General features: G+C 37.9%; 2 non-coding genes across 2 annotated transcripts; one reads left to right on the top strand and one right to left on the bottom strand.

Annotated features, from left to right (window-relative positions):
- Positions 1-11,583: 11,583 nt before the first annotated feature.
- LOC112724722 (small nucleolar RNA R71) lies at positions 11,584-11,691 on the top strand. Its single transcript, XR_003163871.1, has one exon. It is a non-coding gene; the product is annotated as a small nucleolar RNA R71 (small nucleolar RNA).
- A 5,230-nt stretch (positions 11,692-16,921) lies between these two features.
- Positions 16,922-17,029, bottom strand: LOC112724736 (small nucleolar RNA R71). The gene has a single exon (XR_003163885.1). It is a non-coding gene; the product is annotated as a small nucleolar RNA R71 (small nucleolar RNA).
- Positions 17,030-72,089: the final 55,060 nt, after the last annotated feature.

The following is a 72,089-nucleotide window of genomic DNA, read 5'->3' as shown; positions in this document are numbered from 1 at the left end:
TCCAAACCAGTGGTTCAACCACAAAGAAGGCTAAATCCCACAATGAAGGAAGTTGTCCAGAAGGAAGTAATGAAGTTGTGGAATGCAGGGATAATCTTCCCAATATCTGACAGCCCATGGGTAAGCCCGGTTCAAGTTGTACCAAAGAAAGGAGGAATGACGGTCATCACTAATGAGAAGAATGAGCTGATCCCTACTAGAACAGTGACTGGGTGGAGGATGTGCATAGACTATAGAAGATTGAATGATGCCACCAGGAAGGGCACTGAAAACCGGGTTGTTGACCATTTGTCGAGGTTACCACATGAAACAATTCAACAAGCCTCTCAGCCCGTGAACGAAAGCTTCCCAGATGAGCACCTTTTGCAGATCCAGCAAGCACCCTGGTTTGCTGACATAGAAAACTACAAAGTGGGAACAAAGATACCTCAAGAGTTCTCTAAGTAACAAGTGAAGAAGTTAATCCATGAGGGAAAGAAATTCTTATGGGATGAACCCTTCCTGTTCAAGAGATGTTCTGATGGAGTAATTAGAAGGTGTGTCCCTGAGAGTGAAATGAGGGATATCCTGTGGCACTGTCATGGTTCAGCTTATGGTGGACACTTTGGCCCAGAGAAAACAGCTGCAAAGATATTGCAGAGCGGCTTCTATTGGCCAACTATCTTCAAGGATGCCAGAGAATATGTTCACCAATGTAATGAATGCCAGAAAGCAGGAGGATTAACAAGAAGGAATGAGATGCCTCAAAACTTCATCTTGGAACTGGAATTATTTGATCTATGGGGAATTGATTTCATGGGGCCCTTTCCCCCTTCCTATTCTTTCAGATATATCTTAGTCGCAGTGGAGTATGTCTCAAAGTGGGTGGAAGCCATAGCCACGACCACCTGTGATGCACAGATTGTCCTCCAATTCCTTAAAAAGCACATTTTCACAAGATATGGAGTGCCCAAGGGTCTTGTCAGTGATGGTGGTAGTCACTTTTGCAACAAACAGATGGAGAAGCTCCTCCATAAATATGGAGTAATCCATAAAGTGGCCACACCTTACCACCCTCAGACTAATGGCCAGGCTGAACTAGCAAATAGGGAATTAAAGAAGATTCTAGAGAAAACAGTGGGAAGCACAAGAAAAGATTGGGCTAGGAAGCTAGAAGATGCATTATGGGCATATAGGACAGCTTTCAAAACTCCTATTGGCAAGTCACCCTTTCAGCTATTGTATGGCAAATCCTGCCACCTCCCTGTAGAGCTTGAACACAGAGCTTTTTGGGCCACTAAACTCCTCAACCTTGATTCCCAAGCTGCAGGAGAAAAAAGGTTGTTGCAACTAAATGAGCTAGATGAATTCAAGATAGAAGCTTATGAGAGTACTAAGATATACAAGGAAAGAGCTAAGAGGTGGCATGACAAGAAAATCACAAAGAAGGAATTCAAGCCAGGACAGCAAGTGCTCCTGTATAATTCAAGGCTTAAGATTTTTCCTGGCAAACTGAAGTCAAAGTGGACTGGTCCATACTTGGTAACAAAGGTTTTTCCTTATGGGAGTATTGAACTGCTAGATGAAGCAACAAAGAATCAATTCACAGCAAATGGTCATAGAGCAAAGCTATATTTGGGAGGACAATGGGATAAGGAAAAAGAGGTCCAGAACCTACAGCCCTCTTGAAAGGAATTGAAAGATGTCAAGCTAGTGACAATAAAAGAGCGCTTGTTGGGAGGCAACCCAACCTGAGGTAGTTTTCTTTTCATAGCTTTTTCAATAAAAATGTTGAATAATTAATATGTATTGCAAGGAGCTAAGTTTGGTGTTGCACACCAAAAACAACTCAAGGGAGAATGGAGGATTCCAAGTTTGGTGTTCCACCAAAACCTCATTCAAAAGCACATTTTAACTTCCTGCACATTACTAGTTCCAAGCAATCAAACAGATTATTCAACCACTTAATTTTTTTTTAGTCTTAAAACTTCATAACCTTTAGCAAGGACACAAAATTTTGCCTAGAGTTAACCTGCTGTATCCAGAAAAGTGGCAAGAAATTAAGTTTGGTGTTTCCACACCAATTTGAATCCACAAGCCACAATCAATTCATGCATACTAACTGGTCATCTAAGGGCTTGAGAAGCAAGCAACTTTTGAGAATTATGCAGGGAATTCACCACCATTTGAAGACACTATGCATCATAACTCAAAAGGGCACAACAGAAGGAAGGACAAAGGAACTGCAAACCAATAGGTTGTATTTACACTCAACTCTTACTGTTGAAAAATGTTTTGACTTGTGTTTTGTTAAAGTGTTCATCTCATACAAGTAGAATCACTCTTAGAATAAGTAAGCTAGTCTATGTGTGTGCTTGTGTGTTTACTTTCACTGAACAAAATGTTTGAATGTGAAGTGAGATAGTTCTCTGTTAGATAGAAGTACAATAAAAGTAAGTGGTGGTGTGTGTGTGTGATTGTATAATAGCTCACTTTAGTGAATAAGAGAACTAGGATGTCTCCCTCTAAGTAGAAAGTGGCATACTGTCTATGAATCTCAATCAAATAAAAATCCTTGGTTAGAAAGAAAAACAAAAAGAAAGAAAAAAAGGGGAGAAAAAGAAATAGCCAAAGAGTGGCAGAACAAAAGAAAAACAAAAAAAAAAACAAAGCTGGACACCAATAGCTTGAACCTTAGAATATATGCCTGTGGTGTCTTTGTATTAGGATCTGCTTGGATTATTAAGCTCTTTGGAGTGCATCAACAGTTGATGACTTGAGTTAACTAACCCGGGATCATCAGCTGAAAGTCCACTATCAAGAGTAACATAACTACAAGGCATTTAGTAGCCCAAAGAGGTACTGGGCATCAATGTTCTAAGAAGGAATGTGAGCCAAGTGTCCATAGTGAATAATGTGTCAAGTATAAAGAAAAGGAAATGAACTTGCTACACATGACACTCAAATAAAGCTTATGAACAAAATAATAGCCAAGGATAAAGAAATAATGAGAGGTCATAGCAGTATGTTACCTGAAGCTTGAAGGAGACTTTCTAGGCTTAAGAGTCAATAAGAGGTGAGTGTTTACATATCCACATAAAACCCCATGAACTACCAATAACACTCTACTAGCATGAACATCCTCTTCTATTTCATTCTTTCTTCTCAATAAATCATTTCTTGCTTGGGGACAAGCAAGCTTTAAGTTTGGTGTTGTGATGACAAGTCATCTTAGCCTAGTTTCACTAGCCTTTTTCTTTTGTTTTCAATTGAATTATGCACTTTCTTGAGCCATAAGCAAGCCAATTGGGTAGATTTTCATGCTTCCATTGATTTAATCAACCATGTATGAATTCATGCTATTTCATGAGGTTTTATGCTATAATTGTCACATATTATGAAAGAATGAATATCTCATGGTTTTGAGCATAGCTTTGATGTGTTTGGTTGATTAATGATAGGTGAAGAAAGCTTGGAGAAAGGTTGAAGCAAGGAGGAATGGCTAGGAGGAAGAGAGGACAAAAAGTTTGAGCAAAAGTTTGCCTCAAACTTTAGCTCAAACTTTTGGAATAAATGAAAATGAACCAGGGAGCAAAAAGCTGGACCAAAAGTTTGCCTCAAACTTTTGTGCAAACTTTTGGGCAAAAAGCTGGACCAAAAGTTTGCCCCAAACTTTTGTGCAAACTTTTGGGCAAAAAGCTGGAGCAAAAGTTTGCCTCAAACTTTTTGGAAAACTTTTGGCATCACAAATCAACACCCTGGAGAGCAAAAGTTTGCGCCAATGTTAGCCTCTAACTTTTTGGCTAACGTTGGCACATGAACAACACACCCTGGAGAGCAAAAGTTTGCGCCAACGTTAGCCTCTAACTTTTTGGCTAACGTTGGCGCATGAACAACACACCCTGGAGAGCAAAAGTTTGCGCCAACGTTAGCCTCTAACTTTTTGGCTAACGTTGGCGCCATGAGTGTGCAAGGGGAGGCCAACGTTGGAGCAAAAGTTTGACCCCAAACTTTTGCCCCAACGTTGGTATCAGCAAAAGAGGGTGGCTGATGTGAAAAGTTGGAGTAAAAGTTTGCCTCAAACTTTTACTCAAACTTTTACTCAAGCTTTCATGATTCCAAACCCGGTTCAATTCGGTTCTTCTCCAAACTCCAAGAGCAATCAACCAAGGCCTCTATCAACCCAATTCTATCAAGAGCAAAGGCCCAATTGAAGGCTTGAAGACCATTTGAAGAAAGTGTATAAATAGCTTAGGATTCGAAGTTTCAAGGGAGCTTCCTTTTTAGAATTTTCAATACTTGCAGTAGAGAGCTTTCTTTTCGGTTTGATTAGTGCACTTAGTAGAGAGCTCACTTTTACATTCTAGCATTGTTGTTTTAATTCAAGAGAATTAGGGAGGAGAATTGATCTCTCTTCTTCCTTGTTCTTGCCCAGCACTCTTTAATTTTCTTGCTTCGGATCTTGGGTGGAGAATTGAAGAACTTCTGCTTTAATCTCACCTTGGGATCTTGTTTAATTCTCTGCTTAATTGAATTTCAGTTTCGGTTAATTGCTTCTTCATCTACTTTCTCTGCAATTTACATTTCCTTTGCAATTGTTCTTGTTGGATCTAGGAAGGCATTGAGATCTAGACTTGGTTATCTAGTCTCTTGGGTCCTGAGATCTGAATTCCAATTTTACATCCTCTGTTTAATGTTTTTCAATCTCATTTACAATTCTGTTTTTAGATCTGGTTCAATCCAAGTTATCTTCTACTCCTCTGCTTGTTGAATTTTACTTTTCCTTGTTTAATTTCTGCAAATCCAATTCCCAATTCCCTTTACAATTCAAGCCATTTACATTACTTGCAATTTAAGATTCTGCAATTTACATTTCTTGCGTTCTAAGTTTCTGCCATTTAATTTCTTGTTTTTTAAGATTCAGCACTTTAAATTTCAGTTCTCTTTACTTTCATGCAATTTACCCACTCCCTTTACTTTCTCTGCAATTTAAATTCTGCAAATCACAAATCTCTCAACCAAATCTTGATTCGCTTGACTAAATCAACCACTAAACTAAAATTGCTCAATCCTTCAATCCCTGTGGGATCGACCTCACTCCCGTGAGTTATTATTACTTGATGCGACCCGGTGCACTTGCCGGTTAGTTTTGGGTGTTTTGGAGAAATTCGTTTTTTCCACAAAAATATCCATCAGTGCACTGGGTCGTCCAAGTAATAAACCTTACGTGAGTAAGGGTCGATCCCACGGAGATTGTCGGCTTGAAGCAAGCTATGGTCACCTTGTAAATCTCAGTCAGGCGGAATCAAATGGATATAGAGTTTTAATAATTAAAAGATAAATAAAACATAAACTAGGATAGAGATTCTTATGTAATTTATTGGTGAGAATTTCAGATAAGCGTATAGAGATGCTTTTGTTCCTCTGAACCTCTGCTTTCCTACTGTCTTCATCCAACCATTCCTACTCCTTTCCATGGCAAGCTTTATGTAGGGAATCACCGTTGTCAATTGCTACATCCCATCCTCTCTGTGAAAATGGTCCAATGCGCTGTCACTGCATGCCTAATCATCTGTTGGTTCTCGATCATACTGGAATAGGATTTACTATCCTTTTGCGTCTGTCACTACGCCCAGCACTCGCGAGTTTGAAGCTCGTCACAGCCATCCCTTCCCAGATCCTACTCGGAATACCACAGACAAGGTTTAGACTTTCCGGATCTCAAGAATGGCCATCCATGGGTTCTAACTTATACCACGAAGATTCTAATATCTCGGACTCGATACTCTGTATTAGATATCTAAGAGATATTCATTCTAGCATGTTTGCATGTAGAACGGAAGTGTTTGTCAGACACGCGTTCATAAGTGAGAATGATGATGAGCGTCACATAATCATCACATTCATCATGTTCTTGGGTGCGAATGGATATCTTAGAAAAGGAATAAGCTTGAATTGAATAGAAAAACAGTAGTACTTTGTATTAATTCATGAGGAACAGCAGAGCTCCACACCTTAATCTATGGTGTGTAGAAACTCTACCGTTTGAAAATACATAAGTGAAATGGTCCAGGCATGGCCGAATGGCCAGCCCCCATGAAAGTCTAAGATAGCATAAAATTGATCAAAGATCTCTTACAAAGATAGTAAACAGTCCTATTTATACTAAACTAGTTACTAGGGTTTACAAAAATGAGTAAATGATGCAGAAATCCACTTCTGGGGCCCACTTGGTGTGTGTTTGGGCTGAGCATTGAGCTTTACACGTGTAGATGTCTTTCTTAGAGTTGAACGCCAGTTTGTAACCTGTTTCTGGCGTTTAACTCCACTTTGCAACCTGTTTCTAGCGTTTGACTCCAGAATGCAGCATGGAACTGGCGTTCAACGCCAGTTTACGTCATTTATCCTTAATCAAAGTATAGACTATTATATATTTCTGGAAATCCCTGGATGTCTACTTTCCAACACAATTGAGAGCGCACCATTTGGAGTTCTGTAGCTCCAGAAAATCTACTTTGAGTGCAGGGAGGTCAGAATCCAACAACATCTGCAGTCCTTCTTCAACCTCTGAATATGATTTTTGCTCAAGTCCCTCAATTTCAACCAGAAATTACCTGAAATCACAGAAAAACACACAAACTCATAGTAAAGTCCAAAAATGTGAATTTTAATTAAAAACTAATAAAAATATACAAAAAACTAACTAAATTATACTGAAAACTATGTAAAAACAATGCCAAAAAGCGTATAAATTATCCGCTCATCACAACACCAAACTTAAATTGTTGCTTGTCCCTAAGAAACTGAAAATCAAATAGGATAAAAAGAAGAGAATATACTATAAATTCCAAAATATCAATGAAACTTAGCTCCAATCATATGAGCGGGACTTGTAGCTTTTTGCCTCTTGAATAGTTTTGGCATCTCACTTTATCCATTGAGGTTCAGAATGATTGGCATCTACAGGAACTTAGAATTCAGATAGTGTTATTGATTCTCCTAGTTCAGTATGTTGATTCTTGAATACAGCTACTTTATGAGTCTTGGCCGTGGCCCTAAGCACTTTGTTTTCCAGTATTACCACTGGATACATAAATGCCACAGACACATAACTGGGTGAACCTTTTCAGATTGTGACTCAGCTTTGCTAAAGTCCCCAATTAGAGGTGTCCAGAGTTCTTAAGCACACTCTTTTTTTGCTTTGGACCTTGACTTTAACTGCTCAGTCTCAAGTTTTCACTTGACACATTCATGCCACAAGCACATGGTTAGGGACAGCTTGGTTTAGCCGCTTAGGCCAGGATTTTATTCCTTTAGGCCCTCCTATCCACTGATGCGCAAAGCCTTGGATCCTTTTTATTACCCTTGCCTTTTGGTTTTAAGGGCTATTGGCTTTTTGCTCTTGCCTTTTGGTTTAAAGAGCTTTTGGCTTTTTCTGCTTGCTTTTTCTTTTTCTCTTTCTCTTTTTTTTTCTTTTTCTTTTTTTTCGCAAGCTTTTGTATTCACTGCTTTTTCTTGCTTCAAGAATCATTTTTATGATTTTTCAGATTATCAAATAACATGTCTCCTTTTTTCTTATTCTTCAAGAGCCAACATATTTAACATTCATAAACATCAACTTCAAAAGACATATGCACTGTTCAAGCATTCATTCAGAAAACAAAAAGTATTGCCACCACATCAAAATAATTAAACTAGTTTCAAGGATGAATTCGAAACCATGTACTTTTTGTTCTTTTGTTTTTAGAACAGTTTTCATTTAAGAGAGGTGATGGATTCATATTCATAACTTTAAGGCATAGACGCTTAGACACTAGTGATCATATAGTAAAGACACAAACATAAATAAAACTTAAAGCTCAAAAATCGAAAAACAGAAAATAAATAGACAAGGAGATTAAGGAATGAGTCCACCTTAGTAAAGGTGGCGTCTTCCTCTTCTGGAAGAACAATGGTGCTCTTGAGCTCCTCTATGTCTCTTCCTTGTCTTTCTTGCTCCTCCCTTATAGCTCTTTAATCTTCTCTAATTTCATCGAGGATGATGGAGTGCTCTTGATGCTCCACCCTTAGTTGTCCCATGTTGGAACTTAATTCTTCTAGGAAAGTGTTGATTTGCTCCCAATAATTCTGTGGAGGAAAGTGCATCCCCTGAGGTATCTCAGGGATTTCATGGTGAGGAATTTCCTCATGCTCATGTTGAGGTCCATGATCTCTTATTTGCTCCATCCTTTTCTTAGTGATGGGCTTGTCCTCTTCAATGAGGATGTCTCCCTCTATGTCAATTCTAGCCGAATTGCAGAGGTGGAAAATGAGGTGAGGAAAGGCTAACCTTGCCCAAGTGGAGGACTTGTCAGCCACCTTGTAGAGTTCTTGAGGTATAATCTCATGAACTTCCACCTCTTCTCCAATCATGATACTATGGATCATGATGGCTCGGTCTATAGTAACTTCAGACCAGTTACTAGTAGGAATGATTGAGCGTTAGATGAACTCTAGCCATCCCCTAGCCACTAGTTTGAGGTCATGCCTTCTTAGTTGAACCAGCTAGCCTCCTGAGTCAATTTTCCATTGAGCTCCTTCCTCACATATGTCTATGAGGACTTGGTCCAACCTTTGATCAAAGTTGACCCTTCTTGTGTAGGGGCGTGCGTTCTCTTCCATCATTGGCAAGTTGAACGCCAGCCTTACATTTTCCAGACTGAAATCTAAGTATTTCCCCCGAACCATGGTAAGCCAATGCTTTGGATTCGGGTTCACACTTTGATCGTGGTTCCTAGTGATCCATGCGTTTGCATAGAACTCTTGAACCATTAGGATCCTGACTTGTTGAATGGGGTTGGTGAGAACTTTCCAACCTCTTCTTTGGATTTCAAGTTGGATCTCCGGATACTCATTCTTCTTGAGCTTGAAAGGAACCTCAGGGATCACTTTCTTCTTGGCCACAACTTCATAGAAGTGGTCTTGATGGACCTTTGAGATGAATCTCTCCATCTCCCATGACTCAGAGGTGGAAGCAATTGCCTTCCCTTTTCTCTTTCTAGAGGTTTCTCTGGTCTTAGGTGCCATAAATGGTTATGGAAAAATAAAAAGCTATGCTTTTACCACACCAAACTTAAAATATTTGCTAGTCCCCGAGAAAAAGAAGAAAGAAAGTAGTAGAAAAAAAAGAAAATAGAGGAGATGGAGGGTGAGGTGTTTTCGGCCAAGGTGAGAAGTTAGGGTTGTATTGTGTGAAAATAAAGAAGGAATGAGGGGTTTATATAGGAAGGGGAGGGTTAAGTTTCGGCCATTAGGGTTGGGTTTGGGAGGGAAAATATTTTGAATTTGAAGGTAGGTGGGGTTTATGGGGAAGAGAAGATGGATGTGAGTGGTGAGGGGGTGATGGGAAATAGTGATTGAAGTGATTGGTGAAGGGTATTTGGGGAAGAGAGTTATGAAAAGGTGTGAAGAGGAGAGAATAGGGTTAGGTGGGGATCCTGCGGGGGTCCACAGATCCTGAGGTGTCAAGGATTTTTCATCCCTGCACCCTTTAGACGTGTAAAACGCCCTATACATGCAATCCTGGCGTTTAACGCCAGATTGCTGCCTATTTCTGGTGTTAAACACCACTACCATGCTCTGTTCTGGCATTTAACGCCAGGTAGATGCTTGTTTCTGGCGTTAAACGCCATCTTGGTGCCTGTTTCTGGCGTTAAACGCCAGACAGATGCTTGTTTCTGGCGTTTAAATGCCAGACTGTTCTCCTCCAGGGTGTGCTATTTTTCATTCTATTTTTCACTCTGTTTTTGATTTTTCAGTAGTTTTTGTGACTTCACATGATCATCAACCTAAAGAAAACATAAAATAACAATGAAAAATAAATAAATATAATTAGATAACATTGGGTTGCCTCCCAACAAGCGCTTCTTTAATGTCAATAGCTTGACAGTGAGCTCTCATGGAGCCTCATAGATTTTCAGAGCATTGTTGGAACCTCCCAACACCAAACTTAGAGTTTGAATGTGGGGGTTCAACACCAAACTTGAAGTTTGACTGTGGGGACTTTGGTTGACTCTGCAGTGAGAGAAGCTTTTCATGCTTCCTCTCCATGGTTACAGAAGGATATCCTTGAGTTTTAAACACAAGGTTGTCCTCATTTAGTTGAAGGATCAATTCTCCTCTGTCCACATCAATCACAGCTCTTGCTGTGGCTAGGAAGGGTCTTCCAAGGATGATGGATTCATCCTCATCCTTCCCAGTATCCAGGATTATGAAATCAGCAGGGATGTAAAGGCCTTCAACCTTTACTAGCACGTCCTCTACTTGTCCATAAGCTTGTTTTCTGGAGTTGTCTGCCATCTCTAATGAGATTCTGGCAGCTTGCACCTCAAAGATTCCCAGTTTCTCCATTACAGAGAGTGGCATGAGGTTTATCCCTAATCCAAGGTCACATAGAGCCTTCTCAAAGGTTATGGTGCCTATGGTACAAGGTATTAAGAACTTTCCAAGATCCTGTTTCTTCTGAGGTAATCTCAGTTGATCCAGATCACTTAGTTCATTGATGAGTAAGGGAGGTTCATCTTTCCAAGTCTCATTACCAAATAATTTGGCATTCAGTTTCATGATTATACCAAGGTACTTGGCAACTTGCTCTTCAGTAACATCTTCATTCTCTTCAGAAGAAGAATACTCATCAGAGCTCATGAATGGCACAAGGAGGTTCAATAGAATCTCTATGGTCTCTAGATGAGCCTCAGATTCCTTTAGTTCCTCAGAGGGAAACTCCTTATTGATCACTGGACGTCCCAGGAGGTCTTCCTCACTGGGATTCACGTCCTCTCCCTCCCTTGTAGGTTCGGCCATGATGGTTAATTCAATGACCTTGCACTCTCAATTTGGATTCTCTTCTGTATTGCTTGGGAAAGTACTGGGAGGGGTTTCAGTGACCCTTTTACTCAGCTGGCCCACTTGTGCCTCCAAATTTCTAATGGAGGACCTTGTTTTATTCATGAAACTTAAAGTGGCCTTAGATAGATCAGAGACTATATTTGCTAAGCTAGATGGATTCTGCTCAAAATTCTCTGTCTGTTGCTGAGTGGATGATGGAAAAGGTTCGCTATTGCTAAACCTGTTTCTTCCACCATTGTTAAAGCCTTGTTGAGGCTTTTGTTGATCCTTCCATGAGAAATTTGGATGATTTCTCCATGAGAGATTATAGGTGTTTCCATAGGGTTCCCCCATGTAATTCACCTCTGCTATTGCAGGGTTCTTAGGATCATAAGGTTCTTCTTCAGAAGATGCCTCTTTAGTACTGTTGGATGATTCCTTCAATCCATTCAGACTCTGAGAGATCATATTGACTTGCTGAGTCAATATTTTATTCTGAGCCAATATGGCATTCAGAGTATCAATTTCAAGAACTCCCTTCCTCATAGGCATCCCATTACTCATAGGATTCCTTTCAGAAGTGTACATGAACTGGTTATTTGCAACCATGTCAATGAGTTCTTGAGCTTCTACAGGCGTTTTCTTTAGATGAATAGATCCACCTGCAGAATGGTCCAATGACATCTTTGATAACTCAGACAGACCATCATAGAATATATCCAGGATGGTCCATTTTGAAAGCATGTCAGAAGGACACCTTTTGGTCAGTTCCTTGTATCTCTCCCAAGCTTCATAGAGGGATTCACATTCCTTTTGTCTGAAGGTTTGAACATCCACTCTAAGCTTACTAAGCTTTTGAGAAGGAAAGAACTTGGCTAAGAAAGTCGTGACCAGCTTATCCCAAGAGTTCAGGCTATCCTTAGGTTGAGAGTCCAACCATATTCTAGCTCTGTCTCTTACAGCAAATGGGAAAAGCATAAGCTTGTAGACCTCGGGATCAACCCCATTGGTCTTAACAGTATCACAGATCTGCAAGAATTCAGTTAAGAACTGAAAAGGATCTTCAGATGGAAGTCCATGAAACTTGCAGTTCTGTTGCATCAGAGAAACTAATTGAGGTTTAAGCTCAAAGTTGTTTGCTCCAATGGCAGGAATTGAGATGCTTCTTCCATGTAAATTGGAATTTGGTGCAGTAAAGTCACCAAACATCTTCCTTGCATTGTTATTATTTTCGGCCATGTTTTCTTCTTTTTCGAAAATTTCTGTCATATTTTCTCCAGAGAGTTGTGCTTTAGCTTCCCTTAGCTTCCTCTTCAGAGTCCTTTCAGGTTCAGGATCAGCCTCAACAAGAATGTTCTTATCCTTGTTCCTACTCATATGAAAAAGAAGAAAACAGAAAAGAAAATATGGAATCCTCTATGTCACAGTATAGAGATTCCTTTATGTGAGTATAAGAATAGAAGAATAGAAGAAGAGAAATTCGAACACCAAGAGGAAGAGAGGGTTCGAATTTTGAGATGAAGAGAAGTGTTAGTAAATAAATAAATAATTAGAAGGAGATGAGAGAGAGGGAATTTTGAAAATTAATTAAATTAAAAATAAAATTTAAAGTTAAATTTTGAAAATTAAAATTGAAATCAAATTAAATTAAAAATTAAAACAATTAGTTAATAAAAAAAGAAATTTGAAAAAGGGGGAAGGGATTTTCGAAAATTAGAGAGAGAGAATTAGTTAGTAGTTTTGAAAAAGATATGATTGAAACAAAAAGATAGGATTGATTAAAAAAAATTTGAAAATCAATTTTAAAAAGGTAAGAAGTTAAAAAGGAAGTTAGAAAAGATTTTGAAATTGATTTTGAAAAAGATGTGATTGAAACTTAATTTGAAAAAGATTTGAAAAAGAAATTTAAAAGGATTTGATTTTGAAAATTAAAGTTGATTACTTGACTAACAAGAAACTAAAAAGATATGATTCTAGAGTTTAAAGATTGAACCTTTCTTACTAGGCAAGTAACAAACTTAATTTTTTTTTTTTTTGAATCAATCACATTAATTGTTAGTAAAGATTTGAAATTATGAAACAAAATAAGAAAAAGATTTTTGAAAATCATTTTGGAATTTTCAAAAATTATGAAAGAAAAATGAAAAAGATTTGATTTTTGAAAAAGATAAGATTTTTAAATTGAAAATTTGATTTGACTCATAAGAAATAACTAAATTTTAAAAATTTTTGACTAAATCAAATCAAATTTTCGAAAATTATGAGTGAAATAAGAGAAAGATATTTTTTTATTTTTGAATTTTCAATGAAGAAAGAGAAAAACAACCCAAAGACTCAATGCATGAAAATTTTGGATCAAAACATGTGATGCATGTAAGAACACTATGAATGTCAAGATGAACACCAAGAACACTTTGAATGTCAAGATGAACACCAAGAACTTATTTTTAAAAATTTTGAAGAAAAGAAAACATGCAAGACACTAAACTTAAAATATTTTTAATTTGTAGACACTAAAAATTCAAGAATGCATATGAAAAACAAGAAAAGACACAAAACAAGAAAATATGAAGATCAAACAAGAAGACTGGCCAAGAACAACTTGAAGATCATAAAGAATGCAATGCATGAAATTTTCGAAAATAATTTTTTTAGAAAATTAAAAAGATGCAATTGACACCAAACTTAAAACTTGACTCTAGACTCAAACAAGAAACACAAAAATATTTTTTGATTTTATGATTTTTTATATTTTTTTTTTCGAAATTAATTGGGAAAAACGAAAAAGATGAAAATATTTTTTTTGTATTTTTCGAAAATAAGAAATAAAAAGCTTAAAATTAAAATAAAATTACCTAATCTGAGCAACAAGATGAACCGTCAGTTGTCCAAACTCGAACAATCCCCGGCAACGGCACCAAAAACTTGGTGCGCAGAAATCGTGACGGTTCCATTTCTTGGTAACGGCACTGAAAACTTTATACACACGTTCATAATCTTAATTCTTTGTCACAACTTCGCACAGCTGACCATCAAGTGCACTGGGTCGTCCAAGTAATAAACCTTACGTGAGTAAGGGTCGATCCCACGGAGATTGTCGGCTTGAAGCAAGCTATGGTCACCTTGTAAATCTCAGTCAGGTGGATTCAAATGGATATAGATTTTTAATAATTAAAAGATAAATAAAACATAAACTAGGATAGAGATGCTTATGTAATTCATTGGTGAGAATTTCAGATAAGCGTATAGAGATGCTTTTGTTCCTCTGAACCTCTGCTTTCCTGCTGTCTTCATCCAACCATTCCTACTCCTTTCCATGGCAAGCTTTATGTAGGGCATCACCGTTGTCAATGGCTACATCTCATCCTCTCTGTCAAAATGGTCCAACGCGCTGTCACTGCATGGCTAATCATCTGTCGGTTCTCGATCATACTGGAATAGGATTTACTATCCTTTTGCATCTGTCACTACGCCCAGCACTCGCGAGTTTGAAGCTCGTCATAGCCATCCCTTCCCAGATCCTACTCGGAATACCACAGAAAAGGTTTAGACTTTCCGGATCTCAAGAATGGTCATCCATGGGTTCTAACCTATACCACAAAGATTCTAATATCTCGGACTCGGTCCTCTGCATTAGATATCTAAGAGATATTCATTCTAGCTTATTTGCATGTAGAACGGAAGTGTTTGTCAGGCACGCGTTCATAAGTGAGAATGATGATGAGCGTCACATAATCATCACATTCATCATGTTCTTGGGTGCGAATGGATATCTTAGAATAGGAATAAGCTTGAATTGAATAGAAAAACAGTAGTACTTTGTATTAATTCATGAGGAACAGCAGAGCTCCACACCTTAATCTATGGTTTGTAGAAACTCTACCGTTTGAAAATACATAAGTGAAATGGTCCAGGCATGGCCGAATGGCCGGCCCCCATGAAAGTCTAAGATAGCATAAAACTTATCAAAGATCTCTTACAAAGATAGTAAAAAGTCCTATTTATACTAAACTAGTTACTAGGGTTTACAGAAATGAGTAAATGATGTAGAAATCCACTTCCGGGGCCCACTTGGTGTGTGATTGGGCTGAGCATTGAGCTTTACACGTGTAGATATCTTTCTTAGAGTTGAACGCCAGTTTGTAACCTGTTTCTGGCGTTTAACTCCACTTTGCAACCTGTTTTTTGCGTTTGACTCCAGAATGCAGCATGGAACTGGTGTTCAATGCCAGTTTATATTGTCTATCCTTAATCAAAGTATGGACTATTATATATTTCTGGAAAGCCCTGGATGTCTACTTTCCAAAGCAATTGAGAGCACGCCATTTGGAGTTCTGTAGCTCTATAAAATCTACTTTGAGTGCAGAGAGGTTAGAATCCAACAGCATCTGCAGTCCTTCTTCAACCTCTGAATATGATTTTTGGTCAAGTCCCTCAATTTCAACCAGAAATTACCTGAAATCACAGAAAAACACACAAACTCATAGTAAAGTCCAGAAATGTGAATTTTAATTAAAAACTAATAAAAATATACTAAAAACTAACTAAATTATATTGAAAACTATGTAAAAACAATGCCAAAAAGCGTATAAATTATCCGCTCATCAGAGTCTTTTCTTGTTTTTCATGTGCATTTTTGAATTACTAGTGTCTAAAGTTTAAAAATTTTTAAGTTTGGTGTCTTGCATGTTTTTATTTTCTTAAAAATTTTCAAAAATATGTTCTTTGTGTTCATCATGATCTTCAAAGTGTTCTTAGTGTTCATCTTGACATTCAAAGTGTTCTTGCTTGCATTTTTTGTTTTGATCTTAAACTTTTATGTTTTGTGTCATTTTGTGTTTTTCTCTCTCCTTATTAAAATTTCAAAAAACAAAAATAATATCTTTCCCTTATTTTACTCCTAAATTTCGAAATTTTGAATTGATTTAGTCAAAAAGTTTTAAAATTTAGTTGTTTCTTGTATGTCAAGTCAAAATTTCAAATTAAAAATTCTATCTTTTTCAAAATCAAATCTTTTTTCATTTTTCTTTCATGTTTTTCAAAAATTTTAAAAATTGATTTTCAAATCTTTTTCAATTAACTACTTGACTTTCTATTTGATTTTAAAAAAGTTTACTAATTCTTATCTTTTTCAAAACCACCTAATTACTTTTCTTTCTCTAATTTTTGAAAACCACTAACCCCTTTTTCAAAATTCTTTTTAATTAACTAATTGTTTTAAATTCTAATTTAATTTTATTTCTCTTCTTAAATTTCGAATTCTAACTTCTAATTAAAATAAAAACAAAAATATTTTTATTTTATTTTAAACTAATATTCGAATTTTCTCTCTCTCTCATCTCTTTCTATTTATTTTATTTATTTACTAACACTTCTCTTCTATTTATAATTCGAACCCTCTCCCCCTCTCTGTGTTCGACTTCTTCTTCTTCTCCTTTCTTCATTCTACTCTTCTATTCTTCTACTCACATAAAGGAATCTCTATACTGTGACATAGAGGATTCCTCTTCTTTTCTATTCTTTTCTTTTTCATATGAGCAGGAACAAGGATAAAGACATTCTTGTTGAAGCTGATCCTGAACCTGAAAGGACTCTGAAGAGAAATCTAAGAGAAGCTAAAGAACAACACTCTGGAGAGGACCTAATAGAAATTTTCGAAAAAGAAGAAGTTATGGCAGCCGAAAATAACAACAATAGTGGAGATGCTAGCAAGGTGCTTGGTGACTTTACTGCACCAACTTCCGACTTCTATGGAAGAAGCATCTCAATTCCTGCAATTGGAGCAAACAATTTTGAGCTTAAGCCTCAATTAGTTTCTCTAATGCAGCAGAATTGCAAGTTTCATGGACTTCCATTGGAAGATCCTCATCAGTTCTTAGCTGAATTCTTGCAAATCTGTGACAATATTAAGACCAATGGGGTTGATCCCGAGGTCTACAGGCTTATGCTTTTCCTCTTTGCTATAAGAGACAGAGCTAAGATATGGTTGGACTCACAACCTAAAGAAAGCCTGAACTCTTGGGAAAAGTTGGTCAATGCCTTCTTTGCCAAATTCTTTCCACCTCAAAAGTTGAGCAAGCTTAGAGTAGAAGTCCAAACCTTTAGACAGAAGGAAGGTGAATTCCTCTAAGAAGCTTGGGAAAGATACAAGCAATTGATCAAAAGGTGTCCTTCTGACATGCTTTCATAATGAAGCATCGTATGTATATTCTATGATGGTCTGTCTGAATTGTCCAAGATGTCATTAGATCACTCTGCTGGTGGATCTCTTCATCTGAAGAAGACGCCTGCAGAAGCCCAGGAACTCATTGAAATGGTTGCAAATAACCAGCTCATGTATACTTCTGAAAGAAATCCTGTGAATAATGGGATGACTAAGGAGAAAGGAGTTCTTGAGGTTGATACTCTGAATGCCATATTGGCTCAGAATAAAATATTGACTCAGCAAGTCAATATGAATTCTCGGAGTCTGATTGAAATGCAAGCTGCATCAGGCAGTACTAAAGAAGCCTCCCCTGAAGGAGAAGCTTATGACCCTGAGAGTCCTGGAATGGAAGAGGTGATTTACATGGGAGAATCCTATGGAAACACCTATAATCCTTCATGGAGGAATCATCCTAATTTCTCATGGAAGGATCAGCAGAAGCCTCAACAAGGCTTTAATAATAATAATGGTGGGATAAATAGGTTTGGCAATAGCAAGCCTTTTCCATCATCTTCTGAGAAACAGACAGAGAATTCTAAGCAGAGCCATTCTAACTTAGCAACCATAGTCTCTGATTTATCTAAGACCACTCTCAGTTTCATGACTGAAACAAGGTCCTCCATCAGAAATTTGGAGGCACAAGTGGGTCAACTGAGTAAAAGAGTGACTGAAACTCCTCCTAGTACTCTCCCAAGCAATACAGAAGAGAATCCAAAAAGAGAGTGCAAGGCCATCAATATACCCCACACGGCCGAACCTGGAGGGAGTCAAAAGGCAGTGATTTTCAATGAGGAAGACCTCAATGGACGTCCACTGGCCACCAAGGAGTTCCCTAATGAGGAACCAAAGGAATCTGAGGCTCACATAGAGACCATAGAGATTCCACTGAACTTACTGTTGCCATTCATGAGCTCTGATGAGTATTCTTCCTCTGAAGAGGATGAAGATATTATTGAAGAGCAAGTTGCTCAGTATCTAGGAGCAATCATGAAGCTGAATGCCAAGTTATTTGGTAATGAGACTTGGGAGGATGAACCTCTATTGCTCATCAATGAATTGAATGCCTTGGGACAACAGAAATTATCTCAGAAGAAACCGGATCCTGGAAAGTTCTTAATACCTTGTACCATAGGCACCATGACCTTTGAGAAGGCTCTGTGTGACCTGGGGTCAGGAATAAACCTCATGCCACTCTCTGTAATGGAGAAACTAGGGATCTTTGAGGTACAAGCTACTAGATTCTCACTAGAATTGGCAGACAAATCAAGGAAATAGGTTATGGAGTTGTAGAGGATGTCTTAGTGAAGGTTGAAGGCATGTACATCCCTGCTAACTTCATTATCCTAGACACTGGAAAGGATGAGGATGAATCCATTATCTTTGGAAGACCCTTCCTAGCCACAGCAAGAGCTGTAATTGATGTGGACAGAGGAGAGTTAGTCCTTCAATTGAATGAGGACTACCTTGTGTTTAAGGCTCAAGGATCTTCTTCTGTAACCATGGAGAGGAAGCATGAAAAGTTTCTCTCAATACAGAGTCAAACAGAGCCCCCACACTCAACTTCTAAGTTTGGTGTTGGGAGGCCACCATTAAGCTCTGAGCCTCTGTGAAGCTCTCTAAGAGCTCACTGTCAAGCTATTGACATTAAATAAGCGCTTATTGGGAGGCAACCCAATGTTATTTAGTTATATTTATTTGTTTTTCATTGTTATTTTATATTTTCTTTAGGTTGATGATCATGTGAAGTCACAAAAACAACTAAAAAATCAAAAACAGAATAAAAAATAGCATCAAAAATAGCACACCCTGGAGGACAGGCTTACTGGCGTTTAAACGCCAGTGAGGATAGCAGAATGGGCGTTTAACACCCAGCCTGGCAGCATTCTGGGCGTTAAATGCCAGAATGGGCAGCACTCTTGGCGTTTAACGCCAGAAAAGGGTGTCTGGCGTCTGGTTGGCATTAAACGCCAGAAAGGGGCAGCAGACTGGCGTTAAATGCCAGGATTGGCACACAGTGGGCGTTTGAATTCCAGAATGGTGCATGGAGCAAAATTCCTTGACATCTCAGGATCTATGGACCCCACAGGATCTTCACCTATCCCACCTCTTCTTCTCTCCTTTTCACACCTTTCCATAATACTCTTCCCCAAATACCCTTGACCAATCCCATTAATAACTCTTCCCCAAATACCCTTCACCTATCAAATTTTACCCTCTTCTCCATAATCTCTTCACCACTCACATCCATCCATCATAAAATCCCACCTACCTCACCATTCAAATTCAAACCACTCTCCTCCCAAACCCACCCCTTCACAACCGAATTCCCTCTCTCTCTCTTTTCCTATAAATACCCCTCCTTACCACCTTCAATTTCACACATCATACACACTTACCCCCTCCTGAACCTGCTCCTCACCTCCATCTCCTCCATTTCTTCTTCATCTACTCTTTTCTTTCTTCTTTTGCTCGAGGACGAGCAAATATTTTAAGTTTGGTGTGGAAAAAGCCCTGCTTTTTGTTTTTCCATAACCATTAATGGCACCTAAAGTCCAGAGAAACCTCTAGAAAGAGGAAAGGGAAGGCAGTTGCTTCCAACCCCGAGTCATGGGAGATGGAGAGATTCATCTCAAAAGCCCATCACTAGAAAGAGGATGGAGCAAACAAGAGAGCCTACTCATGGACCTCAATAAGAACATGAGGAAATTCCTCATCATAAAATCCCTGAGATACACCTTGGTGCACGAATTATGAATCACACTTTTCACAACTCGTACCACTAACCAGCAAGTGCACTGGGTCGTCCACGTGAGTAAGGGTCGAATCCCACGGAGATTGTTGGTTTGAAGACATCTATGGTTATCTTGTAAACCTTAGTCAGGAAGTCAATTATGTTTATCAGTTGAATTGCGAATAACCAAGAGAGCATAAATTAAAGGTTACTTGTTATGCAGTAATTGAGAATATGTTGGAGTTTTGGAGATGCTTTATCTTCTGAATCTTTGCTTTCCTCTGTCTTCTAATTCACGCACACACGTCCTCCTATGGCAAGCTGTATGTAGGGGATCACCGTCGTCAATGGCTACATCCCATCCTCTCAGTGAAGAATATGCTCACATGCTCTGTCACAGCACGGCAAATCATCTGTCGGTTCTCAATCATACTGGAATAGGATTCTTCATCCTTTTTGCGTCTGTCACTAACGCCCAGCACTCGCGAGTTTGAAGCTCGTCACAGTCATTCGATCATTGAATCCTACTCGGAATACCACAGACAAGGTTTAGACTTTCCGGATTCTCATGAATGCCGCCATCAGTTCTAGCTTATACCACGGAGATTCTGATTAAGGAATCTAAGAGACACTCATTCAATCGGATATAGAACGGAGGTGGTTGTCAGGCACACATTCATGGTTTGAGGAAGGTGATGAATGTCACGGATCATCACCTTCATCACAGTTAAGCGCGAATGAACATCTTAGATAGGAACAAGCGTGTTTGAATGGAAAACAGAATTACTTGCATTAATTCATCGTGACACAGCAGAGCTCCTCACCCCCAACAATGGAGTTTAGAGACTCATGCCATCAAAGAGTACAAAGTTTAGATCTAAAATGTCATGAGATACAAAATAAGTCTCTAAAAGTTGTTTAAATACTAAACTAGTAGCCTAGGTTTACAACAAATGAGTAAACTATGATGGATAATGCAGAGATCCACTTCTGGGGCCCACTTGGTGTGTGCTGGGGCTGAGAATTAAGCAATCCACGTGCAGAGGCCATTTGTGGAGTTGAACGCCAGTTTTTGTGCCAGTTTGGGCGTTCAACTCCAGCTTTTGATCCTTTTCTGGCGCTGGACGCCAGAATTGGGCAGAGAACTGGCGTTGAACGCCAGTTTACGTTGTCTATCCTTGTGAAAAGTATGGACTATTATATATTGCTGGAAAGCCCTGGATGTCTACTTTCCAACGCAATTGAAAGCATGCCATTTCGAGTTCTGTAGTTCCAGAAAATCCACTTTGAGTGCAGGGAGGTCAGAATCCAACAGCATCAGCAGTCCTTTTTCAGCCTAAATCAGATTTTTGCTCAGCTCCTTCAATTTCAGCCAGAAAAATACCTGAAATTACAGAAAAACACATAACTCATAGTAAAGTCCAGAAATATGAATTTTTCCTAAAAACTAATGAAAATAGACTAAAAACTAACTAAAACATACTCAAAACTATATGAAATTAACCCCAAAAAGCGTATAAAATATCCGCTCATCACAACACCAAACTTAAACTGTTGCTTGTCCTCAAGCAACTAGACAAATAAAATAGAAGACTAATAGGTTGAGAAGCAATAATATCTCAGAGTTTTTGATTGAAGCTCAGATTCTAATTAGATGAGCGGGACTAGTAGCTTTTTGCTTCTGAACAGTTTTGGCATCTCACTTTATCCATTGAAGCTCAGAGTGATTGGCATCTATAGGAACTTAGAATTCAGATAGTGTTATTGATTCTCCTATTTCAGTGTGATGATTCTTGAACACAGCTATTTTATGAGTCTTGGCCGTGGCCCTAAGCACTTTGTTTTCTAGTATTACCACCGGATACATAAATGCCACAGACACATAATTGGGTGAACCTTTTCAGATTGTGGCTCAGCTTTGCTAAAGCCCCCAATTAGAGGTGTCCAGGGTTCTTAAGCACACTCTTCTTTTTACCTTGGACCTTGACTTTAACCGCTCAGTCTCAAGTTTTCACTTGACACCTTCACGCCACAAGCACATGGTTAGGGACAGCTTGGTTTAGCCGCTTAGACCAGGATTTTAGTCCTTTAGGCCCTCCTATCCACTGATGCTCAAAGCCTTGGGATCTTTTTTATTTGCCCTTGCCTTTTGGTTTTAAGAGCTTTTGGCTTTTTCTGCTTGCTTTTTCTCTTTTTTTTTTCTTTTTTTCTGCAAGCTTTGTTCTTTGCTGCTTTTTCTTGCTTCAAGAATCATTTTTATGATTTTTCAGATTATCAATAACATGTCTCATGTTCATCATTCTTTCAAGAGCCAACATATTTAACAGTCTTAAACAACAAATTCAAAAGACATATGCACTATTCAAGCATTCATTCAGAAGACAGAAAGCATTGCCACCACATTTAACTAATTAGAATTTCTCTTATTAAAACTCGAAATTTTATTGCCTCTTATTCAAAAGATCTACTACTTTATTCATGTTTGCTGATGATGAGAAAAAATAAACTATAGCTTAATTGGAGATAAAATCAAAATAGATACTAATTACTATTATATGACTCCTAAGGTAAACTTCTATAAGGACACTGTCACAGAGTTAAGGCAGAAATTGGAAATTAACAACCTTTATTCTGGGGGCACGAGGGTTCCTCTGATCCTTGGGGTGCTTGGTCCTACAAGAGAAGACTTTTGGCGCTTCAATTCCCTTAAGTCACGCCCTTGCTCCTCTTGTTCTTTAAACATATAGGTCAGCATTTGACTGTGTTCCTTCTGTTCTTTCATTATTTGCCCCATAGCTTCCCGTATCTTGGTAACAGACGTCTCAAGATACTCCCAGTATTCAGATTGAGGGATCTCTGGGAGGAATTCCTGTGCTCTCTTCTTGATGGGATCATCCTGTGCTTGTTGTTTTTCCATTGATGCTTTGGTGATTGGCTTCTCAATTGAGATATACTCAGTTATTCCCATCCTTACTCTAGTGTCCTTGCAGAGCAGAGAAATCACGCTTGGATAAGCCAACCTGGCCTCTTTAGAATTTTTGTTAGCAATTTTGTAGAGTTCAGCTGAAATCAGCTGATGAACCTCTACTTCCTTTCCCATCATGATGCAATGGATCATCACTGCTCTTTTAACTGTGACTTCAGAACGGTTGCTAGTAGGCAACAGAGAATGCCCAATGAAGTCTAGCCATCCTCTGGCGACTGGTTTGAGATCCTCTCTCTTGAGTTGATTTGGGACACCCTTTGTGTTGGTGGTCCACCTGGCTCCAGGGATACATATGTCCTCTAGAATCTTATCCAGGCCAATGTCTGCTCTCATCATCCTCCTGTTGAAGGAATCTGGATCATCCTTTAGCTGAGGTAACTTTAAGATCTCCCTGATTCTGTCAGGGTGGGTATGAACAATCTTTCCTCTGACCATGGTCCGATAGTCATAGAAGGCAGTTCCAGATAGTTTCTGCTTGTCAGTTTGCCACATATTAGCATAGAACTCCTGGACCATGTTCCTTCCCACTTTCGTTTCAGGATTAGCTAGGACTTCCCAGTTCCTGATTCGAATTTGCTCCTGGATCTCTGGATATTCATCTTCTTTCAGATCGAATCTAACTTCCGGGATCACTGATCTCAAACCCATTATTTTAAGATAATGGTCTGAATGTTCTTTAGATAAGAACTTCCCTTGATTCCAAAGTGGTTTTGGAATGCTCTCTTTCTTGCCTCTTGGAGTGGGTTGTTTTCCTTTAGGAGCCATGATCTTAGTGATCTCGGATAAACACACCAAACTTAGAGGTTTGCTTGTCCTCAAGCAAAAGAAAAGAAAGGAGAGGGATAGAAGGAGAGCTAGGTGCAATTGTTGATGGAGGAGGAGGGAGGCCGAACCCAAATTTAAGGGGATGGGGGGGTGGGTTTTCGAAAAATTGGAAAAGATAAGTTAAAAAGATTGAGTTGAAAAAGATAAGATAGAAGATATAGTTTAATTTTGAAGAGATATGATAGATTTTTGAAAAAGATAAATCTGAATTTTGAAAAAGATAATATGGAGATTTGAAAAAGATATGGATTAGTTGAAAAGATTTTAGAGTGAAAAAGATAGATTTGTTTTCAGAAAAGATTTGAAAAGAGTTGGATTGAATTTGGAAAGAGGGATTTTTAGAAATTAAGGATTTTAGAAATCAGGGTTCTTAACATGTTCATGTAAAAATCATGCATTGAAACATAAAATTTGAAATTAGAATGGAAATACGTGTGGAAAAATGAATTTGGCTCCTCCTTGCTATCCTGGCGTTTGAACGCCCAAACACTGCCTGTTTTGGGCGTTCAGCGCCCAAATGCTGCTCTCCTGGGCGTTCAAAGCCCAGCTGCTGCCATTACTGGCGTTCAACGCCCAGTGGATGCCCATTTTGGGCGTTGAACGCCCAAAATACACTTTTACTGGCGTTTTCTTGCCAGTGATCTCTTTTTCTCTGTTTTGTGTGCCGAGGTTTTCTGTAAATGATTCCTCACCTTAGTGTCAGTGAACTTTATATAAACAAAAAATAAAAATAAAAATAAAAAATAGGGCAAAATGCTTAGAGGATTGTTGCCCCATGGCTGGGTTGCCTCCCAGCAAGCGCTTCTTTATTGTCTTTAGCTGGACCTTGCTGAGTTTTTAATCTAGCTTCAGCCTTGAGCATTCTTGCTCAATGTTGCCTTCAAGATAATGCTTGATTCTCTGTCCATTGACAATGAACTTCTTATCAGAATCAATATCTTGAAGCTCCACATAACCATATGGTGATACACTTGTAATCACGTATGGTCCCCTCCACCGGGATTTCAGTTTCCCGGGGAATAGCCTGAGTCTAGAGTTAAACAACAGAACCTTCTGTCCTGGTTCAAAGATTCTAGATGATAGCTTTCTGTCATGCCACTTTTTTTATTTTTCTTTATAAAGCTTGGCGTTTTCGAAAGCTGTGAATCTGAATTCCTCTAGCTCATTTAGCTGGAGTAATCATTTTTCTCCTGCTAATTTGGCATCAAAGTTTGGGAATTTGGTTGCCCAGTAGGCCTTATGTTCCAGTTCCACGGGCAGGTGACATGCCTTACCATACACGAGTTGGTATGGAGAGGTTCCTATAGGGGTCTTGAATGCTGTCCTGTAAGCCCACAAAGCATCATCCAAGCTCCGTGCCCAATCCTTTCTACGGGTATTTACTGTCCGTTCCAGGATTCTCTTTAATTCTCTATTAGAGACTTCAGCTTGCCCATTGGTTTGTGGATGATATGGAGTGGCCACCTTGTGGCGAATTCCATACCGAACCATGGCAGAGTAAAGCTGTTTAGTGCAGAAGTGAGTGCCCCCATCACTGATTAGTACTCTAGGCACACCAAATCTGCTAAAGATATTTTTCTGGAGGAACTTCAGCACTGTTTTAGTATCATTGTTGGGTGTGGCAATAGCCTCAACCCATTTTGATACATAGTCAACTGCCACCAGAATATAAGTGTTTGAGTATGATGGTGGGAAAGGTCCCATGAAGTCAATTCCCCATACGTCGAACAACTCAATTTCCAGGATTCCTTGTTGAGGCATGGCGTAACCATGAGGCAGATTGCCAGCTCTTTGGCAGCTGTCACAGTTACGTACAAACTCTCGGGAATCTTTATAGAGTGTGGGCCAATAGAAGCCACATTGGAGGACCTTGGTGGCTGTTCGCTCACCTCCGAAATGGCCTCCATATTGAGATCCGTGACAATGCCACAGGATCCTCTGTGCTTCTTCTCTAGGCACACACCTACGGATAATTCCGTCTGCACATCTCTTAAAGAGATAAGGTTCATCCCACAAGTAGTACTTTGCATCAGTAATTAATTTTTTCTTCTGTATCCTGTTGTACTCATTGGGTATGAACCTTGCAGCTTTATAGTTTACAATATCGGCAAACCATGGTGTTTCCTGAATGGCAAACAAATGCTCATCTAGAAACGTCTCAGAGATCTCAAGAGAGGGGAGGGGCGTCCCTTCTACTGGCTCTATCCGTGATAGATGATCAGCCACTTGGTTCTCTGTCCCTTTTTTGTCTCTTATTTCTATATCAAACTCTTGCAAAAGCAATACCCATCTGATGAGCCTGGGTTTTGAATCCTGCTTTGTGAGTAGATATTTAAGAGCAGCATGATCAGTATACACAATCACTTTTGATCCTACTAAGTATGATCTGAACTTGTCAATGGCGTAAACCACTGCAAGTAATTCTTTTTCTATGGTTGTGTAGTTTTTCTGGGCATCATTTAGAACGCGACTAGCATAATAAATGACGTGCAGAAGCTTGTCATGCCTCTGTCCCAATACTGCACCAATGGCGTGATCACTGGCATCACACATTAGCTCAAATGGTAACGTCCAGTCTGGTGCAGAAATGACTGGTGCTGTGACCAGCTTAGCTTTCAGCATTTCAAACGCCTGCAGACACTCTGTGTCAAACACAAATGGCATGTCAGCAACTAGCAGATTGCTTAGAGGTTTTGCGATTTTTGAAAAATCCTTTATAAACCTCCTATAGAATCCTGCATGCCCCAGAAAGCTTCTGATTGCCTTAACATTGGCAGGTGGTGGTAATTTTTTAATTACCTCTATTTTTGCTTGATCCACCTCTATTCCCTTGTTTGAGATTTTATGCCCAAGAACAATTCCTTCAGTCACCATGAAGTGACACTTTTCCCAGTTTAAAACTAGGTTGGTCTCTTGGCATCTTTTCAGAACAAGTTTCAGGTGATCAAGGCAGGAGCTGAATGAGTCTCCATATACTGAGAAGTCATCCATGAAGACTTCCAGAAATTTTTTTACCATATCAGAGAAAATAGAGAGCATGCATCTCTGGAAGGTTGCAGGCGCATTACATAGCCCAAATGGCATCCTTCTATAAGCAAACACTCCGGATGGACATGTGAATGCTGTTTTCTCTTGATCCTGGGGATCTACTGCAATCTGGTTATAGCCTGAGTAGCCATCCAAAAAGCAGTAATAATCATGACCTGCTAGTCTTTCTAGCATCTGGTCTATGAATGGTAAAGGAAAATGATCCTTTCTGGTGGCTGTATTGAGCCTTCTGTAGTCAATACACATGCGCCACCCTGTAACTGTTCTTGTAGGAACCAGTTCATTTTTTTCATTATGAATCACTGTCATGCCTCCCTTTTTTTGGATGACTTGAACAGGGCTCACCCAGGGGCTATCAGAAATAGGATAAATAATCACAGCCTCCAGTAATTTGGTGACCTCTTTCTGCACCACTTCTTTCATGGCTGGATTTAGCCGCCTCTGTGGTTGCACCACTGGTTTGGCATTATCCTCCAATAAGATTTTGTGCATGCATCTAGCTGGGCTTATGCCCTTAAGGTCACCTATGGACCACCCAAGAGCTGTCTTGTGTGTCCTTAGCACTTGAATAAGTGCCTCCTCTTCCTGTGAATTTAAAGCAGAGCTTATGATCACTGGAAAAGTGTCACCTTCTCCCAGAAACGCATATTTCAAGGATGGTGGTAATGGCTTGAGCTCGGGTTTAGGAGGTTTTTCCTCTTTCAGAAGAAAGTTCAGAGGCTCTTTCATGTCCTCTGAATCCTCCAAATCAAGCTGAACATCTTTAAAGATGTCTTCCAACTCTGATTTGAGACTCTCAGCCATGTTGATCTCTTCTACCAAAGAGTCAATAAGATTAACTTTCATGCAGTCTGTTGATGTGTCTGGATGCTGCATGGTTTTGACAGCGTTCAACTTGACTCCATCATCATTGACTCTCAGGGTTATTTCCCCCTGTTGGACGTCAATGAGGGATCGTCCAGTTGCTAGGAAGGGTCTTCCTAGAATGAGAGTAGCACTCTTGTGCTCCTCCATTTCTAGCACAACAAAGTCAGTGGAAAAGGTGAATGGCCCAACTCTGACAATCATGTCCTCAATCACGCCTGATGGGTATTTAGTGGAACCATCAGCAAGTTGGAGACATATCTGGGTTGGTTTAACTTCTTCAGTTAAGCCAAGCTTCCTGATAGTGTATGCAGGTATTAGGTTGATGCTTGCCCCAAGATCGCATAAAGTTGTCTTGGTGCAATTACCTTCTAATATGCATGGTATCAGAAAACTCCCAGGGTCTTTAAGCTTTTCAGGAAAGCTCTTCAGAATGACTGCACTGCATTCTTCAGTGAGGAGAACTCTTTCTGTTTCTCTCCAATCCTTTTTATGACTCAAGATCTCTTTCATGAACTTGGCATAAGAAGGTATTTGCTCAAGTGCTTCTGCAAATGGAATCTTTATTTCAAGAGTCCTGAGATAATCTGCAAAGCGAGCAAATTGCTTATCCTGCTCCTCTTTCCGGTGTTTTTGAGGATAAGGTATCTTGGCTTTATATTCTTCAACCTTAGTTGCTGCAGGTTTATTGCCTACAGAAGTAGTTGAAGAAGCCTTTTTAGAGGGGTTGTTATCAGCGTTTGTGTGTGTCTGATCCCTCACTGGCAATTGAGTGCCAGAGTTAGAAGCTGGAGTGAAACTGGACGCCAGCTCCTTGTCTGCTCCTGGCATCTGAACGCCAGAACTGTGCCCATTTTGGGCATTCAGCGCCAGATCTTGCCCATTTTGGGCGTTCAACGCCAGATCCTTGCCCATTTCTGGCGTTGAACGCCAGTCCTGCCTTGTTTCTGGCGTTGAACGCCAGTCCTGAGCATGGTCTGGGCGTTCAGCGCCAGCCTTCCACCAATTTTCTGGCGTTTCAGTTCCAGAATTACTTTTCCCTGGGCTCTTACTGTCCTCAGGTGAATTTTGGGTGGTTTGCTCATTTCTTAGCTTTTTGCTGCCTTGAGGTGGGGTATTTAATATTTTCCCACTTCTTAGTTGAACTGCTTGGCATTCTTCTACTATTTACCTTGACAGCTGCTGCTTTGTTTGCTTAAACTGTTCGTCCATATGTATATTAGCCATCCTTGTCTCTTGTAACCTGTCTTTAAATTCGGCTAGCTGCTTTGTTAGAAAGTCCAATTGCTGATTGAATTCAGCAGCTTGTTTTACAGGACTGAGTTCAGCAGTTACTGTTTTAACCTCTTCATTCATGGAAGGGTTGCTCCTTAGGTACATATGCTGATTCCTGACAACTGTATCAATGAGCTCTTGAGCCTCTTCAATTGTCTTTCTCATGTGGATAGATCCACCAGCTGAGTAATCTAGAGACATCTGAGCTCCTTCTGCAAGCCCATAGTAGAAGATGTCTAACTGAACCCACTCTGAAAACATTTCAGAGGGACATTTTCGTAGCATCTCTCTGTATCTCTCCCAGGCATCATAAAGAGATTCATTATCTCCTTGTTTAAAGCCTTGGATGTCCAGCCTTAGTTGTGTCATCCTTTTTGGAGGGAAAAATTGATTCAGGAATTTTTCTGTCAGCTGTTTCCATGTCTTTATGCTGGCCTTAGGTTGGTTATTTAACCACCTCTTAGCTTGATCTTTTACAGCAAATGGAAACAGTAATAGTCTGTAGACATCCTGATCTATTTCCTTATCATGTACTGTATCAGCAATTTGTAAAAATTGTGCCAGAAACTCTGTAGGTTCTTCCTGTGGAAGACCGGAATACTGGCAGCTTTGCTGCACCATGATAATGAGCTGAGGATTCAACTCAAAGCTACTGACTCCAATGGAGGGTATGCAGATACTACTCCCATATGAAGCAGTAGAGGGGTTAGAATATGACCCCAGAGTCCTCCTGGACTGTTCATTTCCACTTGGGTCCATGATGGAGAAAGGGGAGATGATGTAAAATAGAGAAAATATTTTTATTTATTTATTTATTAATTTATTTCAAAAATAAAATAAATCAAAATAAAATAAATAAAAATGAGTAAAAGATTTTCGAAAAAGTGAGGAGAGAGAAAGTGGTTAGGAGATTTTGAGAAAGATATGATGATTTTTGAAAAAGGTTTTAAATTTTGAAATAAAAATCTGAATTTTTAAAGGAGAGAGAAAAAAAATAAGACAACACAAGATTTAAAATTTTAGATCTGAGGTTTCTTATTTTCGAAAATTTTGGGGGGGGGGGGGAAACACCAAGGAACACCAAACTTAAAATTTTTAGAAAACCAAAATAAATTTTCGAAAAACACAGAAAAATCAACAAGAAAATACCAAACTTAAAGTTTGGCACAGGATTTAATAGAAAAATTATTTTTTTGAAAAAGATTTTTTTTAAAAAAGAAAATAAGGATTCTAAGATTCTAACACAACAATAAAAAGAGACTCTAAACAAAAAGAGAATTTTTTTCCTAATCTAAGCAACAAAATAAACCGTTAGTTGTCCAAACTCGAACAATCCCCGGCAACGGCGCCAAAAACTTGGTGCACGAATTATGAATCACACTTTTCACAACTCGTACCACTAACCAGCAAGTGCACTGGGTCATCCAAGTAATACCTTACGTGAGTAAGGGTCGAATCCCACGGAGATTGTTAGTTTGAAGCAATCTATGGTTATCTTGTAAACCTTAGTCAGGAAGTCAATTATGTTTATCAGTTGAATTGCGAATAACCAAGAGAGCATAAATTAAAGGTTACTTGTTATGCAGTAATGGAGAATATGTTGGAGTTTTGGAGATGCTTTATCTTCTGAATCTCTGCTTTCCTCTGTCTTCTAATTCACGCACACACGTCCTCCTATGGCAAGCTGTATGTAGGGGATCACCGTCGTCAATGGATACATCCCATCCTCTCAGTGAAGAATATGCTCACATGCTCTGTCACAGCACGGCTAATCATCTGTCGGTTCTCGATCATACTGGAATAGGATTCTTCATCCTTTTTGCGTCTGTCACTAACGCCCAGCACTCGCGAGTTTGAAGCTTGTCACAGTCATTCGATCATTGAATCCTACTCGGAATACCACAGACAAGGTTTAGACTTTCCGAATTCTCATGAATGCCGCCATCAGTTCTAGCTTATACCACGGAGATTCTGATTAAGGAATCTAAGAGACATTCATTCAATCGGATATAGAACGGAGGTGGTTGTCAGGCACACGTTCATGGTTTGAGGAAGGTGATGAATGTCACGGATCATCACCTTCATCACAGTTAAGCGCGAATGAACATCTTAGATAGGAACAAGCGTGTTTGAATGGAAAACAGAATTACTTGCATTAATTCATCGTGACACAGCAGAGCTCCTCACCCCCAACAATGGAGTTTAGAGACTCATGCCATCAAAGAGTACAAAGTTTAGATCTAAAATGTCATGAGATACAAAATAAGTCTCTAAAAGTTGTTTAAATACTAAACTAGTAGCCTAGGTTTACAACAAATGAGTAAACTATGATGGATAATGCAGAGATCCACTTCTGGGGCCCACTTGGTCTGTGCTGGGGCTGAGAATTAAGCAATCCACGTGCAGAGGCCATTTGTGGAGTTGAACGCCAGTTTTTGTGCCAGTTTGGGCGTTCAACTCCAGCTTTTGATCCTTTTCTGGCGCTGGACGCCAGAATTGGGCAGAGAACTGGCGTTGAACGCCAGTTTACGTCGTCTATTCTTGTGCAAAGTATGGACTATTATATATTTCTGGAAAGCCCTGGATGTCTACTTTCAAACGCAATTGGAAGCATGCCATTTCGAGTTCTGTAGCTCCAGAAAATCCACTTTGAGTGCAGGGAGGTCAGAATCCAACAGCATCAGCAGTCCTTTTTCAGCCTGAATCAGATTTTTGCTCAGCTCCTTCAATTTCAGCCAGAAAAATACCTGAAATTACAGAAAAACACACAACTCATAGTAAAGTCCAGAAATATGAATTTTTCCTAAAAACTAATGAAAATAGACTAAAAACTAACTAAAACATACTCAAAACTATATGAAATTAACCCCAAAAAGCGTATAAAATATCCGCTCATCACACCTCAAGGGATGCACTTTCCTCCACACAACTATTGGGAGCAACTCAACACCTCTTTAGGAGATTTTAGTTCAAACATGGAGCAACTAAGAGTGGAGCACCAAGAGCACTCCATCATCCTCCATGAAATTAAAGAGGACTAAAGAGTCATGAGAGAGGAGCAACAAAGGCAAGGAAGAGACATAGAGGAGCTCAAGCACTCCATAAGATCATCAAGAGGAAGAACTAGCCGACATCACTAAGGTGGACCCGTTCTTTAATTTCCTTGTTCTTATTTTTCTGTTTTTCGATTTCTATGCTTTATGTTTTATCTATGTTTGTGTCTTTATTACATGATCATTAGTGTCTAGTGTCTATGTCTTAAAGCTATGAATGTCTTATGAATCCTTCACCTTTCTTAAATAAAAAATGTTTTCTGAAAAAGAAAAAAAAGTACATGAATTTCGAATTCTATCTTGAAAATAATCTAATTATTTTGATATGGTGGCAATACTTTTATTTTCTGAATGAATGCTTGAACGGTGCATATTTTTTATATTGTTTTTTAGGAATGTTAAAATTGTTGGCTCTTGAAAGAATAATGAAAAAGGAGAAATGTTATTGATAATCTTAAAAATCATAAAATTGATTCTTGAAGCAAGAAAAAGCAGTGAAAAGCTTGCAAAAAAAAGTGGTGGAAAAAAATAAAGGAAAAGAAAGAAAAAGAAAAAGCAAGCAGAAAAAGCCAATAACCCTTTAAACCAAAAGGCAAGGGTAAATAGGATCCAAGGCTTTAAGCATTAATGGATAGGAGGGCCCAAAGGAATAAAATCCTGGCCTAAGCGGCTAAACCAAGCTGTCCCTAACCATGTGCTTGTGGCGTGAAGGTGTCAAGTGAAAAGCTTGAGACTGAGAGGTTAAAGTCATGGTCCAAAGCAAAAAGAGTGTGCTTAAGAGCTCTGGGCACCTCTAACTGGGGACTCTAGCAAAGCTGAGTCACAATCTGAAAAGGTTCACCCAGTTATGTGTCTGTGGCATTTATGTATCCGGTGGTAATATTGGAAAACAAAATGCTTAGGGTCATGGCCAAGACTCATAAAGTAGCTGTATTCAAGAATCAACATACTGAACTAGGAGAATCAATAACACTATCTGAATTCTAAGTTCCTATAGATGCCAATCATTCTGAACTTCAAAGGATAAAGTGAGATGCCAAAACTATTCAGAAGCAAAAAGCCACTAGCCCCGCTCATCTAATTGGAACTGAGCTTCATTGATATTTGGGATTCATTGTATTTTCTCTTATTTTTATCCTATTTTGATTTTAGTTTCTTGGGGACAAGCAACAATTTGAGTTTGGTGTTATGATGAGCGGATAATTTATACCCTTTTTGGCATTGTTTTTACATAGTTTTTAGTATGTTTTAATTACTTTTTATTATATTTTTATTAATTTTTATTCAAAAATCACATTTCTGGACTTTACTAAGAGTTTGTGTATCTTTCTTTGATTTTAGGTATTTTCTGGCTAAAATTGAGGGACCTGAGCAAAAATCTGATTCAGAGGCTGAAAAAGGACAACAGATGTTGTTGGACTCTGATCCTCCTGCACTCAAAGTGGATTTTCGGGAGCTACAGAAGCTCAATTGGCACGCTCTCAATTGCGTTGGAAAGTAGACATCCTGGGTTTTCTAGCAATATATAATATCTTGGAGTTAAACGCCCAAACTGGCACCAAAGCTGGCGTTTAACTCCAGGAATAGCCTATGCACGAAAAAGCTTCAATGTTCAGCCCAAGAACACACCAAGTGGGCCTCGGAAGTGAATTTCTGCACTATCTGCACTTAGTTACTCATTTTCTGTAAACTCTAGTAACTAGTTTAGTATAAATAGCACTTTTTACCATTGTATTCATACGAATCTTTGGAATCATATGTAACTTTTATCATCTTTTCACGTTCAGAGGCTAGCCACATTGCCATGCCTGGACCTTTTTCACTTATGTATTTTCTACGGTGGAGTTTCTACACCCCATAGATTAAAGTGTGGAGCTCTGCTGTTCTTCATGAATTAATACAAGTACTTTTATTTTTCTTTCAATTCTTGCCTACTTCTTTTCCAAGATATACTCTCGTACTTAATTCAGTTAAGTCAGAATGAAGGGGTGACCCGTGACAATCACTCAATCTTCGTTACTCACTTAGCCAAGATCCGCGTGCCTGACAACCACAAGCGGTCTACATGATGTTCAACGTAGTCATTGGACGACAACCAGAGTATATTCTCTTGGATATCTAATACACGGACCGAGTCCGTGAGATTAGTATCTTCGTGTTATAGGCTAGAATTATTGGCAGCCATTCCTGGGATCCGGAAAGTCTAAACCTTGTCGGTGGTATTCCGAATAGGATCTGGGAAAGGATGATTGTAAAGAGCTTCAAACCTGCGAATGTTGGGCGCAAGTGACAGTGTGCAAAAGGATCAATAGATCCTATTCCGACGCTAGCGGGAACCGACAGATGATTAGCCATGCGGTAGTTGTGCCTGGTATTTTTCATCCGAGACGAGAAATCCGACAGTTGATTAGCCGTGCAGAAACCGTAGACGACCATTTTCACTGAGAGGATCCTACAGCTTACCATGGAAGGTAGTAACACATGGTTGGAAGAAGGCAATAGGAAAGCAGAGGTTCAGAAGCAACAAAGCATTTTCAGATGCTTATCTGAAATTCCTACCAATGAATTACATAAGTAACTTTATTTTATTTTATGTTTTATTTATATTTTAATTATCAAAACCTCATACCCATTTGAATCCGCCTGACTGAGATTTACAAGGATGACCATAGCTTGCTTCAAGCCTACAATCTCCGTGGGATCGACCCTTACTCACGTAAGGTATTACTTGGACGACCCAGTGCACTTGCTGGTTAGTTGTGCGGAGAAGTGAAAAGTGTGAATCATGATTTCCCACAACACGGCTCTTGAAAGAATAAGGAAAAAGGAAAAATATTATTAATAATCTGAAAAATCTGAAAATTGATTCTTGAAGCAAGAAAAAGCAGCAAAAAGAAAAAGAAAAAGCATGTTGCAAAAGAAAAAAACAAATGCATGCGAAAAAAGAAAGAAAAAATGGCGAAAAGAAAAAAAATTAAAAAGTAGAAAAATCTATTACTACCCAAAAATGCAAGAAAAGGAGGGCAGATTGAAAAAGCCAGTAACCCTTTAAACCAAAAGGCAAGGGTAAAAGGACCCAAGACTTTGAGCATTAATGGATAGGAGGGCCCAAAGGAATAAAATCTTGGCCTAAGCGGCTAAACCAAGCTGTCCTTAACCATGTGCTTGTGGCGTGAAGGTATCAAGTGAAAAGTTTGAGACTGAGCGGTTAAAGTCGTGGTCCAAAGCAAAAAGAGTGTGCTTAAGAACTCTGAACACCTCTATCTGGGGACTCTAGCAAAGCTGAGTCACAATCTGAAAAGGTTCACCCAGTTAAAGTGTCTGTGGCATTATTGTATCCGGTGGTAATACTGGAAAACAAGGTGCTTAGGGTCACGGCCAAGACTATAAAAAAGTGAATATAGTTTGCTTGAGACGGATGGGCAACTTAGAGCTCTTTGTGGATTTAAGAGCAAAAGGGAGATGGTTAGTTGTTGGCATTGTGAATCAAAGTTCATGATGGTTGCATGCTCAAGGCTTAAAAGCAAGGATTGGTGTAGAACTAGATCGCTTGGGTCTAGGATGATGTTTGGTTGATGACAAGTCATCTTATGCTAGCTTTTCAAGCATTTTTCACTTGTCTCATTAGGTTTTATGCACTTTCTTACATTATAAGTAAGTGATTTGGAGTGAAATTGCATGGTTATGTCAATTCAATTAACCATTAATTATTTGACACAAAATTATAAGGTTTAAGCTAGAATTAGTTGGTTTTCGAATGATTTATAAACCTTGTGAATTTGGTGATGCTTTGATTGGTTGTTTTTATTACTTGTAGGTGAAGAAAAGAAAGAAATCAAGAAAGCGTGCCTATTAAAGCGTGGCCTAAGGAGATAAAAGCGTGGCAATCAAGGAAGCAAAAGCATAGCGCTCACTAAGTGAGCGTAGCGCTCTCTATTTGAGCGCTAGAGCAAAGGCCAAGGGAGCAAAGCATAGCGCTAAGTTGGTGCAATTAACTGAGCGCCCAAGGAAGCAAGCAAAATGAGGAGAGCTCAGTTAACTCATTTACCTTTATCGTGCCTCAACCAAAAGAAAATCAAGGTGCAATACCAAGGAGTTAAGCAACCAAGGTTTGAACCTTGCACCTGAGGAACCAAGAGAAGCGCTACTTGCAAGAAAATAGGCCAAAATGGCTTCAGTGAGGTTCGAAATGGGAACCTTGCACAAGCACACAAGGAAGCGCTCAGTTCTCTTCATTAACTGAATGCTAGGCCTAAGGAATTTTTGAACCAAAGTGGCTCCACTAGAGATCGAAATAGGAAACAAGGAAAACAACTAAAGGGCGCTAAGTTGCCTTTCTTAACTGATTGCTAGAGAGCAAGGCAATTGGCATGAGGAATGGGCACAAAATGCACTCACCAGGATTCGAAAGTGGAGCTTCATTCCAAAGCAAGGGGCGTTAAGTTAACTTGCCCAACTGAGCGCCAATGCTACAATGAGAATTGGGCTTTGGCACGCAACAAAAATTGAAGGCCAAAAGCAAAAGGGAGCGCTGCGCTTTCTCTTTTAACTGAGTGCTCCCCTGGGAGGTGGCCCTGGGGCCAATTTCAATTCAATTACCATTTTGAATCCAATTCTTCACCAATTTGAAAAGCCCACTCCAAAGTCTGAAGATCAAAAATTAGAAAGTGTATAAATAGGAGTTAGTTTGATTTGTAGAGGACTTTTACTTTCACTTTTGAACTTTCTTTTATTTTTAGTTTTATTTTTAGCTCACTTTTATATTTTAGCTTTGAATTGGGGAATTGAGATTGAGATCAGAGTTCTCTTCCTCTAGTTCTTATTTCTACATTTCTTACTTTTTGTTTTGGAATTTTAGATTGAGATTGAAGGAATTCTGTTTCAAATCTTGATCTGAAATCTCTTTGTTCTTCTTCTGCATAATCTTAGTGAATTAAAAATTTGAATCTGAGTTTTCTTTACTGCTTTCATCTTCTTTTCTTCTGCAAATTGTTCTCTGTTGGATCAAAAAAGGAATTGAGATCTAGACCTGTTTTCTAGTCTCATTGAGCCCCTGAGATCTTGAATTTCTTTCCTAGCTTTTACAATTGAGCTGAATTTACTTTCTGTCTTGTTCTTCAAGCAATTTTCCATTTCTGTTTAGATCTACTTCACTTACTTCATCTTCTTTACTTTCTATTGTTAAATTCTGCATCCCAGCATCCCACATCCTATTACTATTCAATCAATTTATATTTCTTGCACTCTAAGCATCAGCTATTTACATTTCTTACAATTTAACTTTCAGTCATTTACATTACTTGCACTTTAAGTTTCATGCAAATTTACTCTTCTGCACTTTAGTTTTCTGTCAATTCTCCCTCTCCCTTTTAGTTTCATGCAATTTAACTTCTGTTGGTTACAATTCACTTAAATCATCAACTGTTTGCTTAACTAAATCAACCATCTATCTAAAATTGCTCAATCCTTCAATCCCTATGGGATCGACCTCACTCATGTGAGTAATTACTACTTGATGCGACCCGGTACACTTGCCAGTGAGTTTAGGTGTTGGAATCCGATTTCAATCCATCATTGATCGCTTTAGTGAGAATTCATCTTGCTTGCTAGCTGGATAGTCTAATGAGAATCAATTTGAAGACGGGTGTCAAAACAAGGTGTGGGATCCCGGATCGGACAAGGAGAATCAACTTTGGGAGCTCATGGTTTGTGAAGAACTCCATCAAAGCTTGGTCACATTAATTTTGAAGAATGGAGCTCATTGGAAATCCAAGCATTGGTGGATGTTCAAGGATGACTTCAAGCATAAGCCACCTTGATGAGGAGCTCCCCATAACTCCAACTTAAGGACAATAAATAAAAGTGCTAGGTGGGAGACACCCCACCATGGTAACATCTTTTCATTTTTTCTCTTTTGTAAATATTGGTAAAATTAGTTTAATTTTATATTTTGATTGGTTTGTTGAGTTTAGTTGGTAGTCTAATATGTTAAATAAGGTTTTATGGTGCGTTGGTAGCTGTTTGGAGGTTTGGAATGCTTGGTTTGGTGCAAAAACATGGAAAAATTTTGAAAAACAGAGCACCAACCCACGCGTACGCGTGCCTCACGTGTACGCGTGAACCAAGTTTTTCGACCATCCGCGCGCACGCGTCACCCACGCGTACGCGTGGATCCCAAATTTTCATCTCCATACAAAAACCAGAGAGTTGTGCCTACTTTGTGCCAATTTTGTGCCTTAGGCACAAGTCCACCAACGCGCACACATCACCTCATGCGTACGCGTCGCCTCTATAAATAACCCATCACGCGTATGCATGACCCACGCGTACGCGTGACCCACGCGTACACGTCGCTTCCATTTCACCACCCCAGGCGCACGCGTCACATCACGCGCTCGCGTGGATCGCCCTTCTTCACCACTTTTCTCTTCTTCTTCTCTTTCCATTTCTTTCCTTCTCTTCCCTTCTTCTCTTTTCTTTCCCTTCTTCAACTACCATCCAACACTACCAATCACCATCTAACACCATTTATTTTAGATAGTTATTTAGTTAGTCTCATTTTTTTTGTTTAATTTTTGTTTCATAATAAGTGTTAGATTATTAATTTTGTTTACTGTATATTACTGCTTATTACTAATTGAATGTTATTTTAGCATTATTGTTTTTGGATATTCATTGTTGGATTCTCTTGTTGAGGTTACAATTCATTACTTGGTTTTGAATTTCTCATGCTTCACTTTTGTGAATACCAAGTACATGTGATTCTCTTTTGAATTGCATGATTTGGCCACCATGTGATTTGAACTCTTTTCTTTGATTAGGCAATTTTTTATGGATGTTGTGCCTTTATCTCAATGTATTGTGTTTCTTGATCATATGCATCCATATGTTTTTGGCTTGAATGCTTTCATGCATCTTTATTGCTTGTTTGGTTGTTTTAACCTACGAGTTTAGAGCATTTCAAGCACATTAGAATAAGTGAAGTACATGTTCATTTTTGTGTAATTGTGACATAGTTTTTTATGTTAGCGTGTGTGTTCTAAGCCACAGGCAACTTAGAATGCACACTTACGTTTATCCATGTCACACTTTGGGTCACTCACTCAATTCTAGTGATTTACCTCATTCCAACAATGTGTGCTTCCTTGCTTTTGAATTTACTTTTCTTACTATCCTGTTTTCTATTCTCAGGATGAGTCATTATAAGCTAAACATGGAAGCGGGACAAAGAAAATGTAGCAACCGGTTGACCTACTAGCTGAAGGTGGCAACCCGTGTAGTCGTTATACCCCCTTGCTCATCTTTGAATGCACCGTGGACGGTGCAAACTTTTAAGTGTAGGGGGGTCATCCGACCAGTCGGCATTTTTGGGTGATAAATCTCTAATCTCAACACTTTTGCATTTTATTTTTAGGTCTTTTAGGATTTTTTGTTGCACTTGCTTATTTTGCATATAATAATAAGCTTAGTCAAATAATGAAATTTTTCAAGAATTTATCTATAGGGCATCCCAATTGATTTGAGTAAAAATTTTTTTATTAAACTTGCTTGAACTATATATTGTGGATCATGTTTTTAGCTAAGAACACAAGCATGTGAGTTTTGAGCCTAATTATGTGGTTACATCTTATAACCACTTATTTTCCTTCTTGTGTGCATTGTTCTCTTTCTATGATTGTAATCTTTGATTTGTTTGATTCTTTATGTCCATTATTTTATATATACATGCATTTATATGATTGAGGCCATTATTTCATTTAGCTTACTTACCCAAATAGCCTTACCTTTTATCTTCCATTGTTCGCCAACTTTGAGCCTACAATCAACCCACTTGTTCTTAATTTTAGCACATTACAAGCCTTAAAGCGAAAAATAATAAATGTCCTTTATTTGGATCTTTGATTAGCTTAGGCTAGTGAGTGTGTATCATTCAAGTGTGTGGAAACTTGGGACATTAGTTGAGGAAAAAAGGTAGTTTTGTATTTCTATTGAAAACATTGGGAATTGGGTACATACTCATGTGTTAATTAAATGTAGAACCATATGCATTAATACTCTTGTATATACTTTATTGCAAAAAGAAAGAAAAAAATATACAAAGGAAAAATAAAAAGAAAAAAATATATCAAAAAAAGAAAAAAATAGAAAAAGGAAGAAAGAAAAAGAAAAATAATAAAAAAGGGGACAAAAATGCCCCAAAGTGAAGTCCAATAACAGTCAATGCATGTGATTTGTGATCAAGAAAAGAATGCATGAGTATGTGAGAAATTAAAGAATGGGTAGTTAGGTTTGTTTGAAATTGTATAGGTTGTTATATAGGTTAGGTGGGAAGCTTAAGTTAATCAAAGATTCAAATTCTAGTCCACTTGACCATATGCATCCTTACCTTGACCTAGCTCCATTACAACCTATGAAAAAGACCTCATGATATTTATATGCAAGCATAAAATAATTATTGATTGTTAGATGAAAAACAAATCTTGGAAAGCATGATTAAAGGAGAATCGAGTGAATCAACCGCCCTATACACTTGAGTGATAAGAGCGGATACACATCCGGTGAGGGTTCGATTGCTCAATTACATGTTTTCACCTAGAATCATCACTTTTCTTGCAAGTTTATAAAATCTTTCAATAACTCAATTCAATTGTGGGTTTGATTTGATTGCTATACCTTTAGCCCTTATGTGCATACATGCTTTCTTGGGAGTGGATTTATTTTGACCAAGCAATTGTATTCATTTAGATAGATTGCATGTAGGTAGATTGAATCTAGTTAGTTTGTATTGAATAAATGATGATACACTTTGTCTCTTTCTTGGTTTAGCATGAGGACATGCTTAGTTTAAGTGTGGGGAGATTGGATGCACCACTATTTCGTGGAGCATTTTATGCTGAATTAAGGGAATTTTATCACCTTTTCCCACATTTATTCAATGAAATAGCATGGTTTTGTATATTATCCCTAATTTGTGCTTAAGAGTGAGAACATGCTTTTTAGACCTTAATTTGCTAATTTTAATTCATCTTTGATTCCACTAGATGCCTTGATATGTTTGTTAGTGAATTCAGATTGAAAAGGCTAGGAATCGATCAAAGGAGTGAAGAGAAAAGCATGCAAAGTGGAGAACTCATGGAAAATCAAGGATTTGGGGAGCATTCATCGACACGCATGCGTGGAACGACGCTCACGCGTGAATGTGAAGTCGCATGGTGACGCGTACACGTGACATGGCGTATACGCGTGACATGACGCGTATGCGTGGGAAGTAAAAACGCCAATCGACGCCTACGCGTGACCCATGCGAACGCGTCGCAGCTCGCACGTGACCTCATTAAAGTGAAAATGCTGGGGGCAATTTTTGAGCTTCCCATGCCCAAATCTAACTCATTTTTTGAACCTATTACATGCCGAAATCAAGAGGAGTCAAAGGGGGGAAGCACACAATTGAGTTTTATCATGCTTTAGCTAGTTTCTAGAGAGAGAAGCTCTCTCCTCTCTCTAGAATTAGGTTAGATGTAGATTAGGATTTCTTAGATCTAGGTTTAATTCATGCTTTGATTTACTTTTCCTTTTTAATTTCTTGTTCCTTTACCTTTGCTTCTCTAGTTTAGCATTTCACTTCTTGTTCTTGTTTACTTTGTTGTTGATGCACTCTTGTTCCTTTTATTTTCCTTTAATGCAATTTATGTTTGATTTCTTTTATTGTTGATTTGATTTGTTGTTAATTCCTTGCTTTAAGTAGTTGTAGATTTATATTTCTTGCAATTTTATTTACCTTCTTTTTATGCCTTCCAAGTGTTTGATTAAATGCTTGGAAGGATGTTAGAGTAGATTTTTGTGTTCTTGGCTTGGGATGGTAACTTAGGTAAAATTGAGTTGCTAATGTCTAAGTCTTGCTAATTGGTGTCCATGGACTCTAGCTTCCACTAAGTTAATTAGTGAGGTGGCTAGGACTTATGGATTAGGATTGGTGTAGCTCATTTGACTTTCCTTCACTTCTTAGAGGATGACTTAATGAGATTGATCCTTACAATTATCATGTTGTGGTTAGTAACAAGGATATAGATCCTTAACCATCAACCATTGCCAAGACCTTTTATCATTTGAGTCTCTTTTACTATCTTGCAATTTATCTCCCATGTCCTTTATTCAAAACCCCAAAAATATACTTCTCCCATAACCAATAACAAGAACACTTCCCTGCAATTCCTTTGAGAGACGAACCAGGGTTTAAATACTTCGGTTATTATTTTTATTGGGGTTTGTACTTGTGACAAACAAATTTTTGATTGAGAAATTATTTGTTGGTTTAGAACTATACTTGCAACGAGACATCATTTGTGAAATTCTATACCGACAAACAATTTTTCCTTCATCAGTCATCCAAGTAATACCTGAGCGAGTCAGGGTCGATCCCACGAGGATTGTGGTTTGAAGCAAACTATGGTAATCTTGTAGGTCTTACTCAGGCAGATTAGAAGGAGAATGATTTTATGTCATATATAGAGTTGTAAGAGTAATGTATGAAAGGAATATATTGTATATATTAAAATCAGTAATAAGGATAAGGTAAAGGACTGGAGTTGCTTTGTCTTTCTGAATTAACTCTGGTATTACTGCTCTCTTTGCTTGTGAGTGATTTCTTCAATGGCAAGCTGTATGTGATTGACACTAGTTTGAGCAGCTGTAAATACTCCTCCAGATCTAAACCCCAGGTTTAGGGCAGATCCATTCTGATTGAGGGTGAAGCTCGTACAGTTCATTCTTCTTAATGATCCTACTCAAAATGCCATAGATAAGGTCAGATCTTCCAGTTCAGAGAATACTGCACCTTGGGTTCCAGCCTCTACCACAGAGACCCTAATCTCCCCGAAAATTGGCTGAACTGATGTCTCAAGAAGTCCCTAATAAAGTCATGGATTAGCCGTCTGAGAGATGTATAAACATAGTTGTTGGTTCATCATTGTCCGATGAAAGACGCATTCTGAACCCAAGTAGACGCGGGTGTTTGTCAGGCACGTTCGTCTTAATGTGATGAACAGAGCTAATTTGTCAGATCATCCTATTCACCACAATGAAGATCGGATATACATCTTAGAATTAATCAAACACGGATCGAACAGAAAACAGTAATACTTTTATTAATTCATAGGATTCAGCAGAGCTCCTCCCCTCAACCTAGGAGGTTTAGAAACTCGTACTAAAAGAAAAAATACAATGTAAAATGAAAATAGGGCTGTCAAGTATGCATCCTCCCTAATGATTATGTAAAATACACTTTAAATACTAAACAAATGACTAGTAAGGGTAAAACAATCTTTTTAGTACTAAAATCCACTTTTGGGGCCCACTTAGTGAGTATTTGGGCTGAGTTTTGATGAGATACAAGTGCTATGAGGTCTCTTAGGCATGGAATGCCAGCTAAGGAATCCTTTCTGGGCATTTGGACATTGGTCTCTGCTCTTTGGGCGCTGGACGCCTGGAAGGGGGCAGGTAGCTGGCGTTGGACGCCAGTTTTGAGCCTTCTAAGCCGAAGCAAAGTATAGACTATTATATATTGTTGAAAAGCTCTGGAAGTCAGCTTTCAATACCTTTTGAGATCACGCCATTTGAATATCTATAGCTCCAGAAAAGCTCTTCCGAATGCAAGGAGGTCAAATCCAGAGAGCATCTGTAGTTCTTTCTCTGTCTCTGAATCAGACTTCTGCTCCAGTTCCTCAATTTCAGCCAGAAATTACGTGAAATTATACAAAAACACAAAAACTCATAGTAGAATCCAAAAATGTGAATTTAACACTAAAACCTATAAAAACTTAATAAAAACTTACAAAAACTATATGAAAATGATGCCAAAAAACGTATAAAATATCCGCTCATCACAACACCAAACTTAAACTGTTGCTTATCCCCAAGAAACTAAAAACACAGTAGGATAAAAATAAAATTAAGATACAATAAATTTCTAAGTTTCCAGTGAGGCTTAGTTATAATTAGAAGAGCGGGACTTAGTAGTTTTTTGCTTCTGAATAGTCTTGGCATCTCACTATCCATTGAAATTTAGAATGGTTGGCATCTTTAGGAACTTAGAATCCAGATGATATTATTGACTTTCCTAGTTAAGCTTATTTTGATTCTTGAACACAACTTTTAGAGTCTTGGCTGTGTCCCTAAGCACCTTATTTTCCAGTATTACCACCCGATACAATAATGCCACAGACACTTTAACTGGGTGAACCTTTTCAGATTGTGACTCAACTTTGCTAGAGTCCCCAGATAGAGGTGTCTAGAGTTCTTAAGCACACTCTTTTTGCTTTGGACCATGACTTTGACCGCTCAGTCTCAAGCTTTTCACTTGGCACCTTCACGCCACAAGCATATGGTTAGGGACAGCTTGGTTGAGCCGCTTAGGCCAGGATTTTATTCCTTTAGGCGCTCCTATCCATTAATGCTCAAAGCCTTGGGTCCTTTTACCCTTGCCTTTTGGTTTAAAAGGTTATTGGCTTTTTCAATCTGCCCTCCTTTTCCTGCATTTTTGGGCAGTAATGGATTTTTTTGCTTTTTCTTTTTTTTTTTCTTTTTTCGCTATTTTTTCTTTCTTTTTTGCATGCGTATAATTTTTTTTTTCTTTTGCAACATGTTTTTTTTTTCTTTTTCTTTCTTCTACTTTTTCTTGCTTCAAGAATCCATTTTTTGGTTTTTTAGATTATCGATACTATTTTTCCTTTTTCCTTATTCTTTCAAGAGCCAACATTCTAAAAATCCAACTTCAAATATGCACTGTTTAATCATACATTCAGAAAACAAAAGTAATGCCACCACATCAACAAATTTAAACTATTATTATTATAAACTTTAAATTTATGTATCTCTCAATTCTTTTCAAATAAATTTTTTTTTAAGCAAGGTGAGAGATATATGGAACATTTTACAACTTTAAGACATCAAATGCAAATGATCATGCAGTAAAATAAGAGAACAGACAAGATAACATAGAAAATAGAAAAATAATAAAAGGAAAGGGAGTAAAAAATAACGAATCCACCTGAATGATGGGGGCTAGTGCTCCTCCTTGAGAATCCAATGTAGTGTTTGATCTCTTCAATGTCACTCCTTTGCTTTTGTTGAGGCGGTTGCACAGTCTCATGTGCATGCTCTCTAGTTTGCTCCATCCTCTTCTTCTATACTTAGGAGTGGTAGAAGTCAAAAAGTGAAGCTTTTGCAATACCAAACTTAAGAATTTTGCTTGTCCTCGAGCAAATATGAACGAAGGGGAAGAACAAGGTAGAAGAAGGTGGGGTAGGTGGAGCTTCTGTGGGACCTACTGGTCTTGAGAGGCTAGGGAATTTCAAATTCCCTGCTTCTCTGCACTAGCGTTCAACGCCAGCAATGCTGCCCATTAGGGGCGTTGGATGCCCAGCAGGGATACCCTGGCTGGCGTTCAACTTTAACACTCCATCAAGAGTGTTCTGTATTCACTGCTATGAAATTTCTATCTCTGTTCTGACTGCTGCATATGATCATGACCCTAAAAAAAACAAAACAAAAAGGAAATAAATAATTAATTAAGGTTAGGTTGCCTCCCAACAAGCGCTTCTTTAATGTTATTAGCTTGATGGACAACTCCTTTCAATGAGTGAGATAGTCATAGAGGAATAAATCCTTATTCCTTACTGGGAGCTTCCTTCAGTGCTCTCATGGAATAGCATAATATGCTCAAGAGACAAGATCTTGTTCACTGCTTGAGGCAGGGTTGGGCTTGCAGCAATATGCTGGTGTCCCTTTTTGTCACTTCCCTCTTTCATGGTAAATACCATGAGATAAGTGAATCTCACCACCTTCTATGGTGAAAATCCTTCAGTAGGGATATTTTTATTTTTCCAACCCCTACGTATCTTTCTCTTAGGGCCTTCCTCCTTGGTGGATAGTGTACGTCCAACACCAAACTTACGTTTGGTCTTAGGAGGGATTGAATTGGTTTCATCTATGGGAGGAGGCTTGGATGATGAATCCTTTAGGCAAGTGCCTCCCTTGTCAGGGGGTAATGGAGGGTCCAGAATCTTGAACACCATCCAGTCTTTATGCAAGGTAATCCTTGATTCTTATGCCTCTTGGATTTCCAGCTTCTCCATTACAGAGAGTGGCATGAGGTTTATACTTGACCCTAAGTCACACAGAGCCTTCTCAAAGGTTATGATGCCTATGGTGCAAGGGATCAAAAAGCGTCCTCGATCTGGAAGCTTCTGAGGTGGCTCATGCTGAACCAAAGTACTGAGTTCTTTGGAAAGCAATGGAGGTTCTTCCTTTATAGGTTTTGTACCAAATAGATTGGTATTCAGCTTCATAAGAGCTCCTAAGTACCAAGCAACTTGCTCTTCCTTAGTGTCCTCATCCTCATCCGAGAATGAGTAGTCATCAGAACTCATGCACTGCAAAAGTGCATGCAAAGAAACCTCAATGGTCTTTATGGTTTCCTTTGGTTCTGAGATAGAGGGTTCTTGAGTGGGATTTAAGCACTCAAAGGGTGTGCTTTGACTGGCATTCAACGCCAGCTTTGATAGTTCTTTGGGTGTTGAATGCCATTGCTGTCCACCCTTACTGGCGTTAAACGCCAATCCCTCTAGCATTCTGGGTGTTGAACGCCTAGCAGGGATGTCCTTGCTGGCGTTCAACGCCAGAAAGCCTGCCTGGTTGGGCGTTGAACTCCCAGTGAGGGGGTTCCTCACTGGCGTTCAGTGCTAGAAAGCCTAGATGTTTGGGTGTTGAACGCCCAGCCAATGTTCCCTGGCTGGCGTTCAACGCCAGCTCTACTGCTAGGATGGGCGTTGAATGCCCAGTGAGGGCTTCCTCACTGGCGTTCAATGCCTTCCCAGTCTCTCCAAACTCGGCCTCTGCCTCAGTGGAAGGTATCGGATTTAAACTTAAGCCAAGATCATATAGGGCTTTGTCAAAAATGATCTTTCCAGTAGTCCATGGGATCTGAAAGCTCCATGGATTTGGTATCTTCCTTGGCAGCTCATGTTGAGTTAGGATAGTGTACTTCTTAGTAAGTATCTCTATTTTATCTCCCCTTAGGTCTTTCTTTTCAAAAAGAACATCTTTTAGACAGACCATATAAGGGGTCCTTTTTCCCAGTACCTCTACAACAGAGATATTGACTTGCAGCTCCTCAAGTGCTGCTGGGAAATGAGCCAACTGCTCATCTGGCAGTTTTTTCTACACGCCAAGGAAAGGTATCTCTTGAGGCTCTTTCACCTCTACAAGGGTGTGCTCTGTGGGAGTCACAGGCTCCTCTTACACACCCAGAGAAGAATCAACTTGAGGTTCCTTCTCTTCTGTAGGGGCATGCTAAATGGCAGTCTCAGGATCCTTCTGATCCGTGATTGCCTTAAGTCCCTCAATAGCATGCTCTTGAGGTTCGGCCTTCTTGGTTAAGACAACTGTCTCACCTTCTTTCAAGGTCTCCTTCCCAGAGAGCATCATGCTTTCTGTGAGGGCCCTTTAGGGATGCACCTCCTCAAACAACTCAGTAAGAGGAATATTAACCTGCTCAAGTGTCCACCGGTCATGAGTGAGAATGTCTCCTTGAGGGTAGTTACCACTCATGTTACTAGAAGCATTATAAACCTCAGTAGGGGGTGCAACTATAGGCTCCATATTTATAACTTCTATCCTAAGTGGAGTCTGAACATCTGTTGCTAACTTAGCTAATCTCTGTAAAGGAGAAAACCTGTTCAAAAATTTGTTAACAACCTTATCCTAGGTGTTCATACTTCCTTTGGGTATAATGTACCACCAATCTTTTGCTCGATCTTTCAGAGAAAATGGGAACAGTTTTAGCTTGTGGAATTCAGGGTCCACTCCATTGGTGTCTGCAGTGTCACAGAAAAGTAGGAAGTCAGAGATGAATTTACTGGGGTCTTCCTGTGAGTGTCCATGAAATTGAAAATTCTGCAACACTAGGGCGATCAGTTGTGGGTTGATCTCAAAGCTTCTTGCTCTGATAGGAGGCACATTGATACTTTCTCCATAGAAATCAGGAGAGTAGTCACCAAGAACCTTTCTTGCCCTTCCTTCAGGTTTGGCCATGTCGCAGTTTCTTGTTCAAAATTTTTTGAAAAGTTTCCTTCGGAGTGTTGTGCTTTAATTTAACGCAAGAAGCTCCTCCTTAAAGTCCTCTCAGGTTCAGGATTAGGAGTCAAGACGGGTTCTTTATCCCTGTTCCTGGTCATAAACAAGAAACGAAGAAAGACGACAACATAGAAGCCAAATGGGAGTTCTATGTTCAAGAACAAAGGACTCCCTGTGAGATGTGAAGAAAGAAGAAGAAGATAGAAAAGTGAAGATGGGAGATGAAAAAGGAGAAGTAATTCGAATAATTAGAAGTAAAGAAGAGAAGAATTTGAAATAGAAAAGATAAATAAGAATTAAAATATTTTTATTTTTATTTTATTTATTAATTAATTTTAGAAAATTAAGGTTAATTAATTTAAAATGGATTTTAAAATTGGTTAGTATATTTTTGAAAAAGAAGAGAGAGAAAAAGGAGGGAATTTTCGAAAATTAAGAACAGATGAGAGTTAGTTAGGTAGTTTTGAAAAAGAAGAGAAAGAAGAAGAGAGATTAATTCAGAAAATATTTGAATTTAAAATAAGATAGAAGATAAGAAAAGATTTGATTTTAAAATAAGATAAAAGATAAGATAAGAGAAGATTTGAAATTGAAATTTGAAATTAGAAAATAAGATATGAAATTAAAAAGATTTGAAAAAGATTTTAAAAAGATAAGATTTTAAAATTTGATTTTGAAAAAGATATGATTTTGAAAATTAAAATTTGAATTCTTAAATTTGAAAATTAGAAAAAGATAAGATAAGATTTTTAAATTTTGAAAAAGATAAGAAAAAGATAAGATTTTTGAAAAACAGATGAGATTTTTAATTTTGAAAAGTTTTGATTTTTGAAATTTTGAAAGCTAAGATATGAAAAGATAAAAATTTGAAAAAGAAATCTGAATTTTTAATGCTAATTTTGAAAATTATGTTAAAATTAAGTTAGAAAAGATATTTTTTATTTTTAAATTTAATGATGAAAGAGAAAAATACACAAAAGACACAAGACTTAAAATTTTTAGATCTAATGCTCCTTATTTTCAAAAATTTGGAGGGAAACACAAAGGAACACCAAACTTAAAAATTTTAAGATCAAAACACAAAAATGACTCAAGAACACTTTGAAGGCTAACAAGAACACAAAGAACAAAATTCAAAGACTCGAAGAATATAAGAACATAAAAGGAACACTAAACTTAAAATGTTTAGAAAACTAAACATATATTTTCGAAAATTGAAAGAAAAATAATAAGAAAACACCAAACTTAAAGACTTGACACAAGATTTAAACAGAGAAAATATTTGAAAAAAATTTTAGAAAATAGGACTCAAAGGACAAGACTCAACAAGAACAAACACAAAAGACTCAAACTAAGAACAAAGATTAAACAAAGAAAATAAAAATATTTCTGAAAAGCTTTTTATTTTTTCGAAAATTGAAGAAGAAAATAAAAGACTTAATCAAGAACACAAAGACTCTCAATCAGAAAGCTAAAGATACTTGAAAATAAACTGCATGAAAAAGGTTTTAAAATTTTTGTAATTGAAAAACAGAAAACAAGAACATGCAAGACTCAATACCAAGAACAAAAATGGAACAAGGAAAAGAAAAATATTTTTGAAAAAGGTTTTTTTTATTTTTGAAAAAAAAATAAGGAAGAAGGAAAACAAAAATTAAAAGACTCAAATAGGAATGATAAAGAAAAGAAAATAAAAATTACCTGATCTAGGGAGCAAGACAATCCTTCAGTTTGTCCAAACTCAACAATTCCCGGTAACGGTGCCAAAAACTTGGTGCGCACGAATCCCCACACTTTCATACAGCAGTACCAGCAAGTGCACTGGGTCGTCCAAAAAATACCTAAGCGAGTCAGGGTCGATCCCAAGAAGATTGTGGTTTGAAGCAAGCAATGGTTATCTTGTAGGTCTTAGTCAGGCAGAAGAAGGAGAATGATTTTATGTCATATATGGAGATGTAAGAGTAATATATGAAAGGAATATATTGTATATATTAAAATCAGTAATAGGGATAAGGTAAAGGATTGGAGTTGCTTTGTCTTTCTGAATTAACTCCGGTACTACTGCTCTCTTTGCTTGTGAATAAGTTTTTCAATGGCAGGCTGTATGTGATTGACACTAGTTTAAGCAGCTGCAAATACTCCTCCAGATCTGAACCCCAGGTTTAGTGCGGATCTATTCTGATTGAGGGTAATCTCGTACAGTTCATTCTCCTTAATGATCTTACTCAAAATGCCACAGACAAGGTCAGATCTTCCGGATCAGAGAATGATGCACCTTGGGTTCTAGCCTCTACCACAGAGACCCTAATCTCCCCAGAAATCAGCTGAACTGATGTCTCGAGAAGTCCCCAACGAAGTCGTGGATTAGCCGTCCTAGAGATCTATAAACATAGCTGTTGGTTCATCATTGTCCGATGAAAGACGCATTCTGAACCCAAGTAGACGCGGGTGTTTGTCAGGTACGTTCATTTTAATGTGATGAACAGAGCTAATTTGTCAGATCATCCTATTCACCACGATGAAGATCGGATATACATCTTAGAATTAATCAAACACGGATCGAAGAGAAAATAGTAATACTTTTATTAATTCATAGGACTCAGCAGGGCTCCTCCCCTTAACCTAGGAGCTTTAGAAACTCATACTGAAAGGAAAAATAAAATGTAAAACGAAAATAGGGCTGTCAAGTATGCATCCTCCCTAATAATTATGTAAAATACACTTTAAATACTAAACAGATGACTAGTAAGGGTAAAACAGTCTTTTAGTACTAAAATCCACTTCTGGGGCCCACTTGGTGAGTATTTGGGCAGAGCTTTGATGAGATCCACGTGCTATGAGGTCTCTTGGGCATGGAACGCCAGCTAGGGAGTCCTCTATGGGCGTTTGGACATTGGTCTCTCCTCTTTGGGGGCAGGTAGCTGGCGTTGGACGCTAGTGTTGGGCCTTCTAATCCGAAGTAATGTATGGACTATTATATATTGATGAAAAACTCTGGAAGTCAGCTTTTCAAAGCTATTGAGAGCGTTCTATTTAGACTTCTGTAGCTCCAGAAAGGCTCTTCCGAATGCAAGGAGGTCAGATCTGAATAGCATCTACAGTGCTTTCTGTGTCTCTGAATCAGACTTCTGCTCCAGCTCCTCAATTTCAGCCAGAAATTACCTAAAATTGCACAAAAACACAAAAACTCATAGTGGAATCTAAAAATGTGAATTTAGCACTAAAATCTATAAAAACTTAATAAAAACTAAATAAAATTTACTAAAAACTATATGAAAATGATGTCAAAAAGCATATAAAATATCCGCTCATCAAGAAGCATGTTTTAAACCACGAAGTGAAATTAGGAAGGAAACACAAAACCATACAATTTATATGAATAAGTGTGAAAAATGTTGATAAAACCCCCCAAATTCTACACAAGATAAACCCTGAAATTGGGGTTTATCAAAGGCCCCATCACTAGAGCACGTGAAAAGAAGCTCAAGGAGAGCTTTCGGAACTTGGCAGCACTTATGCATGAGGAGTAACATCAAGTTCTAACCTAGGAAGAATGAACAAGGCCTATTGGGCTAAGTCAGGATAGCAAGAAGCCCAATAATGCTTTCCAAATTCAGTGAAAGGCATAATTTATCATTAATTTTTGAATTTTTAGGCCTTTGTTTTTGTTTGTTTTGCGGTTAGAGTTTGTTAAAAGACTTGTTTTAGTTCTGATTTACTTAGTAGTATTTTTAGAAATTTTATATTTAAATAAAATCTTATCTTATCTTTTAGTTAGTTTGTTAGGGGCCTATTTAAACACCTTTGGTGAGAAAATTTATACAATTTTTTATGAATAAATTTTCAGTTGCTTTAAGCACGTTTTATTGTGTGATTAAGTGAGGTGAGTGATTTGCTTCGCTGGTTGTATGAAGAAGATTAAAGGATCCAACCTAAGGTGATTCTGCGTAGTGATTTCTTCAACTTCATCCCTCTGATATAGGGTGTCAAGGACAAGTTCTTTGAAGGTCTAGTAGGAAATCTCTTTCGGTGGCCTAGGTTGCTAAGAACAGCTATCTTAGAGGTCTAGTAGAAAAACCTTTATCTATTTTTTATGTTCCTCTATGTCTTAGGAGTGTGTCTCTTTATACCAATAATCCTTTCATTTTGTGTCATTCTTTTTACGATATCCTCTTTCTTTAATGCTTCGAATATATTAAACCCCCAATAATTTCTTAATCATCTGGTATCAGTTACAGGTCGTAGGTAAATTCTTATTTACCTGCATGTTCCAGGATTCTTGTTTAGTCTCTTTAATTCTTCTCTTCGATTTCGGCAAATTTACTTCAAAGATAAAAAAAATGAAATTTCTTCTTTAAATTTGTTACTACAATTTCTATATTTTAACATCAGCGTCTGGAAACAAAAAACAAAAAAAGTAAAAAAAAACGTAAAAAAACGAAATTTCAATTTGTTTCAGCTTTGTTTTAGCTTTTAAATTTCCTTTGGGTTTCAATTAGGATTCAAATTTTCTAGTTTCTATCATCTTAGTATCACTTGTTATTTTCCTTCCTTTGTCACATATATTGGTTGTCTTCTTATCAAGTTTAACGCCTCTATCATTTAGATGATCTTAGTTTGGTGTCTCAATTCCTCATTTTTTGAGGTGCAACTTGTTAAAGCAATCCAAGAGTGGAAAAAGGCAAGAATGGTGAAATCAACAGAGGGTAAAAGTCACGTATTGAGTGTAAACACGAGTGTCCTACTCCGAGTAATACACATGAGAAGTGTTCTATGAGGTCTTTGTTTTTTTTCACAGATTCATTGATGGCTAACAATGATGGGATCCCCAGTCCACAACTAATGTTCTGCATCGACACACTCGCTGGCGTCCTTGAAACGATTGAACAACGTCTTTATGACATGGATTCCTGAATTAACTTTTTTTCCCTTAGTCAAAGAGCACGGTTTCGAGAATCTATTCATAATCATTCTGAGGAGTCTGAGGAGGAACCTTCACCCAGACCCGGTGTCATAGACAACCGAAAGATGCTAATAGTAATCTCAATGCTATCAAGATGTGCATCCCAAAATTTAAAGGCAAAAGTGACCCTGAGGGTTACTTGGAATGGGAACGGAAGGTGGAGCTCCTATTTTAGTGTCACAACTACTCTAATGTGAAAAAGATAAGACTAGCGGCTGTAGAATTCTCGGATTATACCCTTGTCTGGTGGGCTGAGCTGGACAAAAAGAAAAAATGGAATGGAAAACCACCAATTCAATCTTGGAAAAAATGAAGAAGGTCATGTGACAGCGGTTTGTCCCTTCTTACTACTATAGCGAGCTACATTAACGGCTCCAACGGCTATACCAAGGTTCTAAGTTTGTAGATGAGTATCATAAGGAGATGAAGATGCAGCTAATCCAGGCAAATATTGAGGAAGAGTTTAAGGCTACTATGGCACATTTCTTGAGTGGGCTAAACCGAGACATTACAAATATTGTTGAACGTCACCCATTTCTGGATATGGAAGACTTGGTGAATCTAGCTATCAAGGTAGAAAAATAGCAAAAGGTGAAGGGGCTGCATAATTCTTCCAACCCTACTTCAAGGTGGGACTCTAGAGGTGTTAATTTTGGGGAGAAGATAGGATCCAAACCTATCGAATCAAAGGAGAAGCCTACAGACCAGCACAAGATGAAGCACACGCCTAATTCCACTTCTAAACCTCCTTTGCGGCATCGTGATATTACTTGCTTTAAGTGCCGCGGATTAGGCCATTATGCTTGCGAGTGTCCAAATAAAAGGACCATGGTCATTAAAGCGAATGATGTTTTCTTGGAATCTGATAACTCAGATGAGAATGAGGACATGCCTCATGCAGATGATGCTACAGATGATAATGATATAGTTGAGTATGCTGTTAGTGGCGAGGCCCTTGTTACTAGGCAGATCTTAAATGTCCAAGCCAAGGACGATCGTCTAGAACAACGTGAGAACATCTTTTATACAAAAGTTTTGTTGGAAGGCAAGGCTGGACTCATGATCATTGATGCTGGAAGTCATACAAACATCGCTAGCTCTACCATGGTCACAAAATTAGGGTTGAAATACACCAAACACCCTAACCCTTACAAACTGGAGTGGTTAAGTGATGTTGGTGAACTGAAGGTTGTAAAGCAAGTCCGCGTACAGTTCTCTATTGGAAGATATAGTGATGAAGTACTTTGTGACGTGATTCCCATACAGGTTGTCATCTACTCCTAGGGCATCCATGGCAGTATGATAGAAGGGTGGTCCATGATGGTTTCAAAAACTGATACACCTTTATTTACCTTGGGAAGAAGATTATCCTTACACCTTTATCCCATAAATAAGTGTACTTGGAGCAACTGAGTATGCGCAAATCCATAAAAGAGTCTTTAGGATGTGAGAAAATTGAAAAATAAGAGGGTAAAGAGAGGGCTCTGATAGAAGAAAATAATGAGAAAAAGAGTCAGGGTCTGAGTGAAAAAAAGAGTTGTAAGAGTGAAAAATCTATCGGTTTCATAAAGAGTGAGAATGCTCACAAAATATTTATTATGCAAAAGAGAGAGATCTGAAGTGTGCTAGTTTAGAAAAAAACATTAGTGTTAGTGAGATTTAGAGAGACTTTACTATCTATCATTGACACTAACCATGAACTGCCTAGTGCTTTTGTTTCACTTTTGCAGGAATTTGGGGATGTCTTCCCAGAGGAGATGCCTCCATTATGCGGCAATTCAGATTGACTTTGTCCCTGGTTCAACCATTCCAAACCAGCCAGCTTATCAAATGAATTCTGAGGAAACAAAGGAACTGCAACGGCAAGTCGATGACCTTTTGGCTAAGGGTTTTGTGAGAGAAAGCATAAGTCCTTGTGCTGTTCCAGTACTGTTGGTGCCCAAAAAGGATAGCTCATGGAGGATGTGTGTATTGTCATCCTATTCCTAGACTTGATGATATACTTAATGAATTTCATGGTTCTGTTATTTTTACTAAAATAGATTTAAGGAGTGGTTATCATCAAATACGAATGCAACTTGGTGATGAATGGAAAATAGCTTTCAAAACTAAATATGGTTTGTATGAGTGGTTAGTTATGCCATTTGGATTAACTAATGCACCTAGTACATTCATGAGATTAATGAATCATGTTTTGAGAGAATTTTTAGGCAAATTTGTAGTTGTTTATTTTGATGATATCCTTATCTACAATAAATTTCTTGATGATCATATTTTGCATGTTCAGTCTATTTTAGAGGTACTTAGAAAGAAAAAATTGTATGCTAATCTCCAAAAGTGCTCGTTCTGTCTGAGTAAAGTAGTGTTCCTAGGTTTTGTGATAAGTTCTGAGGGGATTGAGGAAGATGACGAGAAGGTGAGGGCTATTAAAGAATGGCCCACACCTTAGAATGTCTCTGATATTAGAAGTTTTCATGTTCTTGCTGGTATTTATAGGAGGTTTGTTAAAGATTTTTCTACTATTACTGCACCTTTAACTGAAATCATTAAGAAATATGTTGGCTTTAAATAGAATCTAGAACAAGAACTTGCTTTTAACATCTTGAAAGATTTATTATATTCTGCCCCCATTCTTATTTTACCAGATTTTTTTAAAACTTTTGAAATAGAATGTGATGCTTCCAGAATTGGTATAGTTGCTATTTTGATGCAGGAAAAGCGAGAAATTGCCTATTTCAGTGAGAAGTTGAATGGAGTTTGTCTCAACTACTCAACTTATGATAAGGAGCTTTATGTCTTGGTGAGAGCTTTTGAAGTGTGGTAGCATTACTTGCTACCTAAGGAATTTGTGGTGTACACTGACCATGAATTCCTCAAACACTTGAAGGGCCAAAGAAAGCTGAACAAGAGACATGCAAATTGTATAGAATTTCTTGAATCCTTTCCATACGTAATCGCTTATAAGCAAGGTAAAGAGAATGTGGTTGCTGATGCATTATCTAAGAGATATTCCTTAATCACTACCATTACTTCTAAATTGTTAGGTTTTGAGTGTATGAAAGAATTGTGTGCAACTGATTCTGATTTTGCCTTTATCTATGCTACATGTGAACATGGTGTACATAACAAATTCTATAAGCATGATGGTTTTCTTTTTAGGGGTAATAGGATTTATGTGCTTACTTGTTCTATTAGGGAGCTACTTGTTCTAGAATCACATAGTGGGGGTTTGATGGGTCATTTTGGTGTGCTTAAGACTTTGGATGTTTTATCTGAGAATTTTTATTGGCCTCACATTAGTAAAGATGTTGAAAATTTTGTGCTAAATGCATTGCATGTAAACAAGCTAAATCTAAGTCATTACCATATGGCTTGTATACTTATTTACCTGTTCCTATATATCCATGGGTTGATATTTCTATGGACTTTGTTCTTGGTTTGCCTAGAACTAGGAGAGATCTAGATAGCATTTTTGTTGTGGTAGATAGATTTAGTAAAATGGCTCATTTTATTACTTGCCATAAAACTAATGATGCCACAAATACTGATGACCTATTCTTTAGAGAAGTTGTGCGCTTACATGGTGTTTTCCAAACTATTGTTTCTGATCATAATGTCAAATTCTTAAATCACTTTTGGAAAGTTTTGTGGAGTAAGTTGGGAACAAAATTGTTATACTCAACTACTTGTCACCCTCAGACTGATGATCAAACTGAAGTAGTAAATAGAACATTAGGCACCTTATTGCGTGCTGTGGTTGGTAAGAATTTGAAAACCTAGAAAGATTGTTTACCTTTTTATTGAGTTTGCTTATAATAGGACAATCCATTCTTCTACTGATTTTTCGCCCTTTGAACTTGTCTATGGTTTTAATCCTCTAACTATCTTAGATTTAATGCCTTTACCTTTGAGTGATCTTATTAGCTTAGATGGAGCAAGCAAGGCTAAGAAGGTTAAAGCAATACATGCAAAGGCTCGTGACCTAATTGAGAGGAAGAACAAAGCCACAGCTGAAAGAATTAACAAGAGCCAAAAGCATGTAGTCTTCGAACCAGGAGATTGGGTTTAGGTACATTTGAGGAAGGAGAGATTTCCTATTGAAAGAAATTCTAAACTTGATGCTAGAGGGGATGGGTCGTTCTAAGTGCTTAAGAAGATCAATGATAACGCCTACAAGATTGACCTACCAGGTGAGTATAATGTCTCTGCTACTTTCAATGTTTCTGATCTCTCTCATTTTTTATATGGGCATAGATTTGAGGATGAATCTTTTTGAGAAAGGAGGGAATGATACATTCTCGGAAAGATAACTGAGACATTCTAAAGAAAAAGGACAGAATGAAAATTTCACACTTCTAGAGGGCCCCATCACTAGAGCACATACAAAGAAGCTCAAGGAGAGCTTTGGTAACTTGGTAGCACTTATGCATGAGGAGTTACATCAAGTTCTAACCGAGGAAGAATGGACAAGGCCCATTGGGCTAAGTCAAGACAACAAGAAGCCCAATAATGCTTTCCAAATTCAGTGGGAAGCATAATTTATCATTAATTTTCGAATTTTTAGGCCTTTGTTTTAGTTTGTTTTGAGGTTAGAGTTTGTTAGAAGATTTGTTTTAGTTATAATTTATTTAGTAGTGTTTTTAGGAATTTTAAATTTAAATCAAATATGATCTAATCCATTAAGATCAAATCTAATTTAAATTTTAAAATCTTATCTTATCTTTTAGTTAGTTTGTTTGGAGCCTATTTAAAGGTGAGACCATTTACACAACTTTTAAGGAATAAATTTTCAGTTGCTTTAAGCACATTTTATTGTGTGATTAAGTGAGGTGAGTGATTTGCTTTGCTTGTTGCATGAAGAAGATTGAAGGATCCAACCTAAGGTGATTCTGCGTAGTGGTTTGTTCAACTTCGTCCCTCTGATCTAGGTTATCAAGGACAAGTTCTTTGAAGGTCTAGTAGGAAATTCCTTCCGATGACTTAGGTTGCTAAGAACAGGTATCTTAGAGGTCAAGTAGGAAAAGCTTTATCTATCTTTTTTGTTCCACTATGTCTTAGGTGTGTGTCTCTTTATGCCAATAATTATTTCTTTTTGTGTCATTCTATTTATGATATCCCCCTTCCAACACTCCCGTTGGGATTTTAATGCTTCGAATTTATTAAACCCCATAAACCCCTAATAATTTCTTATCACACAACTTAGATGCAGCAGCTGTTGAATTAAAGGGGAGGCATCTGGGATTATAATGCAATCATCCCAGTACCATAACCCGTGGCCTTGCTGTAGCCGGCCAGAGTATTGTTCCATCTCCGAAAAGGCCACATCTGGCCTAAAAGACCGGTGTTCTTATTGTAACAATGGCAACAGACTGTCGGTAATCGTGGTAAGCTACAAGAAAGCACAAGACAGACCATCTGTGCATTTATTTTTGCATCCTTTCTTGTATTCAATTGTAAAATTGTACCCAAGTAATTTAGCCAACCATGCCTACTATTTCGAGGTTTGGATAGTCTGCGCTTGTAACTTTTTGAGGCTCTTATGTCTGTTCGCATTACAGTAATGACCCAACAAGTAGTGCCGAAATTTAGACACTGCAGCTAGAATTGCCTGTATCTCACGTGCGTATACTGACTGTCTCTGCACAGTAACCGATGGCTTCTTAGAGAAATAAGCAATCGGATGACCGCTTTGGCTTAAAACCGCACCAATCCCTGTCCCTGAAGCATTCATCTCCAAAACAAAGGGCTTATCAAAATCAGGCAGTGCAAAAACTGGAGCATTGGACAAGGCACCCCTTAGGGTGGTAAAAGCCTCCATTGCTAGCAAAGACCAACCAAAATTATCCTTCCTTAAAAGATCAATCAAAGGGGCAGCAAGCACAACAAATTGCTAAATGAATTTTTTATAATAACTGGCCAAACTAAGAAAAGTCCACAGTTGCTTAAGAGAGGTAGGAACCGGCCATTCCCTTATCACCTGAACCTTATACTCATCAACTCGAACCCCTTGATGGGAAACAACATGTCCCAAATAATCCACTTCCATTTTGCCAAAGGAACACTTTGATAGTTTAGCATATAATGCATTGCACTCTAGAATATTCAACACGTGCATTAAATGGTTTATGTGTGATTGCTGTAACACCCTAAGTTAAATCCTATCTTTGAAGGTCTCGAAACATAGTAAAAATCAAACTTTCATTTATACTTTCTCCTTTCTTAACTTATAACTTTCATGGAAGGTATTAAGTTCAAACCGATATATAATGAGAGTCCCCTTCCCTTACCGAAGATTCTTATCTCGAATGTCTTGGCGATCACCTTCCCTTATCGAAGGATCATCTCGATCGATCACCCTCCCTTACCGAGGGATCATCTCGATATCTTGTCTTTGGGGGTCACCTTCCCTTACCGAAGGATCATTCCCTCGATTCAATTTACAATCAAGGTTATTTAGACATACACAACAAAGAAGTTATGGCAACCAAGATATATTATTATAAAATTGATGGAAGTCCCCTTCCCTAACCGAAGGTTCCCAAAAGTTTATCGACCACCTTCCCTTACCGAAGAATCATCTCGATTATCTTGTCTTTGGGGTCACCTTCCCTTACCGAAGGATCATTCCCTCAGTTTAATTTACAATTAGGGTTGTTTAGGCATACACAAGAAGAGATTCATGTAAGAATAGATCATGCAAGAATAGATCATGCAAGAGGGGGCATATACCATCATAAAATGAGCATGTTGAATAAGATGTTATAAGAAAGTAGGTACTCTCGACCCTAGAGGGATATTAATAATATAACGTATAAAATATCATATAAATATACATTATATAAAAATATAGGATATTTTAAATAGTTGAATAAAATAGTTATAAGAGGGCATGTACTCTCAACTCAAAGAAATATTATTAATGGTATAAAATTTAATATAATTCCACGTAATAAAATAGGGGATATTAATTAGTTGAATAAAACAATTATAAGGAAATATGTACTCTTGACCCTAAGAAGATATTAATAATTTAATGTATAAAATATAATCTTAGTGCACATAGTAAGAATGGGGTATATTAAATACTTGAATATTGTAAGAAAGCATGTATCCTTGACCTTAAATTAAAGGAGTAATGATAACATAATGATATAAGAGGTCATTTAGTTGCATATAATAGAATAGGGTACATTAAACAAGACATAAAAAAAATGCATGTACTCTCAACATTAAAGGGATAATAATAATATAATGGTATAAAAGGTCATGTAAATTCACATAGTAAAATTAGGGTATGTTAAATAATTAAATAAAATATTATAAAGGAGTATGTACTCTCAACATTAAAGGAATAATAATATGATGGTATAATGGTCATGTAAATGCACATAGAAAAATATGGGATATATATTAATGGATCAAGAGGGCATGAATGACATAATAGATAATCAATATGGATAAAAGATGAGTAAAGGATAGTTAATGCCATAAGACACATGAAAGATGGTAGCCATGCATGGATGGAAGGAATTAAAATAGAGCATACTACATGCCAACATAAAAGTAAGTAAAGTATAATTCCCTACTCTTTTCCTAACGCTTCTTTTTTGCCTATGAGCCTGCCTCTTGTGTTTGCATACAGAATATATTTTTGTAGAGAGAGAAGGGAGATGATTAGTATTTGAGAGAAGTGATTTTCTACCTATAGGTGCACCCCTATTTATATACATTTGGTGATAGGGTAGTTTGGGATAATTTTTAATTCAAACGGAGGGCGGTTACTAGATTCCTATCCATATTTCAAAATTCTAAGCCCATCTCCTAACTAATTTTCAAATTTTGAATTTAATTTTGTTTCTAGAAGGGTGAAGGGAGGTTGTTACATTACCACCCCCATAAAAAAAGAATTTGTCCCCAAATTCTACATCCTAAATTGGTCAATAAAGGTCATTAGTAAGATACATGGTGATTTGGACATGGGTAAGCTAGTCTTACTAGTAGCGGAGAGAGATATGAATGAATGAGAAGCACCAGTATCATCTAGAATAGTTAGAGAAACTCCATTAATTATGCATTTACCCTTGATTCGATCTTCTGACTCGTGGACTTTCTCGCTGCTGAGGGCAAAGACTCGCCCCTGACGCTGTGGTGGATTGACAGGGGGTGGGGAAACTGCTGGGTATTCCCTGGCGATATGCCCCGGCTGAAAATACCGGAAGCAGACATTTTGTCTGGCAAGGCACCTACCCCTATGTTGCTTCCCACATGAAGCACACTCTTTGAGTTTGGTGGTCTTTGGTGAGGCATCAGTGGGAGGTTCCTGGCGATTCGTGCCCTGTTGAGGTTGCCTTCCTGTAGGTTTTTCAAGAAAGGCCTTCTTCTGCAGTGGCTGCTGAGATGATTCTTGATTCAGTTGCCTTTTCTTAAAAGCCTCGCTTCTTTTCGACGCTAGTTTTTTGGTGCATTCTTCGATCACCTGGCACTTGCTAATGAGGGAGGAGACCTCTCAGATTTCCAGTGGGGCTATTGCGGTTAGGACTTCTGCTCTGAGCCCTCCTTGATACTTCATACACTTCCACTTTTCATCTGGATTAGCCTTATACATGGCGGAAAATTTTCAGAGTCTCTCGAACTTCTCTGTGTACTCTGTAATACTCATCCTATCTTGCCTCAGCTGAAGAAACTCCATCTCCTTGGACTTTCGAACCGAAAGGGGAAAGTACTTCATTTAGAAAGCTTCTTTGAAGGTGGCCCAACTAATATCTATTCCATCATCCTCCAACAATCGTCTTGCTCCATCCCACCAGAACTCAGCATCAGCTTTGAGCATGAAGGTAGCGTAGCTCACTTGCTGCTCCTTAGTGCATGCAAAAATTGTGAATACCTTTTCCATTTCTGCCAGCCATTCCTCTGCTGTATCAGGGTCGAGGGCTCCACAGAACTCAGGCAGACCAATCTTCTTGAGTCAGCAAAAGTTGTACGGGTCTGCCCCACCTCCAGCCTGGGAAGATTGGAATCCCTGTCCCCAGTGGACAGTTGTTGGGCCATCAGAGTGGTGGCTTGGGCCTGTTCCTTCATTACCTTGGCCATCTCCTTCATGTGCTTTGCTAGGTTTGAGGAGCTCGAGCCCGAGCCACGTGGGCGTCCACGGCTTGCCATAGGTTTCCTGCTCAAGGATAACTATAGGAAGAAGTTTTATTAGTCATACCTCCTAAGATAGGATCCCTAGGATCGACTTTGCTCTGATACCAATAATGTAACACCCTAAGTTAAATCCTATCTTTGAAGGTCTTTAAATAAGGTGCCACACTCGATAGAGAAAGAGAATGAACTTAATCGTTATGCAAGGAAGGAAGAAGTGCACGTGAAGAGGAAAACGAGTAGCACTAAAATGATGGAATTAAATATAATAAATATAAAATAGTAACTTATCCATGAGTACGGTTCAAAATAAAATGCTTAGAGATAATTATAACAAAAGAAAAGAAACTAATACGTCCTAACTAATTTCGTCGAAGAGTCTCCCATACTTGTGTCCTATCCTATCCTTGATCAGGACCCTTCAGTTATTCACGAATCGAGGTACCAGTGGTTTTTCTCCAACATCTTTTCACGCAGTGAAGATCTGGTTCCGTTGTGTGGGATGAACTAAGACTCGACGGACAGCTGGGGTTCTCTTTCCACGAACTCTTGACCTAAGTAGATAGTTTGGAGCACAGTAGTAGTGGTCGTAACTACCCACGCGTGCTTCGAGGGGTCATACTCAGAAGTTAACTTTGGGGGCACTGCGTCATCTCTATCCACTGTGCCTTGTTCCTCTGGAGATAGTATGGGAAAAGAAAAGGGATGAGAACTTAAAGTCTCAGTAGGAGTGCTATGCAACACCTCCATATCTATCTCCAGCCCACGTGCGGTATTTTAAAAAAGGTCGTACGATATGGCTTGTAATATGAACCTCTTGTAAAGCGTAGAACATATAGGTAAAAAGGAAAGAACATAGAAAGAAAATAGAAGGATAACATCTTAAATAACATCAACATAATCATAAATAAATCTTAAAAAAACATAATAAAAATCAAACTTTCATTTATACTTTCTCCTTTCTTAACTTATAACTTTCATGGAAGGTATTGAGCTCAAACCGGTATAAAACGAGAGTCCCCTTCCCTTATCGAAGGTTCTTATCTCGAATGTCTTGGCGATCACCTAAGTAAACATGTACTCTTGACCCTAAGAAGATATTAATAATATAATGTATAAAATATCATCTAAGTGCACATAGTAAGAATGAGGTATATTAAATACTTGAATATTGAAAGAAAGCATGTACCCTTGACCTTAAATTAAAGGAGTAATGATAACATAATGATATAAGAGGTCATTTAGTTGCATATAATGGAATAGGGTACATTGAACAAGACATAAAAAAATGCATGTACTCTCAACATTAAAGGGATAATAATAATATAATGGTATAAAAGGTCATGTAAATGCACATAGTAAAATTAGGGTATGTTAAATGATTAAATAAAACATTATAAAAGGGTATGTACTCTCAACATTAAAGGAATAATAATATGATGGTATAACGGTCATGTAAATACACATAGAAAAATATGGGATATATATTAATGGATCAAGAGGGCATGAATGACATAATAGATAATCAATATGGATAAAAGATGAGTAAAGGATAGTTAATGCCATAAGACACATGAAAGATGGTAGCCATGCATGGATGGAAGGAATTAAAATAGAGCATACTACATGCCAACATAAAAGTAAGAAAAGCCTAGTTCCCTACTCTTTTTCTAACACTTCTTTATTGCCTATGAGCCTGCCTCTTGTATTTTCATACATAATATATTTTTGTAGAGAGAGAAGGGAGAGGATTAGTATTTGAGAGAGGTGATTTTCTACCTATAGGTGCACCCCTATTTATATACATTTGGTGATAGGGTAGTTTGGGATAATTTTAAATTCAAATGGAGGGCGGTTACTAGATTCCTATCCATATTTTAAAATTCTAAGCCCATCTCCTAACTGATTTTCAAATTTCGAATTTAATTTTGTTTCTAGAAGGGTGAAGGGAGGTTGTTACAATTGCCTCGGATTATAAACTAATATGTCATAAAAATAATGAGAATAAATTTGCACAATATCTCAACAAAGATGGAGTTCATCAAGCTTTGGAACGTAGCCGGAGCATTCGTCAAACCGAATGGCATTACCAATCACTCGTAGAGACCTTAGTGTGTGCAAAAAGCAGTCTTAAAGCAATCCTTAAGGCGAACTCTGATTTGGTGCTACCCAGATCGCAAGTCCAATTTAGAGAAGTAATGGGCACCAAACAATTCATCTAAAAGCTCCTCCACCATTAGCATCGGGAATGAATCTTTAACCGTGACTGCATTCAAAGCATTGATGAAGAGAGTATGGTCATGGATCTAAATTGGAACATCCTTTACTTCTCCCTCGCATTGGAGGAGATCACCACTGCCCACTTGAACCTTGAATTATGGCGCCTGGTGAACAGCCAGTAACAAGTGCTTGGTGAGGGCTAGATGGATAAAATTATTTGAACTGCCGCCATCCCTCAAAACACAGACATCTTTCCCATTCACAGAACCAGAGAATCGAATTGATCTCCTTCCTGGAATTCCTGTCAAAATGTTATAAGAGAGGTATAATGGTTTAGACGGATCAGGTTCAACCGGTGGTGGCTGCTTGATTTCGAGATTTTCTTCCACAACAATCTCTTCCCGGGGTAATTCCTCCACATATTGGATTAAGAAAGTGTTTGGTAGCACAACGATGTGAAGGAGAGTAACATTCATCACAAGTAAAACAAAGGCCCTTCTCTCGCCGAAACTGAATGTCCATGGGAGACAATTTACGCATGGTGGCTGGTTTAGGTGGTGTTGGTAGTAAAGGTGAGGTTGAAGATGAGTTTGATGGTTGGGATGTTGGGGTAATGGCCAATGGTTTAGGTGTAGGGGCAGAAGTAATTTTAGGCAGTGTAGCTGAGTGTGGTAAGGTTGGAGATCTCCACCTCTGGATATTGGGAGCAAACTTCTTCTCAAAATGCTTGGCCAGAGCTACTGCCTACATTAATAAAGCCGGGTAGCACGATTTTACCTCACGTCGCAACTCAGGCAATAATCACCCAATAAAACAATCCATCAGCAAAGTATCATTCATTCCAAACACCCTAGCAGCTAAATCGTTAAAGGCCTCAAAATAAACTTTCACAGAAGAATATTTTTTCAGTTTCAAGAATTTTTCCCTGGGATTTTCAAATTGAGATGGGCCAAAATGAATCTGAAGTGTCGTTGACAAAGAAATTCAATCATGTACCTGATCCAACTTTTTTCATATTTGGAACCATGCCAGGGCCATGCCCTCGAGGCTAACAGCAATCAAATCGAGCCTCTTATTCTCAAGTATATCATCGATCCTGAAAAATCTCTCAACCCAAAAGATCCATTGGAGTACATCATCCCTGCCCGAGAATTGCGAAAAATCAACCTTCATTTGTCATGGAGCAGTGAAAATGTTTGTCATGGAGCAGTGAAAATGGAGTGAGGGGAAGGTTGACACAGCGAGTCATCAAACTTTTGGGCGAGCTGTACCTGAATTGACACCAAGGATTGTGTAATCGCGGTGAGTTGTTCATGGTGACCATCGGATTCCTCAACGAGTTTATTGATGGCGGCTTGCATAGACTGTAAACGGGTGTTCTCAGCCATGTCATCAATGAAAGCACCAAATGATACGATCCCACAGAAACAAGTGAAATGGGAGTTTGTATGTATGTATGAGTACGTGGCTATAACTTGGGATTTTTGTGGTTTTTTACAAATAAATTGTACAAATGAATTGAAGGAAGATGAGAATAAACAGTATGAGGAACTCCACTAGTTATCTGCATAATAGCAGCAGTCCAGAATAAGAACAAGAAGATGATAGAAAAAGAAAAAAGAAAGATTAGTCAAAGACTCACAATGCACCACACCTCTCTTTGTTTCCTCCAGCTATTGAATTCCCCTCCTCTGTATTATTTTTCGCTTCGAGTTAGATAGAACCATATCTCCCTTCTTCTAGCAGTGTGCTTCTTTTGACTCTATTGTCCCTCCTTATTGTATCATGTTATTAATTCCATCTAAAATTAAACAATTGATATAATAATAAATTATTTACAATTGATTATAATTGATTATTATAATTGATTTTGTTTAATCAATAAAATTAAATTAAATTAAAAAATATCTTCAAAAAGAAGCTATGTTAGTTTTATCATTAAATGATTAAAATTTAATTTGGTATTATGAATTAATTAAATCAGTTAAGTATGACACTTAAATATTTAATCAAATCAATTAGTTAATATAAACAGTTCATTGTAATAAATTGGATTTAATGAGTTAAACGAAATAAATCAAAAAATACTCTCAAAAGCATACGACGATAGCATATAACCAAAACAAATTGAAACATCAAGGATAAAGTTAAAACTAAATATTAAAGATAAAATTGAAAAAAATTGCCTTTCCTATTATAAAACTCCGGATTTTAAAAGTTTACTAATAAATTATTTATAATTTATTATAATTACTTGAGATTATATTTTTTAAATTTTGTATATATGCTGGCAAACTCTTATTTACAATTTAGAATTTTTATAATTTAAAAATAATGATTATTCTATATGTCTTAATTTTAATATTTTTAATCTTATTTTATAAATAAAGGAGAATTAATTTACTTTATCTCAAATTTTTATTAAATTAGCATTTGAATGAAAATAATTTACAAATTGTAATTGAAAGGTATTACTAAGATGGATACCCTATATTTAATTTGGTTTTTAATTATTATTCTACTTTTAATTATTTTATAAAATTACACTACTACCCTTATTTTTTTTAACAAAAACACCAAAACTAACCCACATCACCCAAACCCTAACACACTTACACTCACTCACACACCTCACTTACCCTCTTCCTCCCCAACACACACACACAGACACGGTTTTGAAAGGGAAGAAAGAAAGAAAAGAACAATGAAAGGGGGAAGAGAAAAGAGGGGGGATCCGAGAGAGAGGGAGAGCGCCGGGAAAGGGGGGAGTTGTCTGCGCCACCACCCAGTGTCGCCACCCAGACCGCGTCCAGCTTGTGCCGCCACTGCGCCATGCTCCACCGCCAAGCTTGCCTCGCTGTCACGTCTTGTGCCGCCAGTTTCACCGCGGTCATTGTCGCACAAGGAACAGAAGAGAGGGAGGGAGATGAGTTCGCAAGGGGAAAGAAGGAGCAGCGCTGCCTAGCCGCCGCTGCCATCGTTGGAGTCGCCGGGGAGGAGAGCTCGGCGTAAGAAGAGCAGCGCGCGGAGGAGATTGAGAGGGGTCCAAGGCCGAGCTAGTTTCTACCACCACCGATCTGCCCAACCGCCATCGCACGCTCTGTCGCCGCCACTGATGATGGGTGGCCAAGCCTTTGCCGTCGAGAGCTGCTGCTGTAGTAAACAACGACCACTACTGGTTGGGTTTTGAGTATTGGGATTTGTTTCTTTTAAGTTTCTGAAAATGTTACAATCACTGCATGTTGGTTTCAATCGCTGTCGCCAGAGTCTGGTCGCCGCTGCCGCTTGAGATGGCTGCCAGGGCTACCGCCAAGCCAGTTCAGAGACTGCTGCTGTCTCGTTTTGTTATGACATTGAGTATTTATCTTTCGAAAACCCTTGTGTTAGTGTTCCATTATGTTTGGTTATAAACTCTAAGGTATGGTAACATAGGCTCAAGTTCTGATTGTTGCATGTCGCTTAAATGTTGATGTGGCTGCTGCACCGTTCCTCTTATTCCAATAAGTTTCTCTATCTCGGAATTCTCGCCATTGGTTTTCCGTTATGTGTTTTAAGATTTTCGTGATATTATTGTTTTTAGGAATTAGAAACCGAGTTTGCATGTTGCGATTGAGGCTATTTCTGCTATTGAGAAAGCAAGCGAAGCTGAGGTTTCGGTTGCCGTTGATTTCGGGTCGAGAGGAAAGGAATTCCTTGACGTGTTTGGGTTATGGTTTCGCTTATCGATGTAGGGACTTTTTCAAAGAACTCAATTTTACAGTTTGAAATTGTTATAAATGGATATTAATGTGATCATTGTACTTTTAGTGATTATAAAAGTCTTATGTATTGTCAGGCTATTTTAAGATGAATATGATTGTTGTTTTATTGGATTGTGGTTTGGTTTTGTTAAATGGATGGTTGCTGCATTATTTCTTTAAAGTTTTGGAAACGAGTTTGGTTCATTAAAAATGAATTGAGTTTGAATCTGTTTTCTTGAAATATGAGAATGATATGAATTTTCAGAATTAGTCTAATTTTAAACTAATTTGGTTTTGAACCCATGGAAGGGGTTGCGGTATGGTTTGGTTAGGACTCGAAAAGGGTAGCAAAATTCAAGTTTTAGGGGAGATGCTGCTGAATTTTTATGGGCTTTAAGATTCTGTTTTTAAATGTGATTCAGAAAATGATTGAATTTGAGAAGTTTTATTATTTGGTTCTTAATTTATTAAGAAATACGTGTTTTGAGTTTAATCTGTTTAAGAAAAGTTTATGTTTTAAGATTTATTTAAATATGAAAGGACCTACGTTTGTAGTTCGATTAAAGAAATACCATTGGAGATGTTTAGTAGATTTTAAAAGAAATTGAACTTTGATTAATTAAATTCGTTTTGCTTTTAAGGTATTCTTTAAATTCTAATTTAGCAAGACTAAACAATTCCGAGCCTTTGGGAATGTTTCTGATTTAAGAATGAAATGGAAATTGGATATTGGGCTCAAATAATTTTGGTTTTGAAATTGGTTCAGAACTTTTGGCTTACATGCCTTAGTTTTGGTTTTAAATTTCCATTTTTTTAATTGATTTCAATTAAGTAACTAGGATTCCGAGGATTTCTAAAGAATTTAAGAAATGAGGTAGGTTATTCTTTCCTAGAGTCTTAAGTCTTTACCAAGCTTATTAATTAATAACTCTGATTTAAATTAGTTGAACAAAAGATTTAAAAGTGAAGGATTTGAGTCTTTTAAAAGAGAATTCCCATTTGATATGATATTCGAAAGCCTTTTGGAAGTTTTGCGAAATGTTACATAACATGGCTCCATTTTGAAAGAGAATTGATTTTTGAGGAAAAAGTGGATTATGGGCTTGAAATTGCTTGAGGTATGAGGATTTTAAAATTGAGACAAATATGAGTTTGATTTTGGTTTCAAAGTAAAGTGATTGTGAAGAAAAGTGATATATAGCAGAATGATGAAAACTGAATTTGATTGTGAAATTGAAGGATTATGAATGAATTATAATGATAATGAGATTGAAATTGATTGTGTTATGCCTCCGAGAAAGATGCAGTGGTGTCATCCACTTGTTCCGAGTAAGAGGCAAAAAGCTGGGTAAGATGCAGTGGTGTTATCCACTTGCTCTGGATAAGAGTTTGAGTGTCCGGATAAGATGCAAGGGTTGAGTTATGAAACCACTTGCTCCAGGTTGAGAAATGTAACACCGCCTAGGTAAGAGGCAGGGTGAAGCTGTCCCCTGCTCCGGGTACGCGGGTAGATGTAGGGGTTAGGGTGCTGTCCCACATGCTCCATGTTTGGTGTTCTGTCCAAGGTTAGCTACTTGACATGTCGGGTTTGGCTTTATAACCGACAGATGAGACTCATCAGCCATAGGGCAGGCATTCATCATATGCATCTATGTGACATTGTTTGGGTGTGCATATTATAATTGGTTTGCCTATGTGAATAATTATGTTTAATTGCTAATTTCTCTACTTGATGTAACTGTTTAATTGTGTTTGAACTTTCTTACTTGTGTTTGTGACTGAAAATTGGTTGGATTGTGATGGATTGACTGTTGATTGAATTGTTTGGGCCTATGGTCGTTATTGATTATGTGATGGGCCGAGGGATGTGAATGGTTTGTGTTTTTGGTTTAGTAAAGTATGAAAAACTAAACTGGTTCAACATAGACTTACTGAACCTATACTTGGAACAGCTTGGTCATTCATACTGTCTAGGAAAAACTTTTTAAAAGGTTTTGGATTTTTGAAGAATTAACAGTTTTCTCCTTTAAAAAGGATTTCAGATTTTTTATTATAGATCTCTGCTTTTGAAAGGATACATAAGGCGGCTATTAATCACTGTACTTTAAAAAGTTTTATTTTTACGTATCTTATTATTAGCAATTCTCTAACCCTATAGTGAGAACCAGTGAGGACAATGTTCTCACTCCCCTACAGGCCTTTTCTTTTTCAGGATATGGACGACAAAGTTCGGAAGAGCTTAATACTTTTCTGTTTACATGATATTTTGTATTTTTTTTAGTATTTATGTTTCTCTCGCTTTTAACTTTATAATTTTTGTAAGAGGGATAGAAATTTTGATATGAAATGCTTGTAAACTAATAATATATATATGTATTCTTTGTAAGTATTGTAATTTGTATTGTAAGTATGGATTTGTGTTTTCAAGAAAATGGTCTTTAAGAAATACGGTTTAAAGTTTTAAACAGGCTCATATTTTAGTATCAAATATTTTAAGAGTCGTCGTAATACCCGAGCTATCAGAGTGGCGCAGCCGGAAGCGTGACATTTTGATAGTTAGGGTGTTACATTATGGTATCAGAGCGGTCTTTCCTGTAGAGCCTGAGGAATGGATTGACTATGCTTTCATTGCATACTTTGAGCGTCTGTCATATAGTAGGTCTTGTTCGGATAATGAGAATTAGAGCTTTATGCACATTACGGTCTATTGATTAATGCCATCAGTCTTGCATTGCATAATTTCTGGTGTTAAGTTTGGCCGGCTTAACATTAGTGAATTGTGTATATGGAAGCACTAATGGGTTATCACAGATGATATATGAGTTATAGGTAATGCAAATCGCGGGTTTTGGGAATGTTAGGATTTAACTCTCGAGGTTACTCGGTTAGGTGTCTTGAACTCTGCGAATATCATGTGACTTGTTCTTTCTTGGTGTGCTTTGAGATTTTTGTTTGCAATTTTTTTCTTGGGAAGTAATTTGATTGTCTTCCAATCCTATCATTTCCTTTATATGCAATCTCGTTTGGTCTTGACTGCATATGTCTGTTTACAATTCCTTGAAGTATCTACCTTTACTTGACTAAACTTTTCTCTTTAACTCCTATACTCTTTGATGTAACTTTGGAAATTGTTTGATGCATAAAAAAGACCCTTGAAAATCCTAATGGAATCATTATCAAATGAGTTGTCCTTCTTTGTAAGTTTTGTAATTCATCGGATCAGTTGAAAACTTGTTCATTATTTCATGCTTTGTGAATCCTGCTTGATTTCCTTCGAAATGAGTTCCTTTCTTGAAGGCAAATTAATTTCCCTTTTTAGCGCATTCTAGATGTCCTTATGAGGGTGCTATTTTCATAATACACTTGGAGTTTTTTTCAAACATTTTGAAAGAAGTTTTGAACTCTTTTAAAGAAATTTCAAATCAATCCTTCTCTTACTTGATTGTATTTATAGTCATTCTTTTACAATATGTTGTTGCATACTTTCTTTTTTGGAATGTAAAATAATTTTTTTTCTTAAGTTCCTGTTCTTTATGGGCAATGCATTCGAAAAAGTTTCATTCATACTCGAATTTTGTGAGTTTTGTCTTTGGCCTTGGATTTTCCTTTTCCATAACCCTCATACTCCTTAACTCAGCTTGGATTCATTTCAAATCGCTGTATTATTTTCTAACCCCCAAAGTTGTCAATCGATATTTCCTTCTAGCACCCTTCAATGTTTTTACCTCCTCATCTGCTTGTAATTTTAACAATTTTCTCAAACTCTTGTGGATGTCGTCCTTGTCACTTGTCCCTTTTTCTCAGGTCTTGTAACCTTCTGAACAAACTTGAGGATTGCTTTAGAGTCATGTATGACCTTTAGGCGTAGCAAACGAAATGTTAGTCTCTTTAGAATGATGTTCGTGAATGTGAAAAGGTGGATCGGTAAGTGTGCAACGTTATGAGGAGTTGTGGTAGTTTCGTTCCTTGTGAAAGTTTGTGGGGGTTAGGCTTGTGACCGGTTATGGAGTTGCAAAGCGATGGATGGAGTTGGAAAGTTGAAATTATGAAGTGGGTACGATA

The sequence above is a fragment of the Arachis hypogaea genome, chromosome 11 (genome assembly GCF_003086295.3).
Source record: "Arachis hypogaea cultivar Tifrunner chromosome 11, arahy.Tifrunner.gnm2.J5K5, whole genome shotgun sequence".
Classification (NCBI taxonomy): Eukaryota; Viridiplantae; Streptophyta; class Magnoliopsida; order Fabales; family Fabaceae; genus Arachis; species Arachis hypogaea.
This window is presented reverse-complemented; position numbering and strand designations above follow the sequence as displayed.